This window comes from Miniopterus schreibersii, assembly GCF_964146895.1.
Source record: "Miniopterus schreibersii genome assembly, chromosome: 18".
Classification (NCBI taxonomy): domain Eukaryota; kingdom Metazoa; phylum Chordata; class Mammalia; order Chiroptera; family Miniopteridae; genus Miniopterus; species Miniopterus schreibersii.
The window spans coordinates 35,421,129-35,493,060 of record NC_138121.1 but is presented as its reverse complement, the minus strand read 5'-3'; the positions used below and the strand labels follow the sequence as shown (position 1 = coordinate 35,493,060).

Genomic DNA, 71,932 nt, shown 5'->3' with positions numbered 1-71,932 from the left:
GGGCTAGAGCTGGGGCTGGGCCTGGGGCTGGGCCTGGGGCGCTGGAGCTGATGGGGCAGCAGATGGAGCACAGCACAACCCCCTACAACCTCAGAGGGGCTGCGGAAGAGCTGCCTCCCCCAGGAGCCCGAACAAGGAGGCAGCCCCAGCGCCCAGCCTCTGCTGCGCGTCAGCTGGCTTTCAAGTGGCTCGGGGGCCTGGTTTCGGAAATCGAAACTTCTTAAGGCAGGAACTGAAATTGGCTGAGTGTGTAGTCCATGTCTAGAACACATCAGTTAGATCTGTGACGTCTCCATGATACTTTCTGAAAATTTACGTCTAGGAGACATACTTTCATGTGTCTATCTGTTCGCTCATTCCATCAGTGGTTCAAACAGTGTTACTCGTGGGCACCCGGGACTCAGCATCCCTCCTGGTTTGTCTCTCCTGGGATTGGGGTACTTAGGTGAGTCCTTGAAGCTCATCTCTGTGACTGTGGAGCTCTGGGGAATTCCTCCTGTTGGGTGTGATTTTGACCATGCGGGTGCACAAACATGAGATTAGGTTGTGGGGAAAAAAATGGAGATAGAGAACATGTGCCAAAAGCCTCCTAGGGAAAATTTCAGAATAAAACCAATAAATTTTCTCATTGTGAATGACTTTTGGTAACTATCCCTCAGTAGGAGGAAGTCTGAGAGTACCTACGTGCTTTGTTAAGTCATGTCTAAGTTGGGCTTGGGCTCCCTCCTGAGCTGCAATGGAATCATGATATTCCATACGTGTGTTGCAACCGATAGCTTTTTGTTTAATGGAATTTATTGGGGTGATATTGGTTAATAAAATTATATAGGTTTCAGGTGTACGATTCTATAATACATCATCTAAATATTGGATAGTGTGTTCACCACCCAAAGTCAAATCTTCCATCACCATTTATTCCCCCTCTACCCTCACCTACCTCCCCCATCCCTCTTTCCCTCTGGTGATCACCATACCCAGGAATTAAAGTCAAATCTTGCCCAGGAGGCATCCTGGCTCTTTAAGGTGATTTTCTTCCTTTCTCAACATATTCAAATGTTTATTATTATTATTTTAACATATCTTCCTAGAGAGTAACCCCATTTCCTTATTTCCAGGAGTTTTGTGGGGTGCCTTACCGCGGCCCCTCCTGCCACCTGGACTGCTGGGTTTTCTAATGTTATCCTAAATTACTGCCCCAAATAAATATGTGTTGCCAAACGTCAAGCCCTTTAATGTGACGAGGGAAGCCTTGTTCCTATATACTTCCTCCTAAATGCATTTTGCTAAAGGGCATTTAAAAAAACACATTAAATTTTATGATGACTTTAACAAACAAGTCAGTGATCATGATTTCAATATGAGCAGCGCGCAGTCAAGGAGAAAGGTCAGCTGAGCCTCGGCGTATAGAGTTTCTGCTGGGCCATGGCTGCCTCTCCCGCTGCGGCAGATGCAGGTCAGCTGACTCTAATGCTGCAGCGAAAGCATAGATTCTAAGTAGTCAGGCTAATGACTCCAAAATTAAAATAGTCCCGGCCCCTAGATGCAGCTAGTAATTAACTTTTAATTTTATACAGAAGCATGTCGTGCTTTTGACCCTTGACTTTATTTAGTTGTCTCCTGGCATTTCAAAAGCAAGATCTGCTAAATCAGGTTGTTAAAATCAGCATTACAGAGAGAAGCAATTGCAGCAAATGTGCGCATGGAGATCATAGCCAGCGGGGCACTTTGCAGAGGAGCTGCCTCCACGAACTTAAATTTGTGCTAATTGCTAGTGCCATATTATTCAAAATTATAAATTAGACTATTAGCAAATGGAATTATGGAAGACCTGCAGGAGCAAAGCGATTATTGTCTCAGGGCCCTGGGATGTTACAGCTGAATGGGAGTTTATGGAATATCTGCCGATACCACTTCCTTACCTTACAGTTGGAGAAACTGAGGTTGAGCGAAGGAGCCAGAGTCACCCGAGGATATACTGTCAGGAAGTGCTCAGGGGCGTGGGGTCCGCAGGGGGCATTGCATCGTGTGTTGACTTCCAGCTTTTAAAAAGTATTCTGGAGTTTGACTTTAATCTGCTCTTTTTTCTTGAGTGGTGGGGAGAGAATTGAAGTTTAAAGGGTAAATCTTAAGAGGATGTGCACAGGCCAAACTGAGACACAGTGCCCCTCAGGGGATAAGACATTTTCACTCCTTGAATCGATTTTTATGTCATGTGTGTATCAGTCTGCTTGAACTGCTATAACAAAATGCCCGACTGGGTGGCTTAAACAACAGAAATTGATCTCCTCACAGCTCTGAAGGGTGGAATTCCAAGATCAAGGTGCCATCAGGGTAGGTTTCTGGTGAGACCTCATTCCTGACTTGTAGAAGGTCACCTTCTGTGTTCACTTGGCCTTTCCTCTGGGCATATGCAGAAAGAGAGATCTCGAGTGTCTCTCTCCCTCTAAGGAAACCAGGCCTATTGGGTCAGGGCCCCCCATTTGACCTCAGTTACCTCTCTAAAGGCCCTGTCTCCAAATACAGTCCCACCAGTGATTAGGGCTTCAACATATAAATCCTGGGAGACAATTCAGTTCATAAAGATATGTTCTACACATATTTTGAGGGGAGCCTCAGGAATGAGTGAGGAGTATGGAAAATCAGGACCCTTGTGGTTGTGATCAATCTCTCCTAATGTCTCAAGCTCTGGTCCCAACTTGTGTATCCCACTGTATGGGGAGACCTAAAATTTCAACTCCTGCTTTGATATCTTTGAGTCTCATAGGATCTCAAAGGTCTAACCATGAGTTTCCTGCTCTCACCAGCTATGCTTCCCACCCAGTGAGAAAGGCTCCTCCCCAGCTGGTTGTCCTATCAGGCACCAGCCCCTCTCCATCTGGTCCTCAGCCTAAGGGGCCTCACTTTTCTGCTGGCTCGTGAAATTATTCAAGCAAGCCAACCATATCTTCCTACAGGAACCAATGGGCAACCCCAATCTCTTGCTACTATAAAGTCTGTCTCCCACAGGCCTGCTGCTTCATTCTGCTCCTACACGCAACCCCTGTGTGGCCCTGTATGGTGCATAGTGTTCTCCTTAACCAGGCTGTGAGTATATATGAGTAATAATATGTTGTCCATCTCATCTGTCCAGTATGGGGTGTCATTATGACAAGGAGTCCCTCCTTCACCAATGGAGTAAATAGGAGGTAGTCAGGACACCCATTTAGGAACACAAAAGCCTTTCAGTTAACAAGACCCTGTCACTCTGAAGTGTGCTAGTGACTGGTGTGGCCCTTGAGGGTCTATATCCCACCCTACTTCTTGCAAGGGGCTTTCCAACACTTTCCTTTTTGACCAAATGCAGTTTTCTACATGAGAGTCTAGGTAAACACAATTTTCTCCATCTCCTGACATTTTCAGCGATGCTTTATCTGCTCTTATTGATTGGCACTCTGGGAAGCTTCCCTTAATTGGCTCTGTGTGTGTGTGTGTGTGTGTGTGTGTGTGCGCGCCTTAAGAGAAAAGAAGCTGGATATCAAGAAAAGCCCACATCAGCAGCCAGGCTGTCATAATCCACCGACTAATACACCGAGGATAAAAGATGCAGCCTGTCTCACAGAGAAGGAAACTCTAAACCACGGATATAAAGTTGGTATCACATAAGAGCTGCTTTTTAATGGGGCTGAATTCTATACTTCTCTCTCAAAAAACAACCACACTGCTTTGTTTTCTTTTTCTGATTTTAACTAAATTATCTATTTTCAAATTGCCTTCTTCTCTACAGATAATCTCAAGTAAAAAATGGCCCGGCTGGGCGTGGCTCAGCGGTTAAGCGTCGACCTAGGATCCAGGAGATCAGGGTTCGATTCCCGGTCAGGGCACATGCCCTGGTTGCGGACTGCAGCCGATCAATGACTCTCTCATCATTGATGTTTCTATCTCTCTCTCTTCCTCTCCTTTCCTCTCTCTGAAATCAATAAAGATATATTTAAAAAAAAAAATGGTTATGTTTCGCCCAGCTGGTGTGGCTCAGCGGTTGAGCATCGACCTATGATGCAGGAAATCTCGGTTTGATTCCCGGTCAGGGCACATGCCTGGGTTTCAGGTTTGATCCCCAGTCGAGGGCATGCAGGAGGCAACCGATCAATGACTCTCTCATCATTGATGTTTCTATCTCTCCCTTCCTCTCTCTGAAATCAGTAAAGACTTTTTTTTTTAAAAAGTTATATTTCAAAGGTTGCTGCATAAGTTAATTTAGAGGTGACTTTAGAAAGTATTCACCCCATAAGGCAGTGTTAGAAATGGTAGGTGAGTTCACACATTAGGCATGAGAGACCTCTTTAACCAAATTATTTCACTGAATATAGATTATCTACCATGAACCATAGTAGAAAATAATATTTTTTTGAACATGTGATGTCAAACATAACATTAAAACAATGTGTCAACCCAAAAACATTGTGTTTTCTATCTAGGCCTCAGTTTTCCCATCTGAAAAAATGTGGATTAAGCAATATCATAGGTCCTTTTCACCTTGACTAGATTAATACAAAATATATTTTGTAAGATTCTAACTTCAAACTCAAGAAGACATAATGAGTATGTTTATTTTCTTTTTCCCCAAATATTTCATAAAATGACAGTAAAACAATCAACTAACAAAATATAACATAGATAATAGAAGAGACCATCAGTAGCTGAGAGATTCTAACATAGAATACATGAGAGAAAGAGACACACACACAAAAAAAAATTTCAATCAAGTATATTTAGCATCATACAAATAAGGATTTGAAAAGAGAAAACAGAAATAATAGGGAACTAAATGGAGGAAAATCATAAAAATTATGCAGAGCTAAAAGGAAAGATGAGTCTTCAACACAAACCCCCATAGCTTAAAAAGACTCACACTCACAAATATCATTTAGATCAATAGAAATAAACAATAAAAGGTCCTAAAAGTTTACACATATAGGAAAAAATACTAGATCACCTACAAAGAACCCAAATTTGATGGTATCAAACATTTTGTCGCTGACTATGGATACAAGAAGACAAGGAAGCAATATTTTCAAAGTTGGGAGATAAATTATTTTTTTAACCAAGAATTTTATATCTAGCCAAACTATCATCTCAATATAATAGGCAAAATAATATTTTCAAATACTGAGGGGATGTTCAAAAAATATATTACAAATGCATCTATTCTAAGTAAGGAGTTCCATGGAGATGAATCCCAGGGTGTCTGCTATGCAGAAGGCCTAGAAAGTATTAAGTTCAAACCAAGTCATCAGGCTCCAAGAAGGAAGTCAGTAAGAAAAAGAGTGGAATTGATTCCATATAATGGAAAGAGTAGGAAACTAAGACAAATTATGATACAGTGAAGAGTTAAACATAGATTACACCTATTGCTTAATTTGTTCAAGCTAAAAGGAACCTAAGACATTGCTTACCCTATATTTTTCAAGTATGGAGTGACACACTATTCTAATGTTTTGTTTCAACTATTCTAAAACATCATTTTCTAGTGTAGTTAATGGCAAACATTCTTTTCCAGCCATGGAATAATTTGATTAAAGAGGTCTCTCAGGTCTAAGGTGCAGACTTGAACCTGATGTCTAACATGGAATTGCAGGGAAAATGCTTCCATAGGCCCCCACTCAAAATAAAAGTAACTCAAAACCCAAACAGCAAAGAAACAAACAACAGTAGCAGCAGAAACAAGAAAAACAACAAAACTAAATCAAATCAGAAAGCGGGTACGTGAGATCTCAAAGGTGGCATCATTGGTGGCAATAATAATAGCAACAAAAATCCTTTGATGCGAAGACTGTTCCCCCTTGAGTGGCAAAGGACAAGGAAATATATCTCAAACATCTTTCCTCATTCTGCAGAATGAAGTATTTACACAGTAATACCGTTGAATGTAATGTCTCGAGCTTGAGAATCAAGTCATAGCCAAATCTTGAAGGACAACTGTGATTAACAAAATGTCCTAAGAGATTTGAGAGATATTGTGTAAAACTGCTGAACAAGAAACAGAAACTTAAGTATACTATTAACGTTTCAGTGGAACTGAGAATAGTGATGTCACTTTCAAACATTGGGTAAAAGAAGGAGAGGCCGCCCGGCCGGCTTGGCTCAGTGGTTGAGTGTCAGCCTAGGATCCAGGAGATCGAGGCTCGATTCCCGGTCGGGGCACATGCCCGGGTTGCAGGTTCAATCCCCAGCAGGGGGCGTGCAGGAGGCAGCCCACCAATGACTCTCTCATCACTGATGTTTCTCTCTCTCTCTCCCTCTCCCTCTCCCTCCATCTGAAATCAATTAAAAAATATATATATATATATATATATATATATATATTTTTAAAGAATAAAAGATCTACACATGTGCTAAAGTTGCATTTCAATGGCAAAGACTAAGTCAATGGACAATATTCAGAGTTGATTCACCGAGAAAAAGTGGTAACAGCATAGTCTCCAATAGTAGAGGTAAAAACAGAACTAAAAATAGAAGCGTTGGAAGTTCTGTCTTTGAGGAGCGTAACGGGGGTGGGATGGCGATGGGGCAGAGGACTATTCCCTTTTCTCAGAAGCCTTCGTCGCTACCGTGTGCTGGTGGTGGTGATATTGCTATTACTCCAGGCGTGTGCATATGTATATCCATGCACCCTACACCCATGCACCCTACACCCATGCACCCTACACCCAGGCACCCTACACCCATGCACCCTATACCCTGCACCCTACACCCATGCACCCTACACCCATGCACCCTACACCCAGGCACCCTACACCCATGCACCCTATACCCTGCACCCTACACCCATGCACCCTACACCCATGCACCCTACACCCAGGCACCCTACACCCATGCACCCTATACCCTGCACCCTACACCCATGCACCCCCTATACCCATGCACCCCCTACACCCATGCACCCTACACCCATGCACCCCCTACACCCATGCACCCTACACCCATGCACCCCCTATACCCATGCACCCTACACCCAGGCACCCTACACCCATGCACCCTCACATAGCCCGTATATATTCACATACATACATATATATCATCTCTAATGCTAAGGCATAGCACAGAATTTTTGTGAAAATTACGTGGGAGTTTCTTTGTTACTAATTTCTCTTCCCAATAAAGCTTTCCTCTTCTGTGGACAGATGCGCCACTGGAACTATAAGATTTCACGTGATCTGCTCCCTTCGTGTTGCCTAAATCTCGTCCCCCTCTCTCTCCCTTTCTTGAGCCTTACAGACCTTCTCCCTGGCTCAGGAAACCCCCCAACTCACCTGCCTCAGGTCTTTCCCTTGGCTCTTCCCGTCTCTCCACGTCGCTCGGGTCTCTGCTCAATGTCACCACCTCAGGCGGCCCTTTCCAACGCCCCTAAGCAGCACTCTTTGCTACTTTTTAAGAAATACTTCTCTGTATGAAACGCATCCCACTCGCGTGAACGAGTACGCCCATAACGAACATATCCATTTAAAACAACAGTCAGTCAAAATGAAGTGAATGTATTGCATCCCAAAGCCGACCGGTGGATAAAATATCACTGCAGCTTGGCAGCCCTGCAGGGCCCTCACCAGCCTCCTACCTCTTCCCGCCTCGGGTTTAGCAATCCTGCCGACCTTCATTTTAACAACGCCCATGGTTTGTGCTACAGCATTTTCCCTTTTCACAGCCGTGGGTATTCTTGAACGCTCCATTGTTTAGCTTGCCTGACTCTGAACTCTGCATAAATGTATAATATAGGAGCACTTTATAGTTGCTTTCCCATTGCACACCACACCTTGCAGTCGTCCACACGGACTGGGCAGCCGAGCTTCACCCGCCTTCACTCCACGGGTCACTCTATCACAAGGCGGCACCACACTCTCTTCCCCCTGCTGCCGGTGAGCATGTGGATTTTTCCAGATCTTTGTTATCATGAGCAATCATCTAAGGAATAGTTTTGCACATGGTGTGGTCATGGCAAGAGTCTCTCCAGGATTGAAAGAGGTGCATCACAGGCCGTGGGCACGGTTAACTTCGGTGAAGAATCCCAAACTGTCTTCTAAAGTGGTCGCACCAATCACCCTCCCACGGGAAGAGCGACGATCCACCGAAGAGGGTGTTTGACCAAGGGTAGGCCCCCGAAAGCAGCGGGGGGGTGGAAATGGAGTGAGAAAAAATATGTAGGTGTGCATGTGATAAAAAAAAGAAAAGAAGAAGAAGCGGTAAGGTTGGAATTGTTTGGGCTCTGAAGGCAGAGGAAAGGTGCCAGGAGAGGGCGAGCAGGATGCCCCCGGGGGGCAGGGCGGCGGGAGGGCAGATGGAAGCGACGCGAAGGGCAGTTCCCTGCCCCAGTCGCCAGGTGGCAGAATTGACCCAGGACAGTGCAGTTGCTGCTCTGCCTCCAGGTGTGAAGGGCAGCAGGGGCCGTTTCACATGATTTATGAACGTAGGGTGCAGCCAGAAATTAGCACATTGCTGCCTTTGTGGGGTTTATAATTGGAGACGCTTCATATAAACCGTGTCTGCAGAATCCCTGTTAGGGTGACCTACATGCTGAAATATTTTTGGTCAGGAAAGCTACGGGTATAGGTGGCTTTTATTTGAATTCTCTTTAGTTTAGTCCCCAAATTAAATTAAATTAAATTAAAACCGAGTTCATCCATTTAAAGATTTAACTGAGATGAATATATGTGTCTAGTATAAAATAGGTCCTTACTCTTTTCTTACCGTGAGACCTCCTCTCACAGACGCCGAGCACATTCCTATTGGAACCCAGATTGAAAATGGGAGTTGGAACTTCTGCGTCTGAGTTACTTTTGACCGAATTTGATGAAGAGCTGATCAGTTTTTGCTTAAGCCACGATTAAATAAATCAGTTGCCCACAGGCTTCCCGAGCAACACGTAGGCGGTTAAGGTTCCGAAAGTTGAGGCCAGCGGCGCGGCGGGGCCGGCGGGGTGAACGGAGGCCCCGGGCCCGGTTAACACCTGATGGCACCCCAGTCTGAGAATGCAGCAGTTTTGAGTTGGCCGGGAGATGGCCTCCAGGTCCCCACAGGACCCTTTTCTCACTTCGCGATCACACCTGACTCCCGTTGACAGAGGCCCGAGGTGGACACCCGAATGCGTTTCCCGCTTCCCGACACCCACCCTTCCCCTCGGCCGCCGAGGCTCGGGGCAGTGTTGGCGCAGCCTCAAAATCCCCCTTCCTCCCCTTCCCTGGCGCGCCCGCGACAGAGCCGCAGGTGACCTCAGAGCCAGCCTACACCTTGTTCACCCAAATCACGGATCTCAACAGAGATTTATCAACAGAAGAAATTCTGTATGACTTGAAGTGCTTTGCTAATTTATACACAGTCCACCGCTGATCCCCGGGGGCTTGAAAAGTACAGTAATTACCCAGAAATTCGTTGCTTGGAGTGTTTTATTGCAGTTACAAAATGAAATGTGTACATAAAAATTAGGAGACCTGTTAGATGCAATGTATTAACCAGGTATTATGGGCATCCTGCCGGTGGCCGTGACGTCACCCAGAGCCAACCAGAAGCCTCCTAGCGACGTGCTTCTAACCACAATTCATAACCAGGTCGTGTTTCAGGGCCTGCTCATTTCACAGAAGTTGTTCATAAAACAAAATAAAGGCCTATAATGTACAAGGAGCTTATCGGAGCTGATTGTTTACATTTCACCCCTCTCTCTGGAGCTTATCTTTCTTCTCCAGAACAGGAAATTCTCTCTGAATGAAAAGATATTCCTAAAAATAGAAAATCTTTTGAAATTATACCTTAGGATAATGCTAAAATCTGGGAATTCGAGGAACTAGTGGGAGAGACCATTTCCCAGAGAAAACTGTAACAATACTGAAGAATACTAATATGCATTATTACTATTACTATATGCATTGTTATTAGATTATTATAATACACTTTATAAGGATTACTCCCTAGGCATATTCTACAAAATGAAATAGTACAATATATGAATTATTTGCTTTCTGACCACAAAATAAGTGATTTAACTTATGGATCAATGATAAATGTGGCCCAGAAGGACAGAAAAAAATATCATGTTTCATGAAATAGAAATAGTCTGAGTTGTATGCAAAAAATAAATAGTTACTTTACTGACAATGTAGCCTTCCATCATTCGTTCATAACGTAGTCACCCCACTAAGATCCGTCAGGATCTAAATAATGCCTTTTCCTTATATTTAGAGCTTTTCTTTCAAAAAAGGGCTTCTTATTTGTTCTGATTTTTAAAAAAACGTTTTATTGGCGTAAATACACCTACTTAAAGGCATACATATTGCAAGTGTATTATGTCTAAATATCTTAAAAGGCTTCAATTTTTCTTTTCTTCCCTAAATTCAAACATCTACATTTGATGTTAGTTGTTTGAAATAACACAAGTCTTAGTTCAATTATGTTTTAACAAACCCCAAATAGCACTTTAGTTCCAAAAGGTTCTGGCGCTCTCAAACATGAATTTCGCACCATTTCCCCACTGGCCCTGGCATTGGAATAGGCCTCGGGCAGAGGAAGCTGGTGCCTAACATGCACCCTTGTCCTTGTTAACAGAAGCTCGATGTTTAGCTCACCCCAAGCGCAACTTTCTGAGCCTGATGCGTAGCTCAGCCTGGCCCTGTGATCACGTTCTGGCCAAGGAGATGTGAGTGGGAGTGTGGTAGAAACTTCCAGAAAGGTTCCTTATAAGCAGCTTCCATCTCCAAAGCTGTGTGAAGCCACCCACCCGCCCTGGGTACTCTACAGAGATTGCTTTGTATTAGAGAGAAATAAACTTTTAAAGTTTATTTCTTACAGTTCTACCAGTTTATGAAGCTGTTGTTATTTGGGGGTGTTCGTCACATATAGTCACAGTTGATTTATATGTTTCCTGGGGTCTTTTCAAGAAGTCATCATCTCTGGGATAGATGAGAATTATATAGCTTTTTATAGGTCACATGCTACTTGTGATGAAAGATTTATTTTCCATATATTATCTCACCTCTCTCTCCTAATAATGCCCTGAAGGAGGCGTGACTGTCCCCATTTCACAGAAGGGGAAACGGTCAGGATCAGAGAGGAAAACCACACAGGGCGTATGTGCCGTGAGGAGGGTTCACCCCAAGGGGAGCCTGTGCTCTCCACGCGTACTCTGCCTGTATGCCCTTGGCCCACATTTCATCTTAAAAAGGCCTGAGGTCCCCCTGGGCCCTGAAACTCTGCAGAGGAACAGCTGTCAGGAACAGACAGTCCTTGAGCACGTTCGGTGTTGTGTATAAGACTCTGCTGACGACAAGCTGGGCGTTAGTGATGCAGGAGAGACGAGCTCTGGCTGCCCAGGTGTGACGGCCTCAGGCACAGCGACCAGGAGAGGGGTGCGGTGGCCTCCAGATGCCCATCGCAGCCCCTTCTCGCCTCGGAGGGAATCAGGAATTTTCTTGCCCTGCATTCAAACAAACTTCTTTTCTGCGAGTCTTCTATTCATTGGGTCTAATAACATCCGCTCAACAGAGATAAAGGTAAATGCTTTGTTTTGCCCTATGCAGTCGCGGGAAATAAAGGGTTCTGTGCTCTAACTCTATATAATATCTGAGTTTTCTACAGGAAAACGGCGGACAGCCAGGGTCGCGTTTAGAAGCGTGTGTAAATGTCGCCGTTCAAGTTAGTGGGGCTGTGGAGTCTTTGGCCGGCAGAATACTTTAGGCAAAATGAAATCTCTCTGTTGACCCGTCGGTAGCAAACCCAACCGTGTTTCAAGGGTCTCTGTTGGCTTACACGGCTCCGTGCTTCATGTTAACGGGTCTCTGCTGACCCAGATCCCTCCAGCTTGCGAGGGTTCCCTTTTCTACCAGCACCCGACAGCCCGTGGAAACCCCAGAGATGCTGTGGTAGGAGAAGACCTAATCCCCGGTGTCTGGCACTGTGCTGACAGGGGGTAGGCGAATGCTGACGGACTAATAAACTGAGGAAAGGAGAGAAACCGAGTGGTAAGCGCACGTGAGAGGCAGATGGCCCGGCTCTGTTTCCTGACTCCTAGCGCATGTGGGATGTGTGACCTCCCTGAACCTCGGTGAACCTCATCTGTAAAACTGCGAGGATCCCCACGCTGCCCGGCAGAGCGGGGGAGAGGATTCGGTGACGCGTATAAAAGGGGGCTGCCTCCCATTTTATTGGTTGTTACTCCGGGGCAACCTGCCAAAAAGGGGCACCGTGGAACCAGCCAGTCCCTCTTGGAAACAGAATTCTGATTTTCTTTTTAAGTCGTTTGCTGGAAATGCTTGACCTACCCCATTTCCTCCTTTCCCTTCTCCATTTTCTCTAAGACACAATGGAGAAAGAATTCTGTATAAATCTTGGGACAAAAAGAAAAATGACTCCTCCCCTGACAGCACGGGTCAGCTGGCCAGATTCCTGGAGGGACAGCGCAGCGGCCGGAAGCCACCGCCCCCGCTGGGCGAGGGCCGAGCACAGCTTTGCCCTTCGCCCAAGTGCAACCCGGTTCTCTTTCCACCTGGCGTCCTCTCTCTGGCACCGTGAGCAAGGGCCGATTTATTCACCTCTGTGTCTCTCACACCTCGATCAGCCCTTAGAACCCAGTGGCTGCTCAATAAACACTTGCTGAAGAAATGAGTGGAAAAAACGACGGAAGGAAACCATGCGCTTTGTCCAGGGGCTCACATCACCCCTTTCGATTCTGCCCTTTCCCGTAATCAGCGGGCACGTGTTACGAGAATGGAGATGCTCTCGCTAAAGTAACAGCAGCGTCTCACCTTCCAGCTCCCGAGCTGGTTATCGTGACCCCTTCCTCGTGAAGGGGAGGGAGAGCCCCAGGCAGCAGGCGGAAAGGGAAACGGGCGCCTCGGGCCGCCGGCCCGGCCTGCTGGGCAAGGACTGGGCGGCGGGCAGGCGGCTCCGAGCTGGGCACGGGCCTCGCTGGGCAAGGAAAGGAGCTATTGGCGTGTAAGGGTGATGCGGTCGCAACTCGGACTCCTCGTCACGTGCAGAAGGAATCCGCGTTTATCTGTCGGACCCCAGTTCTCTGGTGCACACTCAGCCGCCCTCTTAATAAAAACCGCTCTCCCTGTTGGTGTCGGAGGTGACGCTCCGCCTGGCTCGGTGTTCAGAGGCAGGACGGAGGGACACGCAAGCACAGCCCTCCAGCTCCCTTCCAGTCGCACTGGGATCCTCTTCGGGCTGCTCCGTTTGGGGTGTCACAGGAGAAAATGTCCTTAGGAACAGGATTTTTAGAGAAGCAGCCCAGGGCCCCCCGGGCCGGCCCGTCTCCTCCGCCGCCTCTCCAGCTTCCCAACGGTCTCGACTCCAGTGCGTCCCCCAGCCCAGACCACCGTGGCACGGGCTGCCATTAATATGTCATTTCCCTTTCCTGTTATCACAATATAAAGGACCTTCGCGGCGACCTCTCTATCAAAACATCCTTTGTTTGGAATGAAAAGCTATTCACTGTTAGAGCCTTATCTATAGGGTTGAGCCATAGGATCAAATCCAAAGAGCAGAATTCGTTTACTTTGTATTAAATGAGCTCAGTTAAGAAGTCTCGATCTTGGCAGAAAGGTGCATTAATCACAAGGAAAGAACAGATCTCGCTTTTCACAGCTTCTGGTTTACTTTCAATACAGTTGCACAGGGAGGCTTTTGTTCCTGAAAAGTAGCACTGTATTTAAATACAGTAAATATAACAAAATTGCCTTCTTAAAATTACACAAGAGTTCCTCCAGCTCAGGATGCCCATAATGACCTCAGTGTTGCACGACCAACTTTACAGCTTCAAAAAGGCTCTAAATTAGTTTGGACAGATGGGTTTTATCCCGAGGAAATCAATGAGTTTTTGTGAGTCTGACTTAATTTTTATGCAGCTAGCACTTTGAGATGAAATTAAAATATGTATGAAAAACATATTAAAGTTTCCCCTGGGTCTACAGTTGTTTGTACATTTACAAGGTGTTAAAGAGATGATTTAAAAACTAACTCTGTGCGGGATCAACGCAAGCAGCCCATGATTTATGGTCTTTCATGACATTTTTGACACTTTAGGCCTAATGTCTTGTGCGTGTTGAACTGCTAATTATCTTTTAATTCATAAGGGCTTCGTGGTATTTTATAAGTGTAATATAATATATAGGGCTGGATCACATAGGAAAGCTCAGAAAACAACACGCTTTACACGTGTGACTGGGAGGGCAACACGTGTAGGTAAATTTGGGCCGAACCTGCTGAGAAGGCTTCTTCATGATGCTATGAAACGGGACCATTGCTTTCACCTGCCCAGCTCAAGAAACAACACAGACTTCACTCTTTTAAGGTACATGCAGGGTTAAGTTTTTAATAAATTAGAAATTATATTTCTAATAGAAACCAAGTAGTTAACTAGTGCTGGGAATATAGGTGGCACCCAATAAATATTGATCGAGTGAATACATAATTGAACAGTAACTGAGCCAGAAGCGTATCTGATTCTAGATTTTCTCTTTCCTATCAAATCAGATTATTCAACAAGATTTCCTTTGTGATACAATAATATTCCCCAAGCATCCCTGTAAGCACCAGAGTTCTGCACCCTGGGGAACCTGAGGGCATGGTCCAGCCAACAGGGAGCTCGCAGCCCCGCAGCATGGAAGGCCAGGCCTCTGTGACACTGCCTTAGAAAGGGGGATCGACGAAAGTGAGGTGACAGCAACTGAGACTTGAAGCCAGAGAGACGGTGTGGGTGGTATTATTTTTATTCCCATTTTACAGAGAAGAAAATTGAGGCACAGTAACATAACGTAGCTCCTCTCAAACTACACAGCTAGATGGCAACAGCACTGGGTTTCAGCTTTTGAGAGCTGGCTAGAGAGAAAATAATTTGGGGGGGGGGTTATAACTAGGAAGACCATGAGCACGAAATGCTTCAGGGTCCCCCCTGCCTCGTGTAGGAAGATGAGTCCCTAAAATTATTGCCTGCTCCTGGCCCCGCCTCTGCCATGACCGGGGCCCACGCGTGTGCTGGGGAGTGCGCCAGGCCGGCCTGCTAAGGGATCCTCTGACCGCCTCCCGGGGGGGGGGCGGGGGCCCCTGAGAGCCCGGGCACCATGAGGAGGCGAAGGGGCCCTTCCGAGCACCCCTCGGGCTCCTCACCCCCCTTCTCGCCTTGCACCAGCTTTCAGAAGTCAGGGTTAATGTCAAGCCCATGTTGCAGATGGGACACTGCGTCACAGGCCGAGTGGCAGCTGCTGGTTACGGAGCTGGTAAGAAGGAGGCCGAGCCCGGCCAGGCCTAGCTCAGCAGTTGAGCGTCGACCTGGGATCCAGGCGATCGGGGTTCGATTCCCGGTCAGGGCACATGCCCGGGTTGCGGGCTCGATCAATGACTCTCTCATCATTGATGTTTCTCTCTCTCTCTCTCCCTCTCCTTTCCTCTCTCTGAAATCAATAAAGATGTATTTTTTAAAAAAGAAGAAAAAAAAAAGAAGGAGGCCGAGGCGGGCAGGCTGACAGCGAGCCCAGACCCTCACCACCTCGCTGCAGGGCCTCGGACGGATGCGCCGCAGAGCGCAGCGGTGAAGCCGGCGTGGGGCCCAAGAACAGCCACGAAGGGGAGCGCTGGGCAGTGGTCTCGGGGGCCTAGAGGGAAGGATGACATCGCGTAGGCACCACACGGGGTGGATGGTGCCCAGTGTCATGAGACAGGAGCCCATCGAGTCCTGCTCATGCCCACAGAGGAGCCGTGCGTGTGTGTGACTCCGGGTCACAGTCGAGGTGAGCTGAGCCCATCCACACCCGGGGAGGGGGGGAACCAACACTCCTCCAGCCTTTCTCTGCACCAGGCCCCCACGAGCAGCCTCGTGATTCGACCAGCGTGTCCTCGGCTCCGAACGGCTATGGGAAGTGGGCATTGGGCAGATTTCAGTGCCCCCTTTCAACACACCAGCAAACAGGCATCGACACGTTAATCACCCCAAGGAGTCAAAGGCAGGTCCCCTAACAGCAGACTCTCTGAAGGGTCCCCTCGACCTTGCTGGGAGTGACCGTGATGAGCACAGCGTGGAAAATCCCCACTGCTCCCCCCGTTACAGCCGAACCCCGGTGACAAGGTCCCGCAGCCAGCCTCACACCCAGGGAATCTTATTTTCACCCGCGCACCGAGAGGGATGGAAATGAACAGCATACCTGCATTTATATTTGGTTACTTTCTAGTTAAAGCAAGTCATTAAACTGTTGACTCACATTTATGGGGCCAGGATTTGAATTTTTATGTATTCCAGTTGCACAGAGAGCATTTTCCGAACTCTGTGAGCTTTGTGGCAAGGAGACCTGCGACTGCCCACGACTGCGGAGTGAAAAGAGGTCAGGCCCATTCGTTTGTGTCACACCAGGACAAACTTCTGTCTGGTCTTACGCGGCCAGCACAAATCCAGGAGGCCACAGGCAGGCAAAGCAGGCTGGCACGCTCCACGGGCGCGCATTGGTTGTAAAAAGCTGTCATCAAGGCGAAATGAACTGCCCCCAAACCACGGAAGCAGTAACACCCTTGGTAGCTATTGCTCATCGAGGCTCTTTGTATATCAGGCACTGTGCTAGGCACGTTCCACATGCAGTCTCCACCGTTTTCTTCAACGAGCCTCTTTCCTTTACCAGGGACACTTTGCACCCCACCCGTATTTCCCGAGGCCCCACTCTGCAGGTCCCACTCCCCTCAGGAAGCTGCCCGGACCTCAGGCTACAGCAGAGCCTTCCACCCTCTTCTTCCCTAACTGCTCAGGGGTCCCCTACTGCAGTGCTTCCCTCTCCTGAGACTCCATTCACTAAACCGTGACTGCAGGCCCACCTGTCTTTAGTGCCCACTGGGCCAGCTCTCATGTAAATTCATACCCAAGCCTGGGCTCCTCCAGAACCCCCAAACCCAGGTTGGTATGTGCTCAGCCTCTCATTTCCTTCAGTGCGTTTCAGCCAGAGGGTGCTCTGTGGTTTAATTTCCTCTTTTTTTTAAAAAAAAAAAAACAGGTACTATAACAAAATAGCAAGAGCCAGGGCTGGACCCTAGAATAGCACACAATCGCCAGCCCCATCCTTGGAAGGCTAGCCACAGACATGGAGAGATTATTAACACAATAAACCATAATTCTGCAAATTTGTGCTCAGGGACCTCTTTATGGCCTGGTTGGGGACTATTTAATCTATGGCTTGACTCCTTGGTTACTGGATTACTTGGTTACTAAGTAACCAGGTAATTGACACATGAACCACAAGGATTTACAAAAGATGCTGTATCCAATATTAATTTTTATGAACTTAGTAAAAACTCTAGTTACATATTTACAGTTTTTAATGACATTTATGGCATTTTAATATCCACATTCCATATCATAACCAATTTCCTAACAGGTTTAGGTTTTCTCGTAATACTGGCTCTGAGAAAGCTTTCCTGAATTTTTGCCTTTATTGATAATTTTTTTTAAAACTCCCTGGCACCACATAAATGATACTAAAATTAAAATACCTGAAAATGTTTCCATAAAGCACAGGCACATTCTGGCCTTGTTCTGTGGAACTTTCACCCACGATGGTGAAAAAGGCTCTAAGTGTGCTTTCAAGGCCCGTCCGAGGCTCCTGCTTCACCACTTGCCGTGTGATTTGGCCACATCACGTAACCTCCGAGCCTCGACTTCCCTTCAAGACGCGACGACTCCTGGATTTGCAGGGAGGTGCTGTGCATTAAATGAAATAATATATGAAGAAGTTTTATAACCTGTAAAATGTTATAAAAGGTTTTATTAATAATAATAATGTTATAGAAATGTTCTATTCTTGTTAATGCATTCTTACCTTTATGCCTTTGATTCCATATGTACTATGATTCCAATAACAGCCTTATAACTCTTTTAATGTAAATGCCAATCTCCTAAAATATAATCCTGCCCAAGTACTTTCTTCCAAATCCTCATTGGGAGCCCAATAAGAATGGAGGTGCCCGTCTCAGCGGTGTTGACTTCACTGTGCTCAAACCAGGCCTTGGCAGATGAATTTTTATCACATCGACTAGCATCCTCAGGCAGGCCAGGCCGGCGGGCCCGTCTCCCCTCTCCCAGGGTCGGCACACGGGGGGCGGGCAACTCCTCCAAGACTTCACCTTTCCTGATGCTGGGACAAAACATCTCTGGGACACGGTTCAGAGCTGCAAGTTCTCTGTAGCCAGAGGCATCCCCTCACCACACCATTAGCTTTAAAGAGACACAAGGACCTACTAGCAGGAATCTACAAAACGGATTTTCCACTGGGGTGAGTACCCAGCCTTGCGTAGTCCCCTCCCTGGAAGGAGATGGAATCTGAGCAATGTGGCCCTTTGGGGGCGCCAGCAGGTAGCACCACTTCAGAGGCCTCTTTGCAGCACTGACTGGGCTGTCCTCCAGCTCTCTCTCCGGCAGCCTGCAGGGCAAGGAACATGCCAGAGAGTCTGCAAGGAAAGAGAGCCCTCGCCTCTCGTGCTTTTCCCGTCCGATTATAAAGAACAAATGAGAGCCAACATTTGCACGGTTCATACCTTTTTTAAAAAGGTAATGTTCATTTATTTTATGTCATTCTTTTCTAATAATCGCAAAGGAGGGATATTATGATCTAGATGAGAAAACCAAGGTTCAGAGAGGGTAAGTGGCTGGTCTGAGCTCATCTAGCCAGGCACGAGCAGAGCAGGGCTTGGCGGAGCCACGTTAGCCATGCTTCTTGCCACGCAGGCCTCGGTTAGGCTCAGCGCCCATCCTGGGCACTTCAGTTCAGTTTCACACCTCTCCCCATAGCCCACCCGAGAGTCCTGATTACCGTGAAGCCCGACATGGACATGATCACCACGTCGGGTGCTGTTTCCCTCTCCAAATCTCATTAGAAATGTCTTGCTAAACCCTGGCTGCCACTTAAGGTGTGATGAGCCCCAACCATCTTCCCTTCCTCTCTTCTCAGACGACAAAGGAGCTTTAGATGACAAGATAAAGCATTTTTCCCCTAAATGAGGTAATTCCCACCACTGTGAAGGCTCATCGACTCAGCCACGCCGCTGCGAGTTAAATCCTATCAACACTTCGCGTTCACCTGCTATTTTAGAGGTTTGCATAATGCCGGTGTAAGACGTCCTTTCTCGGAAAGCTTGGTGGAGAAAAGGGGTGTGAGGTTAGAAGAGAAAAATAAAGACATCCTTTGAGATGCGTCTCAGTTGTAATAGTGACAACACTGTCGCACATGAAGTCAGAGCGGTCTGACTTAACCACATCAATTCTGAAGAGCTGATTTAAAAAATTACCAGGTGAGCGGTGTGCGGAAACAATGCCCCTAAACAGAGCTTTTATGCCGGGCATCTCGTCTGCTGCGGGAGACGTTCTTCCTGCGCCCCTCCTCCAGCTGCTCTGCGCTATTAGTGCCGTCGCAAGAATGGAGGGGTCGTGAGCATGAAAAGCAGAGCGGGAACGGCGCTTTGGGAGGGGTAGGCGCCCGCTGCCCAGCGAGGCTGCCTCCCGGAGCTGCCTGGGCTCCCAGCCTCCAGGGGACGGGAGCCTGATGGGGGCGGGAGCGGAGAGGGGGGCCCCTGGAAGGTCCTCTGAGGTCCAGGCCACAGGCAAGCCCCGGTGAGGGTGTCTCATCCGGCGGCTGACCTTGCTCTCAAGGGACACGGTGGGCCCGCCCGGGTATGCCCACCCAGTGCCCCTCGGGCGGCCTGAATAACAGATGAGCTAAATAATAGGTAACACATGTAGGCGTCTTTACAGTTTACAAAGTGCTTTACATAGTCGTTACAAGGCAGGGCCTCTGCGCAGGCAGCCATCCCCCTCTTGAATTTTGAGGCTCCAACTACATTTAAAAATGTATAAATTCTAAAACAGGTTTTATAATTATAAAATATTTTTACCGTTTACATTTAACAAATTAGGGCCTTTAACATACACACACCCCATCAAGGCAGTTCTTTCCGGCTGTGCTATTGAGAAGCTAATTACAGAATATTAAAAATAATCATTTAGAAGGCTCAGTAGGCAATACGGCTCAGCAATGGAGCACACGGTTACAGTTAGAAGCTCACTGGCTTCTTCTTTCCAGTCTGTGGCCACACCGGGGGTGTAAATTTGAGAGTCCACACGGAGGGGAGGCCCACACCGCCCAGTGGTCCCTTGTTCTCACGGTGATGGGCTCGTTCCAGGGTGGCCATCCTCCAGTGGCCCCGGGAGGAACTTCCTGCTCTCTAAACTTCATGGGCCCTACTTCAGGGACATCTTCACGGCCTAACATCTTAAATGCATAGCCTCATGCTGAGATTGGGAGAAGTATGCTCTTCCAAGCAGAGGTATGACATGAACGGCTGAATAAGCAGCCACGAGCCGTGGGAAGAACCAGTGTCTAACATGAGTGCCATTCTCAGAGGGATTCTTGGCTTTTATATAACATCTTATATGATTTGGGCACAGGGTTGTAAGCTGAGAAGCCACAGAGGTGCCTTCAATCTTCATCTTCTAAGAAAACCGCCCTTTGGATTTAATCACACTATTGTTGACTGAGGATCAAACAATCCGAGCAGAGATCCGAGACACCTGTCGCTCTCAAAGGTAGACGCAGCTTAGTGAAATGCCTACTTCAGTGGCTGAGATCAGTTATCTTTAAAGAGTTAAGAATCCTGGTGTTCTCTGCAGAGTTCAGGCCATTGGTTATTTTATTAGTAATTATACTTTGGCTCTGAGTCAGAGAACTATTTTCTCAAGCTACCTTGAAGAAAAAAATAAAAAGAAATTTTTATCTCTTTTAACAGAAAGTCAAGAGGTAAAGTCCTCTACATTCGTAGCACATCTGGGCCTCCAGCTCTGCTCCTGGGCTATTTTCTTGGCTCTGCCTTCCTTTATGTACCGGCTTCTCGTTGGGAGCTATTCAGCACTGGTCTCTGGCATTCACTCACACCCTGCCAGCGGGGGCACTGACCGCCTTTGCTCTGGATGACATTTACAAGGACGTGGGTATAGTGAACAGCTTTGGAAGGCAGAGATAGTGGCTCCCTCCGGAGCAGAGGGCAGACATGCTCACTGTCCGTTACAAAAGATGTAGGTTTCCCTAAGCTCAGGATTCCTACTGGACGCATACATCACTGGTCCTCTTTGACTTGCCCCATGGGAATTGGCTCATGGGTTAGATGCAAATATGCTGATTCTCATGCTGTTTGCTGAGCCATGAGTAATAAAGGCCCTTTGTCTCTGACCCAAGAGTCTTGTGTCTTCTTTCAACATCCATTAAATGGTGGCAGTCTAATTTTTTAGCTTGCAAATAGGGTTAAATATCAGATCCTTTATACTACATGTGTAACCACTTTTTTTCCAGGTAGATTTTGGCACGGACGTGATATGACTGCCATTAGCACTGGGGCAGCAGGCTTTCTCCCTTAATTATAGAATATTAGCCCTAGCCTTCATTCAGATTGGGTGAGTATAGATCATGGGCTTATACCTGGAACCCAAGAGTCACTTGGAAAAATGCAAGTGCTCATTGCTTAAGCCTGGGTCCTGAACCAATCATTGCCAAGGTCGGCTTCTCTTGAGTCGCATGGGGTGCATGGGGCCCGAAGAAAACCTGGATCCCATCAGGAAGGAGAAAGAGGGAATGGATGTTGGCCACCAGGAGCCTCCCGTGGAACAGTGGTGACCAAGCTTCCCATTTGCCCTACCTCTGCACCCCAACTGACCCGCTCTTCAGGAAACCTGTTAGCACACGCTCTCTCCCATCAACATCACATGGAGCTCTGCCAGTCGTGCTTTCCAGCTGCTCATATTTCAAGCCAATAGCCACGCGTTTAGGCATTAAGGGATCTGGTTCAGATCATAAATGTTATACAAATCAACCAGTATGGATTAAACGCTGCCACAGTCTATAACTGCTAAACGAGGGTCATGATTCCAGGCTGGTTAATGGACCCTAATACACTAAATGGTTTTATGAAACTCTAGTTTAAAGGCATTCATCATAAGTGTGAAATTTTATGTGGTCTTGAGGAAAAGCAGTGAGTCACACATCATTTCGCCTTCTGCTCATAGAAGAACGTTGGACTGCAAGGTGAATGCTGGCCTAGGGGGTCATGCTCCGGAGGGCAGGCTGCATTGGTTTTTGATGGTGCCTAGTTATTTCACAGGGGAGATGTACGTGTCAGGGACAGGGGTTGTGCCGGTGAGTATTGTGGTGCTTTACCCATATTGAGGGTTGCTGGCCTTTGAGACCGTGCCTCTTCTCTGATCCTCCAACAATGACTAGAATGTACTTCTGGGAGGCCGTTCACAATCCGGTCCCCACACTGGCCTTTGTAGGAAAAATACGGTTCTACAGGTCTGAGCCCCACCGCCAAGCTTTGCCAGTTAACTCATAAAGGCATTCTTTCCACCGCTAGCCTGGACCACAGCCTGAAGGTGAACCTCAATGCCCAGAAACATCCCAGCTATGCCATTTCCTCCCTGTGGGACATTGAGAATGTTATTTCACTTCATCGAACTTGTTCTGTCATTGTCTCTGAGTAGATAATTTTACATATATCACAGGTTGCTTTATTAAATAAGATAGTGTATATGGAGAAAAAACCCCCCAAAGTAATGCCTGGCATATAATAAGACCCCACAAATGTTAGCTACTATGTAATTAAATTCAGAAAGTATATTCATAGGCAACATGGTTTTCTAATTAAAGTCAAAAGTCATTACCCTTTCTCTTCTCAATTTAGATGCTTATAAAACACATACTCTTATATTCCTTCAGAGAGATTACCTCTTCAAGTTACTGCGTAGCCCTGAAAAATACTCCATCTGTTTTGGTATCTGGAAAGTCATTTCATAATAATAGCAAATGAATGATATGCATGTACTGTGTGTAATAGGCAGAATTATGGAATCCCAAAGATATCTACTCCCTGATCCCTGCAAATCTGTGGCTACGTTACCTTAGTGGCAAAAAGGGCTTTGCAGATGTGACCAAGGCAAGGGCCTTGAATGGGGCGTAGAGCCCACACTATCCAGGTGGGCCCAATTTAATCATGTAGGTCTTTAAAATCAGATTTCCTCTCCCAGACACGACGATGAAAGAATGGCCATGGGGCTGCCGTGTTGCTGCTCAGGAGGAGAACGATGCTCCGAGCCAAGGCATGTGGGCAGCGCCCGGCGGCTGGGACAGACAAGGAAACCCTTTCTCCCCTCGGCTGACGGAAAGGAGCACAGCTGTGCCAACACCTTAACTTTAGCCCAGGATCAGACTCCTAACCTACAGAATGGTAAGATAATACCCCTGTGTTGTTCTAAACCACTAACCTTGTGGTCAGTTGTGACAACGGCAGACGAAAACGGACGCACAATGAAATGGGCACTGTTCTAAATGCTCAACACAACTTATCTCACGCAAACCTCGCAGAAACCCTCCACGGTAAGCACTGGATAAATTAATGTGCAGAGAGATTTGAGTAACTCGTTCAAGCTCTCACAGCTGCCGCCAGAGCTGGGGCTCACCTGCGCGGCCCGGCCCAGCTCTGGAGAAGAGCCCCTGCCGCTGGAGAAAGTCGGCTTCTTTTCCTGAGTACCTAGCCCCTCCCAAAATGCAGTAGTAAAATAATTCAATAAATAGTTTAAAATGGTAAAGAAACTAAGCTGGGGAGTTCCTGCTGGACTGTTGCTTTCATTTCCCAGGAAAACAACCTACCGGTTTTGCCTGCAGCTATTGACAGTGTCCGTATTTTCTCGGTCCTTTCATAAGAGGCCGGCAGCTCTAGCGCAATCCCTCGCGTTGCTGTTGGCCACCTACCTTAGCGGGACCCTGTCATGGAGAAACTCTCACCTCAGAGAGAGAGCACGGCTATAAACGGTGCCCAAGACTCTCAGCAGAGGTTTCCGGGCATGTCCATCTTAGCACCCCCGGGAACATTTAGCAAAATCTTCTCAAGTTCCTGGGCACCCCTATAAGGGCTGTAAATTTTTACTGTTTTAGTTTAATTTTTCTTTTTATTCTTTGTTCCTGACAACTCTATCACCCCGGAGGGTTCCCAGCCTCCTCCCCAACCAGCCAAAGAAATCCTGCTGCACATCTCATTTTCACCGAGACGCAATTACCTGCCCTCGTCCATTCAGTTGAAAGTTAACTACTGCTTGTCCTTTGCTTTTGTTTGTTTGTTTTTAATACTGAGTTAAAATTCTTTTTTTTTTTTAAAATCTTAATCTTTTAAGCCTTTCACATACTCCCTTTCCCCCAACTGGACAAGCTCTCTAAGTGCAAGGATGGTGGTGTGCGGGGCAAAGCTGAGCAGGATGCTGGGCAAACTGTAAAGAGCAGCCTCGCACTTGCCCGCTCATTGTTCCGCGTGGGAACTGACCATGCAAATTAATCGCCGGGCACTCTCAGGACACTGGAAGAAACCCCAAAGACAACCTCACCCCGAGCTGCTACTTGAGAGTTGAAGATTGAGGCCTGGGAGCAGAGGTGGGATCTGCATGGGCCCCCCCTTTCCCACCACGGGGCCCCGCTGCTCCCCCTGGCTGGAGCACCCCCGCGGCCTTCATCATCGCTCCCAAATTCCTGACCCCCCTCCATCGGCGGCTTCCTCCAGGAGCCCGGCCTGCTCAGGAGCTCTGCCCAGTCCCTCAGGCCAGGCCCGGGGGGTGGAATATCCTGAGCGAGCCGAGGGCTCCCAAATGTTTGTTTTGTGAAATGGAGACCACGCTCTACTTCACGGAGACTTCCTCACCCATCAATCACACGCTCTGGCAACGGTGTCATGGAAGGAATGTCATTCGGTCATAGGCAGAGGTGATTAAGCCTCTGAGCTTCTAGGCTTCCTGGGGGGGGCTGTCATGGCAAATGCTCATCTCGTGACTAACTTGGTTTTTGTTTTTCAACCACTTCAGCCTTGAGGCTTCCCGTGAGCGAAGGCACAGCCCACGTGGGCGTCGGGCTGAAGCGAAGACCGGGAAAAGAGGGGCGGAGGGGACATGAAATGGGAATGGGGGAGGGGCGAGAGGTGGGGCAGAAAGTGGAAACTGTGGGGCATTAAACAGCCCAAGGGGGGGAAGGAGCAGAAAAGGGCCAGCAGGAGAGTAAGAAAGAAAAACATAGGAGTGGTGAGGGCCCGGAGAGAGCTGCGGACCAGGAGGGGGTCGGGGAAGGGAGGAGAGAGTCCTGCTCACGCCCCAGGACACGCAAACCCTCCCCACCCAAAGCCACCGTACAAAGCTGTTGCGGTGTGTGTTTCTTTAAATATATCTTTATTGATTTCAGAGAGAGGGAAGGAGAGGGAGAGAGAGAGAAACGTCAATGATGAGAGTCATGGATCGGCTGCCTCCTGCACGGCCCCTGCTGGGGGTCGAGCCCGCAGCCCTGCATGTGCCCCGACAGGGAATCTACCTCCATCTCCTGGATCCTAGGCCGAAGCTCAACCGCTGAGCCATGCCCGGCCAGGCCCACTGTACAAAGTTTAGAGTCCTGGCGGAGTGGGGACCGTGTCAGGGACACGAGCTGCCTTCGAACTGGGGATCATTTCCCAGCAGGCCAGCGGACCTGTTAGGCTGCGTCTCCAGGAAAAGGAACTGCTGCGACCATTGACATCGCGACACTTCAAAAAGCATTCCAACAGTAAGAAAATCAAAGAGCAGTTTAAGCAATCACAGGAGTCTCCTTAAAAGATGATAAAGGGGATGGCATTGTGTGACGTCCACCCAGCAGATCACCTAACCCCCCCTTCGCCCTGCACCTGGCCAAGTTCCACGGGGCTCAGCAGGTCTCCCGTCTCCTGTCTGCTCCGGTGTCTCCTTCTGTCTGCCTCTCCCTGTCCTCTCCCCACCTCTCCTGGGCTCCATCTTCTGTCATGTGGATAAATTAGCCCCTGCCCTTCTTATCCAGGTCCAGATGTGCACACGAAAGCACTAGACCCGATGGGCTAATGTCGACACCTCCCCACTGGGAAGCGGGGAAATCGAGAGTAAGTTGAGTGATGTGACAGGACAGCTCAGAGGGTCCAATGTGGGGATTTTTATCCTACGGGACCTGCATTAGGAGAACCCAGTTGCCCTTCCACAAACATTTGCAAAGTTGCCAAGCCCTCTGAGCATTTAGATTTTAGATGCTCACATATATTTTTTTGATCTGCAATTTGGAGGCTTTTTCTAAGTAAACCTTCCCCCCCTGGGAGGTTTCTGCCCCTGGAGCCCTAACTGCAGAAGCTGTAGGCCCCAGGGAAAGGAGACAAGGTGGCTGGCGGGGTGCTGGGGAAGGAGAGAGGAACTTCAGCAGATGGGATAGTGTGGACCACCCGCCCCGCCCCACCCGACATGCTGAGGTCTGGCTTGGGAAATGACCCTCCCAGCAGCCCCGTGTTGACGCCCTGTCCCCAGATAGGATGCAGAGAGAGCCGGGGTTGCTTCTTGGAACAAGATCTGTGCTGGCTGCTCACACCAACGGTCAATGCGGGCCTCTTAGAAGTCTGGTGAGCAAAAAACCTGCACCCAGGGGTCATTCTCCCCTCCCCCCTTGTCCCCTCCCACCCAGGCATCCTTGCTGTACTCAGTGGGAGAGCGGGAGGGTGGGCACAGGCATGTGCCATCTCTCCCACAGAAGGACGGGTCTTAGCTTTCACTTCCACAAGCACGGGTTTCCCTCGAGCCTGAGGAAGCAGTATGGTCGGGCACCGTGTCCCTCTGATGCGGGTGTGTTTCAGAGATGGGGACAGCACATATCAGGGTCAGGGGGTTGAGCTTCAGGCTGACTTAGTGCCTGTGCCTTGGGCAGACAACTTAGCTTCTTTGAGCCTCAATTTCCACATCTGAAAAATGGGTTAAAGTCTAATTGGTAGAGCGGTTGTAAATAAGAAAGAGCGCATAAAAACTTTAGCCCGCAGACATAGCGCGATACATGGAGCTATTAGTACATGCTAATGACTTGTTCACTAAGCAAGCATTGCTGTGCACCTACTGCGGGCCAGGCAGCCTGACCACCATCACGGGAGAAAGGAGCCAGAGCCTCCTTCGCCTAATGCACCGTCAGCGCCGCGGAATTATGTCTGTATTTTACTCGTTTTCCGATCCCTCCCCAGCGGCCCCTCCAGGCACAGCCATCTCTTTTTTCCTCGGTCTTTTCTTCCTCCCCCCCCCCCCCGTTCCGCGTTTCTCCCTGCGCACCCCTCCCTAGCTCTCCTTCCCCCTCATAATGGACATTTTCCTGTTTCCATCGGATCCCTTCCCCAATCTGCAGGCATCCAGCAGAGACCGAACCTAAAAGCCGACAGGCAGTCAAAGGAGCAGAGTGCACGGTGGGACCTGCTAATCTGGTCAAACCCACACATTGTACAGGTGGGGAAACTGAGGCCAAGAGAGGGGAAGTAGCTTCCTCAAGTTCACCCCACTACTTACTTGTCTGCAGATCCCCCCCCAATCCAATTCTAATGACTAGACGTACACAGAAGGTTTGTCTTTGGACCCAGATGAAACCCAGCCTCTCACCCTCCCGCAGTCCCCCGCCCCTCCCGCGTCACCACCACCTTCGAGCTTCCTGACTGTACAGGCGTTTACTCAGGAACTCAGAGCAAAATAATATGGAGAGAGGGCTGCAGGCGGGCAGGGGCGTTTACAAAGCCTTTCTATTCCCCAGGGACCGCCGGAGAGCTGACATCATCTTTCCACGTTACACGTTGAACCTGACTTTTAGCAAAGATGGACCCGCTGCCGTTTGCCCGTCCAGGCCAGCGCCGGGACCCAGGGCGGTGACTCTCCAGCCCACTGCATTGATGTGCTGGGGCCGCAGGGTAAGGCAGGGAGGTGAGGGGGCACTTTCAAATTATAGGGGAGCAGGGGAGAAGTGGTGGGGCCTAGAAAGTATCCCCGGAATAGGAAACATTTGCAACCTATGGATGACGTTAATCTAAGCAACGTAACTGCAGCTCCTGTGTCCTTGGCTGACACCATGAGGCAGACGTCCCACGTACGCTATACAAAGAGCTCCCAAAATATTAACAAGAGAGCTGGACGGTGTGTGAGTGAGTGTGTGCATGCGTGACGTATCGCGACGGACAAACGCTTCGCGCTGGAGGGGACGTGGTTTGTGCGTCGTGGGGGCCTCTCATCTTGGGCCTATCCTTTTGAAACCAACCTAACCCAAAGAGTGTAAGGAAACAGGAACACGCATGCGCTGGCCCACGTATTTTTTAATTTCATCTTACCTGATCCATGGTCCATGATTTGAGAGAAGGATGGAGGGAGAGACGCACAGAGAGAGGAACATCAGTCGGTTGCCTCCTGTGCTTGCCCCGACCGGGGACTGAATCTGCAGCCTTTTGGTGAACGGATCCATGCTTCGATCAACCGAGCCGGCAGGCCAGGGCGGTTCATGTATTTTTTGAAAGGTGCATACATAAACCATTTGAGCCAGCAATTCCATTTCTAGGAACTTAGCCCTCAGACCTATCTGCAGATACGAGCAAAGACCTCTGAATAAAGATGGTCAGTTCCAGCATCGGGTGCAATAAACAAGAAGCTGAATATGTCCATTTGATGAAAAACTCTTATTGCCTCAAAATGAATGAAGAAGCTCTTTGGTCCGATCTGGGAAGATCTCCAAGAGCTATTATGAAAGGACAAAGGGGGTGCAGAACTACGTGTACAGTTCGCCTCGATTTATGGGACACACACATTTGCTTGCATATGTACAGGGGGAAAATCAGGAGGCTCCGAAGCGCCTACCTCGGGTGCTGAGAGGGAGTGTCCGGTGGGGCGGACAAAGGGCCTGGAGCGAAGGCCACAGGCGGGCCCTTGGTTGGGTGCCCTGTGCAGTCTGAATACAGCCCAGACGTGCCCGTAAAGCTCTCACTAAGAGCCCAGCTTTCCAGCGCCAGCACCAGGGCCCGTGTGCCTCAGACGTGCGGGCGTGGACCGGAGCCTTCCACGTCTTCCCACTCCCCCGGCTGAAGAAAGGAAGGCCCTTTCACTGCGTACATTTTTGGAAACCCTCAGAACTCTTGTTAAAATAACGGCAGAAACCTAGGAGGCAAGGCCAAGGCCGGCCCTCGAGTGTGCAGGGTGCGGGGTCAAGGTGCCCGACGTCTCCCGGTTATTTCAGCTGTCCCGCCTGCTCTGCACGCTCCGCTAAGCATGGCGACAATTTGGCTGGAATAATCGCTGCAGATTTAAGAACTCAAAGGGGGAGGTGGGGGTGGGGGAGTGGGGAGGGAGAAAAGGTAAGCTTGGCAAGCTGTTTTCTTCCTACGCTGCAAAAACTCCAATGCCAGGGGGTGGGGGTGGGCCGGAGACCAAACAACACCTTTGTCTCAAATCTCGGGCGCAGCAAGTTAAGGTTTTCAAGTTTGCACCAACTGCTGATGCCTCTGAGCCTTCACATTCTGGCGCCGAGTGCACGTAATATACAAATGAAAAGAATTGGGGCTTTAATTTAGAATTGGGACAAAAGGCCCAGACACATGTGTCTCCGTGAGATGTTTGGGTGGCGGTGGGGTGGGCAGGGAGTGACACCACATGTCATTGGCCAGCGCGCACAGGCCGCTGCTGGACTTTGATTGGGGGACTTGTTCTGATTTTAACAAGTTTGCCAAGAAGACCTTCAGCTGGGCTGCATATGAGGCCCTGCTATTTTTAATATAAATGTAATGTTTTTAAATCCATCAACGGTGTCCTAAACCAGATTTGGTCGTAAGCAGCTGTGCTGAAATTGTAAAATCTCACCCTTGTGTCTGGTTTCACATCTGGTAACTCACAGCTAACAGTTACAACTCTCCAACAGTAATTAAATGTTTTCTTTAAAAGGAAAACACACCCGCAATCATACATGGCAGAATGCATTATTAAAGAAGTATTTTCATTCACAACAACCACCACCGGGAAGAATCCAGCGAGAAGTTTATAGGTAGCTGGGTCCTTTTAGGTACTTTTTCTAAAGGTGTTGATCAAAATAAGTACATGTTACAAACAGCAAAGGCAGTTTGCAACTGGGTGGGTATTGAGTAACATTAAGGGGCCATAATTGCTGGTGAGGAGAATGCCTCCTCTTTGATGTCAACCGTAGCTTTTCTTTTTTGTTTCAGAAAGGAAGGAACTTCAAAAGCCGTAATTTCAGGACAATAAAGTACTCGCATTAATATAGGTACCGGCTTTAACTGTTCTGGAGCTCAGGAAAACCTTCCAGGGTGAAAGCGTGCCAGGAGGGAGCGAGAACTAAAGTATTTGTGCATTTCTCTCCACACAGCATTTTAATACACAAATAAGTGGCGTCGAGAACACAGATCCCGAAAACAGCCTTAGGAAGCACTGGCGCAGGTCACTAGGTGAAAACAGTCCATTCCTTACATTTTGAAATATATGGCTTTATTTTATCATATTACTTTAAATCCACTGATAGGTTCCATTCAAAAATGGCTTAAAGAGTCCGGTGTAACTGGTAGGTTCTAGAACAGATGCTCTATAAATCTAGAGGTAAAATATAGACGGGAGTTTCCCAGTGCTTTTCATTTTTAGGGTAACACCTTCATTTTATAAACTCTTTTACTGAAGTATAACAAACGTAAAGGGGAAAATGCACAAATCGTAATTGTACATAGCTCGATTCATTTTTGAAATTAACTTTTTTCCTGTGCATTTTAAGTGTAGAATTTGGTGGTTTTTAGATTTTCTGAGTTGCACAACCATCTCTCACTCTAGTTTTAGAATCTAATGACTTTCAAGTAGCAAGAACTAAGAGAAAGATCAGGGAAGAAATGCAAGCAGAGTGGGCTCAGGGACCTAACCCCTGACACCCCGTGGGTGAGCGCTCGGCACCCCGTGGAGGAGCTGAAGGCCATGCCTTTCCTTAGCACCGGCTGGTGCCTCATTAGAAGCCCTGGGGACCCGTCTGACCCTCCCTGTCCAGACCCCTAACTTTCCAGGTCACTGTGCTTCTCCTGAGGCGTGAGGCTAGGTCAGCGGCAAGCTCCGCCACGAGCCCAGAGGCCTCGGAAGACAGCGAAGCCCAATCCCTTTGGAGAGCACGGACCTCAGACATCTGACACCAGACACAAATCACAGGGAGATGATAGTGACTTCAAAATGGAATTAGCAGGGCTGGACGGTCTGAACAAAAGAGGCCACCTGAATCACCCAGGACTCGGAAATCTCGTCCTGGACAGAAGCAGGGTACCCGTGGGCTTAGCAGAGAAGCAGCTGTTCCTGGGGAGGTGGTGGCTTCCTCAAGTCCCCTCCTTCCCTGGGTCCCATTGCTGCTTCTCTCCACCGGGATGGGAAATAGGGGGATGTGCACCCCCCAGGAGCCGCTCAGGGGAAGGGGGAGTGCAGAGGGGAAGGGAGAGGCTGGCACAGAGGAACACGGCGCTCTGAGCTGCTGGAGCTCCCGGCAGGAAGGCAGGCTCACTCGGCCTGGGCCTGGGGAGGGTTGCTGGGGTCAGGCCACCGCCCCACGTGGCTGCCTCCCCGCCGTAGACTTACAGGGGTATCTGCTGACTCAGTGAGCTGCCGCCCTGCCCTGAAAGCCAAGCACACACTCAGGTGTGGACGCCGTGGTCTCCACCGAGGCGACCTCTAGGGTGTGGAGCAGATGGTTTGAGACAAGGTACGGGCCCCGTGCAAACCTCTTGGCTAATCAGGCAGCCCAGCACATCACCGAGCTCGGGGTGAATCACAGTGAAAGCCCTGGATGGGGGCGTGGGACGTAGTGGACACGACATTGTCAAGAGGCCTGGCTGGTGCTGTGGGATCTGCTCTGACCCCGAGCCAGTTACTTCCTCTCTCTCCAGGCCTCCTTCACTCATCCGAAATTGAAGATTTACCTGACATTCTGTGGCCACACAAGTCTCATTACAAAATGGTGTGAAAAGCCGAGGAATCCAGCCAACGGTGAGCAACCAAAACAATCGCCTCTCCCTTCTGGACCATTGAATTCTCACAGACCCATCTGTCCTTTGAAAAGGAAAACACACCCGGAGACAGGCCAGGCAGCCAGCAGCATCTGGTTTACAATCCTGCCTGAGATGTTCTGCCCACACCTCGGTCCCAAGAAAGACCAAGGAAAGGGAAGCAGCCCTCCCCGGAGGAGGGGGACCGGTCCTTTTCAGAGATCCTTAACCGTGGCCCGTCCAGAGCCAGCTGTCCTTTGAACCCTGCCAGGCAAAGACAATGGCCATGGAGTGGTCATTGAAGTCTCCCCCCTCTTTCTGACGGCAAACATTAACTGCCCTGCAACAGGACCACCTGCAATGTGTTAGTCATTAAAAAGGTCACCGTTACTAAACATTTTAAACTGTGAATAGCTTCAGATTAAATTAGGTGTAAAAAAAGTCATTTCCTCCCTGTGATAAACCCAAACACCTGCAGTAGGGCTCATGTTTACCAGGGACATAAGGGGCCTCTCCCACTCACAGGCCACTTGGGGAATAAATACACAGAGCCGGGCTCCGTCAGCTATCTCTCTGCCCCGTAATAGGATTCCCTGAGCTTGGTGATTGTGTGCTCGGCTCCCCGAGACATGTGACCACTGCCCAGCCGGAATGAAGCCCTTCGTTTGTGCTTGCAGCGCTGCAGTCCCCCAACAGGCCGCGTGCATTCCCCTGTAGGTAGGTAACCCTCTATGTCTCCTGTTTTATCTCGTTTTAATGCGTTAGAGCGTCCGCAGTGTCAGCCCATCGCCATCACCCTCAATGGCTCGCTGTTTCCCGTCCAGCCAAAGAGAGATGCGGCAGAGTTCCCGCGGACGGCGGGCACCCGGAGGGCACGGGCCTGGTGCCAGGCGTGGTGCTAAGGGTCAGCGTGGAACTTGCCGACTATCCCCCCGCCAACCTCAGGGAGCCTGTGTTACTGTCCCCATTTCACAGATGAACACTCTCGGGCTCTGAGGGGCGAAGTCGCTTGCCTGGGGGAGGCTCATTGCTCCTAGGTGGAAAGTTCAGGAATCGTCTTTCCCTGCCCACACCCGAGCCGAGGCCACCACCGTCTTTCACCAGGCCCACAGCATTCACTCCCCCATGACTCACCCTGCTTCCAGCTTGCCTCCCCCTGATCTGGTCCCCATGGAGCAACTGGAGTGTGACTCTGAAGATTCAAATTGGATCACGTCACTCCCTGCATAGCCCCTCCCATGGATTCTCATTGTAGTTAAATTAAAACCCAGTTCTCCTATCTGATCCTGCCTCTGACCTCTAGTACCCACCACCTCTTCCCTCCCCGCCTTCCTGACACGCAGGCTTTCTCTGCGCCTGGGCACGCTCGGAAGGCTCTTCCCCCAGATGCGTGTGTGTGTGTGTGTGTGTGTGTGTGTGTGTGTGTGTGTGACCTGTTCTTTCTACTCGCTCAGGTGTCAGGTGAAATACTGCTCCAGCAGGCCTTCCTCACCATCCAACCTGGACTGTCGCTCAGGCCCTCACCCTATGTCTGCGTAGAGAGTTCTCGCTATGGCCCATCCTCTCCTCCGCTGGGTAACACCACTGTGGGAACGCGTCTTGTTCTCTGCCGCACCCAAGGCCCGCACGGCGCCTTTCCTGAGCGTGGCGCTGAATGAAAGAGCGGGCGAGCTGGTGAGTCAGGGAGTTGAACCCAGGTGCCTGTGGCTCCAGAGCTGATCTTCCCGCCGCAGGACAGTGGTTTCTGTGGAGCTGGAGCTGGCGCCTGGTACGCGAGGAGGAAACACAACGGCTGTTTCTGCCCTGCACTTTCACCTCAACGTGCCCCCTTTAAAAAATTGTTTAATGTGCACGGCTCTGTCTTCAGGTTTGAAATGACTCCAGATGTTATAATTGGCATCCTGAGGGGAGCTCGGGGCCCTCTACATCTACACCCAACCTTACACTCAGCATGTCTGTCCCATTTTTTATTATCTTCCTTCTGTTATCTCTACAAGGGCCTGTCTCTCCTGCAAACCACAGGCTCCTTTGAAGACATCATCACCCAGCACAGTGCTTTGTATCCAGTTAGTATTAATCAGCCTCTGTTTCATAAAACTAGTTTACTCTATAATCTCTTTCATCTAGAGAGACTGCTTTTCTTATTGTTTCAACATCTCTTTTCTATGTTTCTTTAAAGTTTTCTGTTTTCCATCTGTATCTGCTATAGGGCCACGGTGGATACTCAATAAATATTTGTTGTAACAAAAATAAGGCCCGTCTTGCCACATACATTGTAAAAAAGCATGAGAATTTGAGAGATGTGTTGAGTTCGTCACCTTTCCCAGTCCAGAAGACACGTGCATCCCATGAAAATAACTGGGACTTGCTCAGAAGAATTGAGAATCAGGAGGAAATGACTCCAGTAATAATAATGAAAGACAATTTCCCTGAACTTTTTTTCTAACAGCTTGTTAGAAATTTTGTTTGTCAGAAGAGAAAATTTGTTCCAGTGTTAAATGACCAATAAATAATGTTTCAAAAATGAATTTCTAACCCACCCAGCATGGCTCAGTGATTGAGCATCGATCTAGGATCCAGTAGATCACGGTTTGATTCCCAGTCAGGGCACATGCCCGGGTTGCAGGCTCGATCCCCAGTAGAGAGCGTGCAGGAGGCAGCTGATCAATGACTGTCTCATCATTGATGTTTCTATCTCTCTCTCTCCCTCTCCTTTCCTCTCTCTGAAATCAATAAAGATATATATTTTTTAAAAAATGAATTTCTATTAATCAAAAAATAGCAGAATAAAACTGCAGCAGGTCCCTACAATGGCATATTATTCATTTCTTATTTAAAAAATAAGCTAACTCTTTACTGATTGACCTAAAAGGATTTCCATGTCATATTGTTAAATGCAAAAGAGTAAGTTACCTAGAACACAGTGTGTTATATATGAGCCTACTTGTGTCTATAAAAATGTGTCTATAAGTGTGTGTTTACTTGCATGGGCATGGAGAAAGGTGTGGAAGGATACACACCAGGCTGTTAAAGTCTGTCGTCAAATAGAAGGATTGGGGGAGAAGGCAGTCATTGACTTTTTCTTTATACGTATTTATACTGCTTCACTCTTTACAACGAGTACTGCTTTTGAATAAAAATGTATTAGAAAAATAAAGATTAAAATAACGTGCAATGCTTTTCCTGGAATAGGGCATATATCCCAGCTGAATAATAATCTTCAGAGTGTTCAGTGACTAGTGAGTTAACTTTCTCTCCTTGCTCGATGTCCCTGGTGAGCTCATCTCTTGCTCACAAATCCAGTTATCAAGAATAAATGGCAGGCTGCTGGGAACTGACCCTAAGGACATATCCAAGGAGGGAGCTCAGAGAAGGCTCTCTCTTTGGGGTTATTTATCACACTGCTATTTCATAAGACCGTAATATTGGTGACAACCTAAAAGCCCTGCAATAGGGGAAGAGCTAAATAAATTATGATACATTCGCTTGGAAATATTAGGAACCACTAAGTTTGAGGTATCCAACACTTTGTAGTACACTGGAAAGTGCTTACATTTTAATGTTAACCAAAAAGCACAGTACACAAAATTATCAGAACATTGAATAATCAGAAAAAGACAAGCTATAAAGAGACACACCCAACAGGCTGAAGTGACTCACAGGGACACTTAGGGGCAGCCCCCAAGCTCCTACACGCAGCTCATCACAGGAGTATAGCAGTCCCTCTGGGAAAACCACCTTTACACTTGTCTAAATTGTTGGGGGTGTCAGTCCTAGAGTTATATGTCAGCTTAAGATCATTTAAGAGGATGGGGCTCTGGCCAGTATTTTCAAATAGCCTGAGAGCATCACCATCTTTTTTTTTTTTCTTCTTTCTGCCAATTGCACTGCAAGACAGAATTGCATGTATCTCAGAAGATGATAAAAAAAGAGAGATGCTTTTTGTTTGTTTTGTAAAATGGTCAGAGTCTTGTGAGATCTCAGTTTTTATTAGTCCTAAACATTATAAGAAAATGGTAATTCTAGTTCAATTTATTGAAAATCCCAAGAGAAAAGTCATTTAAGTGTTACAGAAGAGGTTGGCCTACAGAAAATGGTGGGTAGGCCACTAGCCTGGAGTCAGGATGTCTTATATTCATTAGTTCATCCATCCATCCATCCATCCATCCATCCATCCATCCATCCATCCATTCTGTTGTGTGTAAGCTTGTTAAAGGAACCTGGCCCCTGCTCTCAGGCAGCTCAAGCAACAGTAAATAGCCAAGGACATAACCGTATATTAAGAACTGTGATAAAAAAGGTGATAATGGAGTATGAAGGAGAAAATCTCTGATTCTTCTTAAGACAGTCGGCTGGTCCCTGAAGCAGAGGCGGCCCTTGAGCACCCCGGGCCCCGGTGTGCTGGCTGTTAGGAGACAGGACAGTGCGGCGTTAAAAACATGATTTTGGAGTCCGGCTCAAGTTCCAGCCCCACCAGAAGTGTGGGGCGTGGGGCAAGTTATTAACCTCATAGAGTGATTTCCTCATCAGTATAAAAAGATAACATCACAGGCCTCCTAAGGCAAGTGTTAGAATTCCAGACGTTGCCCAGCGCAGCGCCTGGCACGCGATTCCAGATGAACGGCAGCTGTACCCTGTGAAGTAACAGCTTCGCGGCCTCAGTCCCCTTGGGCAGAACAAGGCAGAGGGCCGATGCCGGTGAGGAGTGCCGTTCGTGTGCGGCTTCAGGCACTGGGCTGTGACCTGCAGGGCGCGCAGCTAGGCCCCTAGGCATTCCGACCTGTCACTGTTAACCATTTCTCCGGAACCGCCCCAGCGCCCCGCTCCTCGGTGCCTTCTGTCAGAGGGCTGCGGGTGTGTGAACTGAGGGGCCTGCCCCGCGTGGGAGCCACTCTGCCCTTCCCTGGCCTGGGACAAATTAAAAGGAGGTTGTGGGGCTTCTCCCCCGCTCCCAGGGGCCCCTCGGGCGAGGGCTTCTGCACAGCATTGTGGTTTGGGCTGTCATCACCACCGAGCACTCATTTCTCAGCCGACGCCCTGTGTCAGCGCTCACCCTGGCAGGGCACCCTGGGGGGGGATGCCTGCAGGGCCGTGAGAAGCAGGGCGACATTCGGCACCGGGGGACAAGGGAATGAAGAGGGCAGTGTGGCTGGGCGGTGCGGGCTGGGGACGGCGGGAGCAAGCGGGCCCTTTAGAAACCAGGCACCGAAAGCGCAACATTAAGATTCCTCCTTTGCTCTCCAGAACTGCGTGAGGCTCCTTCTGCGGCACTGAATAGCCTTGGATGGCGTTTTACAGGTATCCCTGCTTTTAAAAAGTTTCTGTCAAGCCACTTTGCTTCTACAAAAGACCTACATTAATTAGTACCTGGTTTTGTTAACGGAAACTCTGGAGAGGATTTTTGCTTTTTGAAAAGAGGCAAAAATAGCGTTGAGCGCTTGTTTTGGGGCGAGGTGTCCGGAGGGAGAATGCACCCCGGGCAGCGAGAGAGGCTCTGCTTTTACTATATGTTAATGTTATTTGGGGGCTTATGTGCTATTTGTTATTATTTGGTAGGTTATTGTGGGGGTCTGGAACACTCCACATTTTTCCCATATAAATTATTGGGAATTTTACTCCACTTCATTTTACGAAAGGCGTCGCAGGAAGGCTCTGCTTTCGGCGCCGAGGGAAACGTGCCTTCTAAAGCACCTACTGAGTTCTAGTTAGTGTAGTGTGTTAACCTTGAAAAACAGACCATCCGTGCGCATGACAATTATGAAAGCCCGTCTTCCCTGAGTCTTAAATTTCTGAATTACTGCTTTAATCACATACCATTATCATGTCCATTTCACAGGTGAGAAAACCGAGAGGCAGAGAGATGAGGGGTTTATCTAAGTTTGCACAACCAACAGGAGTTGGAGCAGGGTTCAGCTTCTGGCAGCGAGGGGGTTCTGAGCCTGAAGACCTCACCTCTGTGCTGTGCTACCTCACAGTGAAAACACCTAAATAAAGAGCGAGTGTTGGGTCAATGTGGCCTCGAAGGAGCCCCCGCAGCCAGCTCAGGTCCCACTTGGAGGACTGATGGTCTCCTGGATATTTCCTCACTAACTGGGGGGTGAAATCACTCGGTTTTGTCTGAATCCCGAAGGAAAGGACGGTTTCCAAGTTAGAAAGGATAATACATAAGAAGCCACCAGCAAGTTACCAAAGTGTTTTGGAATTTCACAGAAGAAAAAAATGCACCTAACTCTTTACGCGTGGCGCTAAATTGGTACTGCCAGGCTCCCTGTGGGATTAGGAAGTGTCACAGCTTATTGTAACGGAATCTAATTAGGGGCCAGGAAGCCCAAGTTTGAATCCTGGCTAAGGCCCTGGCCATCTGTGTGGCCTCGGGGGGCAACTCATTAACCTCTCTGACCCCATTTCCTCTTCCTTCCCCTGAGGGGCTTTTCACCGGTTACGGCTGCTGCCACCAAGCTGGCTCCCTGGTCCACACGTGGACCCAGATTCTTTCTCTGACCCCCTGAAGCCCACCTGAGAGGAGAACGGGACGCCGAGCCGGCCTCGCTCCAAAGCTCAGCCTCTCAGCTCCCACTTCCCAGGCCCGGAGGTGGGGCTTCGCGCACAGGGCCGCGGAGGCCCCTGCGAGCAGCGCCTGTGACGCCCTGAGGAGAGCAGAGCTGCGCAGAGGAGACGCTGGACTGCGAGGCAGTCGCAACGGGGGTTCCAGAGAAAGCGTGGCTCTTGCCAGTTGCCCCCGTGGGAGCAAAGGGCTGGGTCTTTGTACTCTGAAGCCCACCCTGCATTCCATTGCCCCCAGGGAGAGGGTTTGACCTTGGGCAAGGCGGCTCTCTTCAGACAAGGTCATTGGCTCAGCTGCAAGCTCTCTTTAGCCCACACTCCTGGCAGCTGGGGGAGTGGGTGCACCAGCCATTTAATTGTGGAGGCCCTTGTATAAAATTATTGAGACTTTCAAGATGGCAGCACTGAATGGTGGCCCCTTCCCAGGGCTGGGCCCCGTGCCACCGCCCAGGGTGCACGCCATGCAGCGGGCCTCAGTGGTGGATCCTGGCAGCATGGCAGTGTCCGCTGATACTGTGGAAAGGAAACACACACAGAGAGGAACCTCGGACTCGCTAACTGGCTCGCAGGATGTGCTTCCAGTTCAGTTTGGGGTCACTTACAGGGTGACTCCAAAACAGCTCTTGTGGCAAAGGCTTATTCTCAAGGCGTCTCAGGGCCCTGCCGAGACCTCCGTGCGGATGCATGGGACCCAGGGGCATTCTCTGCCTGCTGACTTCCAGGCTGCGGGGTTTTGATTCTCAGCACCCTGACCTTCGCTCACCCGGCGATAGGAGGTGGCAATGCCCATCCCTTTCTGGGTGTGGCCATACCCGACGGGCAGTGACCCCACCATCGTCTTTCTGCCCGTGAGGACCGGCTAACGCTCCTTCGAGAGGCAGGGAGCAAAGCGAGGGGCCTTTCTCCACGGCTGCCTCCCTGTTCTCCCTCTGCTTTGGGCCTTGGCTGCTTGCCCCTTTCTCACCCTCAGTCCCTTTAAATTAGTGAAAATAAATGTTTCATTTGATGGTCTTTCATCAGCCAAAGCCCAGGGTTTCTGGACCCTGTCTTTCAGTCCTTTCAAATGAAATTCGAAGCAAAAAAATAATCCCCTCTACAAAGTCTATCAGAGTTTCATTTTCTCTCCCTTCTTAAGCTGTGTTCTGACCCCAATGTGGGAGCCCCCAGAGCCCATTAAACTCGCTCAATGAGATGCAGTGTTCACCAGTCGCCCTCCTGGGCGCACGCAGGCCTCTGCGGCAGCTCCGTCTGCTCCTCGCTTCTGCCCCTTCTAGTCTAGCTTTAGCATGTCGGGGACTGGGGTGGACTGCTGTTTTATTTTCTTTTACCCATTCAATAACTTGAAGGGCTTTATAGTCACGTTAGGCAGTGGATAAGAGGCAGCTGTCCTCTGACAGCTGTCCTTTCCATACCCTGGGGTGTATCTTTACTGGGCGGACAAGAGGGGCAAGACTGAGAGTCAACCCTGTTTTACACACACTCACTCCCACCCACCAAATGCAAAAATGAGGGAAATGGGGTTGTTCTCTCAATTCCAGCTACAAAAAATATTATATATATTTAGCATCCTCTTGAAGTCACCATATATATCATGGTCTATAAGTAACAATAATTGATTGTATAAACTTACAAAGTATTTACCCAGGTAACAGCCTTCTAAGTGATATGTGTGTGTGTATATAAATATGTATATATGTGTATGATATACATGTATTTTGTATATATAAACTGGATTAACAGAAGGAGGCAGCAACTTGAAAGGCAGGACCGGGGGCTCGGAAGGCCAGAAGCTGCCTGTATGTCTCAAGCTGTATCTAGGGCGGTGCTGACTCAGGGGCACAAACATTCGCCTCTGTTCCTGCTTCTCCATTGCAGGGACCTCAGCACGGCTTGGGTAACACACGCCTCACTTTGCCCAGAGTAACCACTTGTCATGCTTCCCAGGAATTCTGATACTGGAAAGAGAGCTCTAGAAAAGGTGCCTGATTATATTGGTCCCTAGGAGAAAACATCTTCCACTGTGCTCTAAGGAATCGTCTAGCAGGTTAATAGAAACCTATTATCCAATAGTTTGACTAACATGAGGTGTAACGCAACTGTTACGTGGGCTTTTGACCCTTGAGAGAAGATTGCGGTGTCTTCCATCCTGTGCTCTGTCCCAGGCTGAAGCCTCAAGCACCAGTGCTGAGACCCCCTGGGCAGCGCTGGCACCCACAGCCTAATGGCCTCTCTGGGTCCCTGAACCTTGTGTTACTGAGAGCCTGTCATCTCGGTGTGAACACCAGCCTCTTCCTCGGTCCCACAGACACCCAGGTCAGGCAAAGACTCCTGAGAACAGCAGCCTTCCGGAGTTGGTATTTATATCACAATAGGCCACACTCCGTATTAAACATCCGACATTTTCATTCGTGAAACTCCTGCCTCACACCACGTATTTCTCTGGCCACCTCCGGCCGTCTCACCGGCTTCCACGACTTCCCGCTCCCTTCTCAGAAGTGTGAGAAGGGCCCCCCTCCCAAGTGCAACACAAACCAGGCTGCCCTGCTGTCATCTTGCCTCCTGGTAACACACCCACTACCTTTTCTACTCTATTCCAGTGACCAAGGATGTTTTATTTATTTTTACAAATAAATTCAGTTCTGTCCTTCAAAAGAGTTCCAGTTCTACTGATTTAAGAGCATAAAAGTCTACCTTGTTATAGAGATAATAGATTTAAAGCAATTTACTGAGGCACAGTGACATATTCAAAACACTAGACAAGATCTTTAACACCCTTAAACTGTTCTCGGGTGGATTTAGAATAAAATCACACTCCTTCCCCAGGCCTTCAGGCTGCGCCTGAGCGCCTCCTGCCTACTCTCCAGCCTCCTGGGACTCGGGTCTCTCCCCTCTGCCCGGCACTGATCCCCACGCGGTCCCTCCTCCCGCCCTACTCCTTCCAGGCTCCTCCTAGGACGAGCCCCTCCCGTCCCTCAGGCCTCGGCTCCAGGTCACGTCCCCAGAGAGGATGCCTCTGACCCCAGGCCAGCTCTACCGCTCTGCTCGCACCTGCAGTTAGCCTCTGTCACCTGTTCTTCCGAAACGACGCGTACATTGTTTATCTACTTGTCCACTTGCCTCATCCCACGTCTTCCCCAATTAGACTGTAAACACTTTTTAAAAAATATATCTTTTTATTGACTTCAAGAGAGGAAGGGCCATGAGGGAGAGAGAGAGAAACATGGATGATGAGAGAGTCATTGATCGGCCGCCTCCTGCACACCCCCAACTGGGGATCGAGCCCACAACCCGGGCATGTGCCCTCAGCGGGAATCGAACCCCCATCGCCTGGATCCTAGGTCGATGCTCAACCGCTGAGCCACACCCGGCCGGGCTAGACTGTAAGCACTTTGAGGACAGGGCCACCCGTCTCGCTCACCGCTCTGCAACCAGCCTACACGACAGGGCCCTGCAGAGCGACTCTCGGTGTGTAATTATCACATAGCTGAGCGGATGGAGCGGATGGGCAACTAGGAAAGGTCCTTCCCTCCTTTCACACAGGAAATGTGCGTGTGTGCGTGCACCTATCTTACTCTTCCATATATATCACATAGATATCATCCTGACCATCAACAATCCTATGAGCAGATATTATTATTGTTACATTTTACAGTTAAGGAAATTGAGCCAGTAACTGACTGGTTAAGTTGGTAACCCCTCAGTTCACACAGCTAATTAAGGTGTGCAAACCCCCCCCCCCCCCCCGGCACACTCACACCCATGTGTCCACGTGCTTTGCACAGATTAACCTAGCAAACGCTTAAGTAAAGCAGCACGCCTTCTTTCCGTTTTACTTTCGGTTTTCACTGAAGTATAATTACTATACAGCAAATGCACGTATCCTGGGGCCGCTTACATACCATCAGCCCGAGCGGTGGAGGCAGGGCCTGTCTCGGCACACCCGCCACCCTCCTTCTCCCAGGGGTGACTGCCATTCTCACCCCCTCACCGCAGCTCAGGCTCGCCTGGTTTGCGTTCTGTATGAGTGGTGACATACGATAGCTACCCTATTTTGTTGTTTGGCTTATTTCGCTCTACACTCTACCTGGAGGCCCCCAGCCGTGGCTCGGCGGGCGCCGTGCTGAGCAGCACCCAGTGCAGGAGCAGGGCACCTTTCACTCGCTCAGCAGCTGACGGGGAGGCATCGCTTCCAGTGCGGGGCTCTCGTGCCTACTGCCGCTCTGGGCGGATCCTACACATCGACTGGTGAGCGCTACAGTCCTTTCTGCCGAGAACACACCTTGAAGGGGAACCGGAGAGCCAGAGGGAAAGCATTTGTTTGGCTGCAGCCTTCCAAAGCGCTTGCACAAAAGGGTGGTCCTGGCTAGCAGTCCATGAGGTTCCAGCGTCCTTTTGCATCCTAATTGTGGAGGCATTTCGGGGGATTTAAATATTGTGAGTGACATCGCAGACCTTTCACGCCGAGGCCCCAGAAGCCCAGACGGCAGCTCTGAGTGCGGCCGAGATCCCCAGTGGCTGCCTCCCACCACCGTGACTCCAGAGAGCTCAGCAGGCCCCGGAGGTGGAAGCAACGCAGGCTCATCTGAGTCACGAGGGTGAAAGCTGTTATTACGAAAAATGTTAACCTTTCCTCTTCGGGCAGAAATAGCTCCTGCTGTCAGGGAATGCCTTGTTTCGAGAAACCTGGGGTTTCAAAAGAACTTTTAAAGTTCCAAAGAATAAAAAATATAGGCAAAAATGTTCATCTGCTCCACAGAACCATTTTTGTATTATTTTACCTGCTGACTGGTCACCTAAATGTTAAGGCAAGAAGTGTTCTGTGTCAAAGGCAGGGCTCTTTCTCTGTTCTCCATCCACAAGAAGACGTCATTCGAAGCCTGTTGGGAACTCGCTGCCTCGCACCTCAGTTAGGAACATGGTGGGCCTGCCTTTTCTTGCAACTTTCTAAGAAACTCGACTTTTACTCATGAACAGAAAATAGATCCGCCAAGTAACTTTCTTGGGGCGGGCGAGGTGCTCGATTTTCAGCCAAATAACTCAGGTCGGGGCTACACGTTTTACCTAACAGGAATCTCATTCCAGCAAGCAGACTTGGAACTTCATGCGGTTGCCATCAGTGCTGGGTGGCAAACCTCTCCTTCCCCGCCCTCACCCGTGGGTGGGGCCGCGGGCTAACTCTGGCCAGTGAGTTGCAAGTGGACTGACTAGGGGCCGGGTCTGGACTGAGGCTCTATCTTGTGGCCTCAGACCCTTCGAGCTCACTGCCGGCCCCTGATGGTAACTGCAGCCCTCAAGGTGGAGGCTGCCGGACCACGCGGAGCAGGGCCGTGTGGTTCTCTGCCGCTGAGATGCCTGTCTCATCTGTCGCTGCAGCACGGGCCCGTCTGTCCCAGGAGGCACACGCGCCCTCTCACTCGGCCTGCACCCTTCTTGAAGCGTGGGCTGGCTGGCTTCTTGCAATCCCTGGGGAGCTAGAGGCTCTAACATTAAAACCATGTCGTTCTGAACCTCGTAGTTAGTTTGCCATCAGTTATTTAATATTTAGACTCTAAAGAGCACGCAGTTGTTAAACAAGCAGTCGCATCGGGGACTGGTCGGGGCGGCAAGAGGCTCTAGGAGCCGAGGGCAGACGCTCCGCCTGAGGCTCGCAGGGAGGGCAGAGCTGACAGGCAGAGCTGAGGGCCCAGAAAGCCCCGATCGGTGCTCAGGCTGGTCCTGAGAGGTGACTTCCCGCTCACTCGTGAAGCGGGACATGGGAGGGCGAAAGATAAAGAAAGGAAGAGTATCGTCAGATGGTGAATTATGTGCTAGGACATCCAGTTCCACCGCGAGCACAGAAAAGGGGAGGAACAGCCCCTTTGAGCGCCAAACAGGTGGGTCCCCGTGATTCCTGCTGGGGGTAGAAACTGTGTTTCTCCTGCTCGCTGTTGTAATTTTGATACTAAATGCAATGCCTGGCATGTGAGATGAGCCCAGTAAGGCCGTATAATGAAGGGATGGGCCGAGGAATAAATGCACGCGGGAGAAAGGAGATTGGCATTGAGACACCCGTTGTTACAAGTTCAACGTCATGCTTTTCTTTCCGGTTCCAAAACTTGGCAGAAATTCCCCCACGACCATCCTCTCTCACAGCCGCGCTGAGCGGCACAGCTCCTCGGACTCCTGAGTGAGGGCCGGGCCTCCCGTGCCGGCGGGCGTCAGCTGACGCTGCGTCCTGTTTGCCGAGCTCACGGAGCACAGCCCTGCAGGCCACGTGAGCTGGCGCGGGGGCCCAACGACCGCCCAGAGCCAGGCCTGCCTCTCCTCCCGGCACGCTCGGCGTCCCAGGAGAGAGCCCTGGTCCCGGAGGCAGGCCCCCTGGGTCCCAGTCTTAGCTCTATCGCTGAGCCTTTCCTTTCTTAGGGCCTTTATTTCCTCTTCTGCAAAATTCGGAGGCTGGATTAGGTCAGGGATTGTGTATTAGAATCGCCAAGACCTGTTTAAATATGTAAATTCCCAAATAGCACCCCCAGAGCTCCTGATCCCCAAGCGCTGGGGTGCGGTCTGGGAACCTATGTTTTAACAAACCCCCAGGCGATCGTGCCGTGGTCGACTTCTCAAACCACACTTAGAAATAGAGCACCTTCAAGTTGCTCTCGTAGTCCAGCATTTAGGGATTCTATCACAGCAACCCCGAAAGTACCGCATTCTCTCCCAGGAGGCACTTTTAAGTGATAAATAAGTCCTCCCTGCTGTACGAGATGGCCGAGGAGCTGAGCATCCTGCCCCGGCTCAGTGATGCTCCCCAGTTCCTCCTGCGGGCTCTGCCAGGAAGCCCTGGGTCAGCACTTCCCAGAGCATCTTCAGATAAAGCGTCTCCTTTCATCTCCTGGCTTCTCATTTCCTCACCATCGACTTGAAAAGGCTGATGTGGGGATTTCATTGAGTAAGCCAATTCCTTAGCATTTTTTTAAAATTTATCTTTATTGTTGAAAGTATTACAAATGTTTACCTTTTCCCCCCATTGATCCCCTCCCCCTGCACCCTTCTCCCCAGGCCTTTGCCCCACTATTGTCTGTGTCCATGGGTTATGAATTTATGTGTGTAAGTCCCTAGGTTAATCTCTCCCCAACCCCACCTTCCCTCTGAGCTCCCTCAGTCTGTTCCATGCTCCTATGTCTCTGGATCTACTTCGATCATCAGTTTATTTTGTTCATTAGATTCCACATATGAGTGAGATCCTGTGACACTTGTCTTTCTCTGATTGGCTTATTTCACTTAGCATAATACACTCCAGGTCCCACCATGCTGTCTCAAAGGGTGAGAGATCTTCTTTACAGCTGCGTAGTATTCCATGGTGCAAATGTCTGAGAAGATGCTTGATATGATTTCAGTCTTCTTGAACTTGTAGAGACCTGTTTGTGTCCTAACCTGTGGCCTATCTTTGAGAACGTCCCATGTGCACTTGAGAAGAATGTATATTCTGCAGCTTTGGGGTGGAATGGTCTGTACATGTCCATTAAGTCCATCTGATCTAGTGTGTCATTTAGAGTCAAAATTGCCTTGAGGCACAGCCCCAGATTCCTTTGGAGTGTTTGTTAAACTCACAGGCAGCCTTTTCTTGCTCCTGCCGAGCTCTACACTCAAGCACCTAGGAGGCCCCACTTGGCCCAGGAACACCCATGGTACACAGCAGGTTGGCACATGACAAGCCCTTACCAAAAACTGAACGACTGCTAAAGGCCGCCCGAGGAGAGAGTTCATCTTCAGGAAAGACGAGGGAGGGTTTGTGACTAAGACGCGATTTCTTCTCTACCCCGACTCTGCATGGGCCTCTGGTGCCTGAGAATCCCTGAGCCCTTTCCTCCTAAGCTTCCCCTGGGAGCCAATTCCAGGGTCGCCTTGCTTCCCAGGTAATCTCAAATCACTTTGTCATCCCAGGCCCTGCTCAGGGACCTCGAGGGTTAACCAAGCCCGGAGCCTGCCGTTCAACCCCAGAATTCCAGTTCCCTGCCTGAGGCTCAGGATGGGAACATGGGCATGGAGCCCACCCCGTGGCCCGGGGCAGAGGTGCTGAATATACAAATTATGCAGCGTGAGGTCATGCCCCAGCGACATCCGACATCCGAAATGGACCCTTTTGGAAAATGTCATGAAATTCATGACCACCTGTCATCAGCCACAAAGAGCCTGAACCCCAGAGCCGGCAGCACCCTGCTCTGACCCGGTCCTTTTCCTGGTGGCTCCCCGAGACCACGTCCCTCACCTTCCCTGCCTTCATCTCCCTGTCCTCCTTTCGAATATTGGTATTTCGCAGCTGCTTCTGCCATAACAGCGGCAAGGGTTCAGTTACGCTCTTGCGTGTGTCAGGTATAGTACGGCCTAATTTAATCTTCGTTACACATCGCCATATTGCAATTATACACGCTCCCCAAGTGTTAACACATATTTAAACCTGCTACTCCTTTGTCACTGGCTTACAAAAGAAGTACCTGAAAAGAAGCAGATGTCATAATTACACACTTATTCAGCTCATTTCAAAGTACGTCTCCAAGTAAATTGCAGATGAGCCAGGCATGTCTTGAAATTAATGTAGCGATAGGACACTAATGCCGCGATTCATTACGGTTTGTCAACGCGCCCTACTTCTGGAATGTGCGATAAAATTATATTAATACTCTGTGCTAATGAGATTAATGAATATGAACATGCGGAAGAAGAATGGAGCCCTTTGTTCAGCTATTGAAAAAATAACACAGAGGTAATTAAAAAGAATTCATCAACTCGTGTACAGCCTCATTCATATTAAATTAATTTGTCTGGTTTCATTTCTAATAATTAATCACTTTTTGCAAATTACCAAGCACTTCGGGCGGAGGGAAGCACGATGTAGGAGTTGTGACTCGGAATACTTAGAGCGATCAAGGTGGTCCCTGTGGGTTCATATTAATTAAGGTTTAACAGTTTGGAAAATTGTAGCAATATTTTATGATTCATGTAATTAAACTCTGTAACAAAATGTCACAACTGCTAGTTACTTCTGCGCCTGTGATTTATACGGTCCCCCTTTCGGAGAGGAAGCGGCAGAAATGAAGCCTCCTGAAACGCAGGCCGCGGGCCCCGTGCAAACTGAAGCGCTTGGTCGGGGCCCGGCGCCCCCTTCCGCTCGCAGATTCCACCAGGCGGCCGTGCCAATCGGACCCAGTCCTACGACCCGACAGATGGTAGGACTCTCGGGGGCCTCTTCTGGCATATTTGCTTGAATGAAAACAAAAAGCCTCCTTCCCAAACACCCATCGACGGACGCTCCTGGGCTTCTAGGACCCAAACTCCCAGAAAGAAAGGCAGCTGTCACCTCGGATGTAAAACCATCTGGTTCCCATGACCAGGCTCTTCCTAGAAACCATTTCCCACAGCCCCCGCTGTCCCAGGAGACGGACTGCAGTCGGAAGCAGTCCTGGGGACGGGAGCACGGAGGCTCAGTGCGCTCTGGCCGTGGCTGGTGCGCTTCAGTGCCCGCGAAGGCGTTGCAGAGGGGCGCCGAGGGTGCCCATCAAGGCAGTAGGTCTCGGTCCTCACTGTGCGTAAGAAGCGCCTGGGCATCTCCCCCCTAAAACTGCTGTGCTGGCTTTTTCCCCTCTGTCTCCCCAGACTCGCTCCCTGCCTTGCCTCCCGGCCTGCGCCTGAGGCGGCTGGTTTCTGATGCCCGGGTGTCTCAGCCCCCTTGCCAGCTGGACTATGGCTACGCTTTGCAACGGGGAGGCACCAGCTAGAGACGGAAAGACAGGAGGGGCAGAGGTCAGGGGTCCTTTCCCATGTCTTCCCTGCCTCTCTGGTGTCTGTCCTCCAGACTGAGTCCCCCATGAGGGGCCACAGACCCCTTGGGCTCCAGTCACACGGTTTCCTGTTCTCTTTCAGCCCAGCAGTGCTAATGGCTTCTCACGGCTGTTTTCTGCGTGCCTTGCCATTCTTGTTTGGTCCCTTAATCCAGCCCTTTCCTCTGTAAAAAAACACTTTCTTAAAGTTTCTGCATTGACCATGTGGTAGTGAATGCGTGTCTGGGCCTTGCCGGAGAGATTCTAATTCAACTGGCCTGGGGTGAGGCCCCAGATCTTTATTTTTTTTTTTTAAATAATTTCTGATGATTCCATTTCATAAGGTGGTAACACCTGCCTTAGACAGATTCTGGGAAAAGTTGGTGTTTCCAAAATGGTTAGTGCTAATATAATATTATTAGGAGCCAGGTTCTAGGTCTTTGAAACGTATCGAGATGCTATCCTCACAGCAACTCTAAGAAGCAGGTGCTTTTATCCCCCCGTCGGAGGGCGTGAGGGACTTACCACGGCCACGTAGCTGGCGCGCAGTGGAACCGGGACCGAGTCCAGGACCTGCTCTCTCCCCCATCACTACTCTGCTGTAACAACGGGCTTGTCCATTTATCCCCAGGAGCAATTTTGAAATGAGAGAACCTGCTCGTTTATTCAGGCTTAAATGTTCAATTGTGTATGCATGCGTTCACTCCAAAACATCCTGATAAACACTGTCTTTGTCCCAGGCATCGAGGGAGCTATATTCCACCTATCAAGCCTGGAGAAAAAAACCAGATCTATACACAGATAGATAAACAAATACGTACATAGACACCACTGAGATATCACATGACGGGTTGGATATACTATGTTGAGGGACCTCGGGAGAGGGAAAGTGTGTTCCAACCAGGGACCTGAAGCCTCCGCAGCAAAGGGGACCTTTGAAATGGGCCACAGAGAAGTAGGGTCACCATTAGGAAGGGTAACAGGGGACGAGACCCGCCCAGTGTTTACTGTCTCCTGAAGACAGGCAGCTCGTAGCAGGGGCTGGCCTGAGGGCGACGTGACCCTGTGACGGTCATTTATCCCAACCACCTGGATTTTAACGTTCACCGTTTAAGCACAGAAGAACCACAGCAGTTTTAAGTGAGGGAAACGGCGCACTCGTGTCGGGCTTAAGGAGAAAGCAGGTTGGGATAAGCCACGTCGGCCCGGCGACACGGCCTGGGAGGCGGGTGAGGCTCGGGAGAGGGCAGGGCCGGGCGGGGAGGCCTCCGCGGCACCGGGGGCAGAGGGCGGCTGTTCTGGGGAAACTCCGACTCACGGACCTGCCTCCTCTCCCGCGCGGGGCAGAGCCTGGCTATTAAACCTGACGTGTGTGGTCTGGTAATGACGCCGAGCTGCCCGGTGCTGCCAGGCCCTTCGGGAGGCTCTGGTCCCTCTCAGCACACACTCAAATTGGATTAACTTGGAAATGAGAAAGCCGTGCTTTTTTATGCCTGTGAGCGGGTGCTAGGAGTTTTGGGACTCCCGTGGGAAAGGAACATACACCCCCGATCAGCAGCCATGGTGTTACGTGTCTGTAAATAGCACTAATTGGAACATTTTATTTTGTTTTGTTTTCTTCAGAGAGTGTACAACCCCATTGTTTCGCCCAAGTATGAAGCCCATCCAGGATTCCTCGGTAGGTAGCCACTTCGTTCTGACAACGCGATGGCAGAAGTCATACTAATGGGCAGGAGAGCAAAAGCCTGCCCATAGACAAATGATGATAAAGTGAAATCTTTAAGAACTCATCAAAAACATGAGGCAAGGCCGTGTGAGCTGTCTCTCCAAAGTGACAAGGCTAAAGAAGCTGCCACACCACCAGCCCGAGGCCCCGAAGCACATTTATGATTTAATTCCCATTTTGACATCAATCAACCCATATTAATAACTTCAGCTGGAGAAAGTCACGTCCTGGGCGTCTTTCACAGTGACAGGCCGCGTCTAGGAAGCAAGCTTCTGATTGCCAATTAAACCCCAAACAAGCTCAATCGAGTCCTCTCATCCCGCCCTACAGCTCTGCACCGTATTTCAGACAGCACTCTGGGACCCCGCCACAACCTTCGTTCGTTCGGCTCGTTCCCTTAGAAAATGACACCAATTTTATTAACCCAAACTTGGTCTTATGGAATTATAAAATCTGTTCTTTGGAAGGGGGGTGGGCTTACCGATCAAGGAGTAAAACCTCCTACCTGAAGCAACATTCTGCTCCACCCGACGAGCGATTGTCCACTCCAACGGCTCTAGTTTGGAGAAACCCTACACTCCAAGGAAGGTGTGGGGCTTGCCAGGGAACCTGTGGGTTTTCAGTCGGAGTCCTCCCTGTATCCCAGATGGATTGATCAGTCATCAATCTATCTATCCATCCATCCAATGCAGAGTTTCTCGTACTCTGTGAGAGTAGACCTTCCCACGAAGCCTTTCATAAGCTGAAGTGGAGTAAAGGAAAGAAGCAATTACCATTAATTTATGTGAAAATATTTTTTAGCTTTCTCAGGCCCCCCAAATAACCTACCAAATCATAGTAAATAACAAATAAAACCTAAAATGACACTACCATAGTAAAAGCAGAAATGGCCTGATAAATACGCAGCTGGCATGGAGCAGGGTGGGCGTGGGGCCCCTGTCTTCTCTCGGGGGAGCTGCCTCCACAGGGGCCCCTCCTAAACAAGTGCTGGACACTAGTTTCACTTTTTGCCATTTTTTTGCATAATGAGGCCCCGCTTAACCTTGTTGATAGGTTCTTGGAAACTGGGACTTTAAGCAAAATGACTTAAAATGAAACCAATTTTACCGCAGGCCTGTGGATATAAACAGGAGTTAAGTTCCTATAGAATAGTTCTGGTCACAAAAACACCGCCCAACCCCTAAATAAGGACCCACTCCTAACTAACCATCTAACTAAACAAACACTCCTAATACTAAACATTGACATAAATGTGAGCCACACACACATTTAAGAAAAGTGAATAAAAGCAAGTGAGGCCACCTTTCCTCACCCGCTTCTTCAGTTCAGGGCCGCGGGTGGCCGAGCCTCCCCAGGAGCTCAGGGCGCGGGGCGGGGCCCCCGCTGGACAGGGCGCCCTCGGGTCACAGGGCCCCTCACACCCACACGCGCCCAGGGGGACAACATGGACAGGACAGTTCCCTCACGTGCCCGTCTGTGGGAGGCGGGAGGAAACCAGTCCCCGGGGGAAACCCACAGACATGGGGAGCAGGCCAGCTGCACACAGGGGCCCCGGCTGGGGGACGGCGGTTTCTCGTCGGTGTTATAACAGACGATGTGGTTCGAGGAGCCGATGTAACAGTGAAAATCCTCTCCGGCTCCTTTTGCTCCCAAGAACAGGTACCAGGGCAGGTCTTTCACAAAGAGCAAAGCGGCGAAACAAAGTCTTTGAAAAGCCGTGGAAACCTGTGTGTACATGTACGCTGTTCTCAACCAAGGGCAATGTCGCCCCTCCCCAGGGGACATTTGGCAAGGGCCAGAGGCATTTCTGGTTGTTACACTGGGTGCATCTAGGGAGTAGGGTGCCGCTAAACATCCTGCAATGCCCAGGACAGCCTCCCAGAAAGTCCCATTATCTGACCCAAAATGTCAACAGCACTGAGGCTGAGAAACCATGATCTCTATATACATAGAAAATATGCAAACACAAACATACACATTCTCAGCACAGTGTCAAACACAGTTCTCTTTACCGTGATTGTTAGAAAATTGATGGTTCCCTTGAGCCAAAATCTGTTTGCCATTTAGTCATAGATCTGCCCCTTTGAGAGATACACGTTCAGCTTAATTCCCCTTCTAATGACAGCCCTTCAAATATATGACGCCACCGTCCAAAGTCACAATGTCCCCCAGCTAAGCAACCCCAGTTTCTTCCCATGTTCCCCTGGATATGTCAAGGTTTCCAATACGCTCATCATGGTTTTGGTGGGGAAATGACCAAAGCCACTTAAGAAGACTCACGGAAAAAGTCGGGCATGGGGCAGCAGGATGGCAGGGAACTGGCTGGAAGGACGCCGGCGTATCTCAGGACCCAAGGCAACACCACACCGCCTGGCCTTTGAGGGGGAGGCGCTTAGGTTCTAATCTAGAGGAGGGACTGCGCTTGTCTCACTAGTCCTTGGATCCTTAAGGTCCAGCACACTGGCTGGAAAGCTGTAGGCCCTCAATAATCATGTGCTGGAGGGAAGGAAGGAAGGAAGGAAGGAAGGAAGGAAGGAAGGAAGGGAGGGAGGGAGGGAGGGAGGGAGGGAGGGAGGGAGGGAGGGAGGGAGGGAGGGAGGGGGGAGGGAGGGAGGGAGGGAGGGAGGGAGGGAGGGAGGGAGGGGGGAGGGAGGGAGGGAGGGAGGGGGGAGGGAGGGAGGGAGGGAGGGAGGGAGGGGGGAGGGAGGGGGGAGGGAGGGAGGGAGGGAGGGGGGAGGGAGGGAGGGGGGAGGGAGGGAGGGAGGGAGGGAGGGAGGGGGGAGGGAGGGAGGGAGGGAGGGGGGAGGGAGGGAGGGAGGGAGGGAGGGAGGGAGGGAGGGGGGAGGGAGGGAGGGGGGAGGGAGGGAGGGAGGGAGGGAGGGAGGGGGGAGGGAGGGAGGGAGGGGGGAGGGAGGGAGGGGGGAGGGAGGGAGGGAGGGAGGAGGGAGGGAGGGGGGAGGGAGGGGGGAGGGAGGGAGGGAGGGAGGGGGGAGGGAGGGAGGGAGGGGGGAGGGAGGGAGGGAGGGGGGAGGGAGGGGGGAGGGAGGGAGGGAGGGAGGGAGGAGGGAGGGAGGGGGGAGGGAGGGAGGGAGGGGGGAGGGAGGGAGGGAGGGGGGAGGGAGGGAGGGAGGGGGGAGGGAGGGAGGGAGGGAGAGGGGAGGGAGGGAGGGGGAGGGAGGGAGGGAGGGAGGGAGGGAGGGAGGGAGGGAGGGAGGGAGGGGGAGGGAGGGGGGAGGGAGGGAGGGAGGGAGGGAGGGAGGGAGGGAAACAGTAAGAAAAGAATTTTCACAAAAAGGGAATTAAGAGCAACAGTCAACCTCCAGAAACGTCCTAAAAGGATTTAGGAGCCTCTGCTCCATGAGAAACAGGGAAACTGTCAGCAAAACTAAGCAGCCAGCTCCCGTGTGAAGCACGGACTCCTACCCTTTGAAGACCTCGCTGAGTCTCTGCCTTCTGTTTGTGATGCTAAATTCCTTGCTGCCTCTTTAAGCCTACAACATGTTTTGGGGTTTTGCAACATGCAAGTCTGTTATTAGAGATTCTGTGAATTATTCAGGGCTAAATCAAGATGCGAAGACACCTTTTTTGAGACAGAAAATTGGCAAACACTCTCTAAGATGCCTTACAGCAAAGAGAAAAAAAAAGCCACAAATTCTTCTGCAGCTGTTGTATTAACCATAAAATTGATCATGATAAAAAAAAAAAATTGTTACCTGCATATGAATCACACGTGCTTCTCAAGGTCTTTTGTCTGCAGTGTCAGCATCAGCTTTTGACCACCAGTCCCATAAGAGTTGTGCATAATCCGAGACCCGGGGGGCTAATTCCATCCCTTGAGGTTTCCAAAACATAAATGGGGTAATGAGCCATCAATATTAGAAATCAACATTTAGCGAAAAGATTCCCTTCTCTTTGACTTTCATTATAGGCCCCAGGAATATTGAAAACTACAGTGACTCGGGGGATTGTGTCAAAACACACTTGATACACCTCAAAAAGAATTGCATCAGCAAGACTGAAATAATCAATGCTCTTCCCTTCCAAAATGCTGATCTAGTAGCTGGAGGCATCTGCAAAGTGCAGGGGAATTTCCTAGAAAGCTTCTGAACGCAGTCCAGGTGTGGCACTCTGCAACAGTCCTCAGAACAAACAAAAAACGGCAACCGCCCTGGCAGAGCTCAGCCGCCAAGGTGTGGTCCAGGCACCGGTGAGCTCAGGCGGAGGCTGGAGGAGATCAAGCAGGAGGAAAAGGGCCAGCGCTACCCTAGGGCTTCTGGCCCCCAAGGCGCGGCCCAAGGAGGAAACGGTACGTAAAAGCTGGGCATTTAAGCCAAGGCTCTGATTTCTAATTGCTGACATAATTTAGTGTCAAGAAGGAATCAAGTGAGTGTGTCTAGAATGTTATCAGTGTAAATTAGCTTCAATCTAAAGCGCTGTTTCTATTTATACTACTTATCACAAGTTTCCTACCATTTTTCCCCCAAGCCGTGGGGTCAGAAATAGGAAGTACTTGCGCTTCCTGGGAACAAGTAGAAGTTGAATAGAAAGAATATTCCCGCCCATTAGCTAACGAGGTTGCCAAAGGGACAGACCGCAGGATGGAAGACAGACAGGCTCTCCTCCCACAGCAATAGAGGGCAAAGCATTTATTGCTTTTCCCCAGAATTAACACTCTTTCTTTTCCTTATGTCCTTGTTAAGAAGTGAAACAAAATAACAAAGATAAAGTGCCAATTTAATCATAAACAACGGTGGGGGGGCGCTGCACAGTGACACTCTCCTTTCCTAAGAACCCTCCTCTGGACTAAACTCCTTCAAGGAGCTTAGCATCTAGTTTTCCACGTCACCTTCACCAGGTAGCCCCTCGTCCCCCATCATACAGGAATTTGAGTTGTGTGCTTAAGTTCTGATAATTAAGTATCACGCCAACAGTTTATCAACCAGGAGATCTGTAGATTTCCCCGACTGCTCAGCCAGAATTAAAGGTGACGGTTGAGGTCTTGACTGAGAGTTGTTAAATGCAGTTTCTGAAACTGGTAAAAGATAATCTCCTGCTGTGGTCTGATTGCCTTTTTCACCCCCCACAAAGCATGTATATACACACAAGTACACTCACACACATCACTTTTAATTTATCAATGTCCCCTCATGGGTAGCATGCTTATAGTAAAAAAATACAGTCAACTCAGGCGCTCTGTTAACAATTTAGCCTGAGTCCATGACTAAGTCTCTACCTGCATAAGAAAAGAAAACTCTGTATGAGAAGTTTCTAGAGCTGAGTCAAGACCTGCCCCACTCCCCCCATCTAAATTTACTGCGGGGGTCTCCCCGAGTTAATCAACAACTCGGTCATTATACAGCTTTTTTTAAAAAATATATCTTTATTGATTTCAGAGAGAGGAAAGGAGAGGGAGAGAGAGAGACAGAAACATCAATGATGAGAGAGTCACTGATCGAGCCCGCAACCCGGGCATGTGCCTGGATCCTAGGTCGACGCTCAACCGCTGAGCCACGCCCGGCCGGGCTATACAGCATTTTTAAGACAACGCTGGGGCAACATTGCTGGTGAACTGTGGTGGGGGGCATTGCTGAGACACACAGAGTGGGTGACACCTCAATCATTTGAGAGAGGTTATGCCTGTTTCCCCTTTGAGTCTCTGCATATAATTACTGAGCTCTAAATTTCAATCCCTGGCTGTCATGATATACTTACAATTTAGTCCATTGCTATTTCTTTGGGTTGCATGTAACAGAGAGGCCTATTATATTAGCATAAACAATAAGGAGTTCAGTTGTTTATGCAACAAAACTCCAGAGGTAGGCAGTCCAGAGCTGGCACCAAGAATCAGCCATGTCATCAGGGACCTGCCCAGGCTCTTCCCACCTTCTTTCCATCTTTAGCACAAGTCTCTTATCCTCATGCTCACAACAGAGCGGCTGTGCTTCCAGGGATCACAGCAGCATTCCAGATGGAAAGAACATGAAAAGGCCACGGCTTAAGGAGCCAAAGGGGCTTCTCGCCTGGGAAACAGCACTATCTCCAAGAAACTCTGCCCATGTCTTGTTGGTAAGGATTTTGTCACACGGCCACCTCCAGCTTCAAGAGAAGCAGGGGGAGTGTTTGTGTGCGTGCGTTTCAATCTGGACACGGCCACTCTGAACAGAAACGGGGGTCTACTAGTGGCAAGGAGATGGAGGCGGCTATTGGGTAACTAGCACCAGCTACAATATTTTATTTGAAGGATTTGCTAACTCATTAGTATTCCGTATTCACAGCTCCCTGAGTAACGGCCGCGCCCGCTCACTCACCTCCTTGCCCCTGCGCCCTCCGCAGAGCATAAAGCAGCTCGTGCTGAAGGAGAGATAGGACGGAAGGACTAGGGAGAGGGAAGGGAGAGGAGAGGAGGGGGAAGGAAGGGAGACAAGGGGGGGGTTGAAAAAAGAGCGAGCAGCAGCCACAAAAGGGAAAACAAACGACCCAGCCGAGTGAGCAAACACAGTTGTCCCTGGATGTCCTCAGGGGGCTGGTTCCAGGACACCCATGGATCCAAAATCCCAATGACGCTCAAGTGCCTTATATAAAGCGGCACAGTATTTGCACAAAACCTACACACATCCTCCTGTGTGCCTGCAGCCATCTCTAGGTAACTTATCTAATAAAATGTAAATGCCCTGCAAACAGCCGTTGTGCTGTGTAGGGGGAAAGGCCAAGAAAAGGAGCCTGTAGGTGTTTCCTGCAGACACTGGTCCCCATGGGCTGACTGCGTGCTGCAGACACGTCAGCATCAACGAACGGGACACTTCCTCCTGTGGGAACACTTCTGACCCAGGGTTGGTTGGCTGAGTTGGACGATGCAAAACCCATCCAGAGGGTCAACTGCACAGACCACATCCTGCCCACCGCCTGGCTTTGTAAATAAAGTTTTATTACTACACAGCCACACCCATTCGCTTAGGTTTGGCTTGTGGCTGGTTTCCCCCCAACAGCACAGTGAGGAGTTGTGACCAAGCCTGTGTGGCCCAGAAAACCTAAAGAATTTACTATCTGTCCCTTCCCAGGCAACGTTTGCTGACCCTTGGACTCAGTGACTGACGATTCCTGAGGTTCCTTAGGATACAGGCCTTACAAAATGCTATTTAAAAATGAAAAATGAGCGCGTAGCATGCGGCGTGTGTGGGGAGGCACCAATGGAACAGAACCTCGCCCCCACGCCAAGTTCCCTTTCCCACCCTCCAAACATACTCTCCTCCACACTAGACGGAGGGGTACAACTGCCCAGCACCCGCCCCTAAGCCCGGCCAGGCCGAGGGAACTACAGGCAGGCAGAGGTCAAGTGGCACAGGCTCCGTGCCCGCTGGCTCTCTGATGGAAGATGCTCTAAGGGGCTGCCCCCCACCCGCGCCCCTGTCTCACCATTCAGCTCAGGAAATGAGATGGTATCTCCATGCGGATCATGGTGCTGTTAACACTGAGTGAGTAGACGGGCATCCTGGTGACAGTCGGGGGGCAGAATTACAGGGAGGCATGAGCTGGGGCTCTGCGTTCCCTGCTCGGCCTTGCCTTGAGGGGAACACAGTCTGAGCAGCGCAGTCCTGCTGCTCCACGCTTTCGGGTCACTCTTCTGGGAAGGCGGGAGGTCTCGCAGCTCACAGGCCTCTGGGGAACTTCTAGATGCGAGGGTGTTGCTGAGGCCCAGGCTTCCTTCTTCCCACCAGCTAGGGGCGCGGGAAGTGCACTGAGCAGGCTACAGGCCCCACCCAGGACCCTGAGCTTCTGACGACCTTTCCCCTCCTGCCTGGTTTCCAGGACAGTCACCCTGCCCCCGTGGGACCGCTCCCACACACCCAGTCCCAGCCTCGGCCCCTTCCCTTCCGTTTGTGGCCTCCAAACCAAGGCCAGAAGTTATGTGCCTTTCCCAGGTTCCTTAAATTGGACAGTTTTTCATTTGGAAACAGATGGTGAGAAGAAACCTGGGCACCGTCCCCTACCAACCTGAAAGTCCGACTTCCCCCGTGTCCCATGTCGCCAAACCCCCCAACCTCCCCCCACCAAAGGGCAAAGGCCGCCCTGAGCCAAATGCCAAACCAGCTTTTCATAAATAAACCTGTGGCCAAACTGCGGCTGTAAAACTTTGAAAACCACTCTGATTGAGACATTTGGACTAATTACCAGGGAGCAATGGCTACGGGCCCTCTCCTAATGCTGTTTATTACATTCCCTCGTTACCCGGACTCCCTGGGGTTGGTTTCTGAAATAAAGATTTAATTTGAGGGTAAATCCGAACAACAAGAAATGTAGCTCATTGTAAACAATAGTGTCCCCAGCCCAGCTGAGCCCGTCAGTATAAAAACAGAAGTCCTCTCATCCCCTCTGTACTGTAAACACGCCCAACGCTATTTATTGTGACTACACGTGTGTGGCCCGGCCTGAGCGAAATTGGGAGCGTTTTCGTGACTAAGAGACATAAACATCAAATACTGCTTCCATCACCCTTCCAGTTTTCAAGTTATAAAATCTAAATATTAATTTTAATAGAAAGGTTAGGAAATTGGAAACTGCAATCCCCATTGAAGTCATCAGAATAACACAGCTCACGAAGGGAGCCCCAGCATTCCAGGGAGATTAAGGAGGCAGGTGGGGTCCAGACGTGGTCCATGAAATATGACATGTCATAAACACAGGCTTAGGTCCCATGGCTCCGTACCAACCCCAAGTCCTGCCCAGCGAATGTTTTTTTTGTGTTGTATGGTGTGTCTTTTTTTTAAACTCAAGGCAGGATGTACACAGATATGAAGAGTGAGAGAAGAGAAACAGTTCATACTCGCTGCCCATGGGAGGGTCAGCTTGACCATCTTTGATTGAAGTCTGGAAAGGGGCAGTCTGACTGTCATTGGCCCAGCACCATTATCCCCAAACCCCATGGTGGGCTAAGGCAGGCCCACTGGGGGAATATGATGATGTTTTTGGCTGCTCAAGAGCACACAGTCCGGATTCTAGATACAACCAGAAAGCACGCCTCACAGGCTCCTCACCTCCAGACCCTGGCTCGTATGATCCTTCCACTGGTCCTCTCCCCTCTGGCCGCCAAGGCCACAGGCTATGGCAGAAACCACTCCTCTGGGGGGTCACAGTCACTGTGGAGCAAATAGCCTGGGGCTAGGCTGGAGTCAGAAACCCTCGGCTCTAACCTCTGCCGTGGAGCTAAGTCTAAGGCGGCCCTTCAGCAAGTTGCTTTACAATTTATCGCCCTTTGCTCGGCTGCCTCTGTGCGTCCCTAGCCTCCTGGTCCTAGAATTAGCTGCGCAGTATATCGAGGACGCACTAGGACAACGGTTCTCAAGTGGAGACAAGGCTGCCCCCAAACCACCAAGCAGGGGTGGGATGCAGAGTATAAAACCTCTTAAGACTCAACGTTTGTACTAAAAAAAACCCCATAATTCAAACAAGTTAGACTTCCAGCCCCCCAAAACAAAACCCAAAATCTGTTTTCTAGACTTTACAGATCTTCAACGTTTCCTCAAAGAAAAGGCCGGGCCCCCGGGCCTGCCCAGGGTAGGGGCTGTGCCTGCTCTTGTTGAACTGGACAGTCTTGCAACTGTGGCCAGACCTGCGAGCGGCCGCTCACTCCCCGCGCAGAGCTCAGCAAATGCCGCAGGACGCGGGGCCGCGGGACCCGACGGGGGGCCGGTGCTTGATAAAGGTCTCCTGGCCATAGTATGCGTGTTTCCAAATTCACCCGACCATTGAATTTTTTGTTCACTGAGAGACAATTACGTTTCAAAAAATAGCTTGGAAAACTCGGGGGCAAAATTATTTCCATCTTGACAAACGGCTGCCCTACCTGCTTTGGAAAGGACCGACCCCTGAGAAGAACCAAAGTTATTTGTCACAGTTTTCATTCCTCCCACCCTCAACAGCCTTAGTAGGAACTATGATTCTAATTTTTTACAGATAAATCTTAGTAAGGAAATACATATTCAGAGCTGTTGTCCATATTTTTAACTTTTGGGATCAATAAAATGTGTCCTTTTGAAAGGCAAAAATAAATAAGTAAATAAGTAAATAAATAAATTAAATTAAAAATGAATGAATATGAAAGGACCAACCCGCATACTTGGAGAAGGGCCCCCCATGCCCAGTCCGTTTTTAACCCCACATTCAGGTTCTTCAGACAAATGTCTTGGTTTGTGAATGTTCATTTTTAAAGTTCAGCCCTCCTGGGCGTCTCCTGCCGGCGGATGTAGGGGGCACGACTGCTGGCCACAGGCTGTGCGCCTCGAACAGCACCCTCCCTGGAGGACTTGCAGTTCTGCCCTGGGACAAGCTGGCAGCTCCCTCCACCTAGGGGGGCGCTTGAGGAGCCTCAGCAGCTCGAGGGGGGAGGAAGCCCCCGGTGGATTCTCAGGAGCGGCCTCTGAAAGGAGGTGGACACTAAGGTGGACCTTGACTGCCTCAGAGAAGCAGAAAGGCTCTGGGGTCAGAGTTTCAGGCAGAAGAAGAAGAAGCGGGGAGGGACAGGGGGAGGAAGACTCTCTAGGGTGGGTCCCCTGAAGGGAGACCCTGAGATACGGATTTGGGTGCATACTTGGCGTTTCCCCCCTGAAGGCAAGGGAGCGGGCCCTTTGAACCCCACGTCAGTCAGTCGTGGGGGGCTGTGGGCTGCTCCTTGAAGCGAGGGGCTGACTTCAGGACGAGTCAGCCCAGCAGCTGAGCATGGGTGCGCCGGCCAGGTAACGGGGGTCTGGGGCGGGGACTCCACTAGCATCTATTAGAAACAGCAGAGACAAAACTGAGCAGGCGAACACGAGATTTTCAGGGAGCAATTTGGAAACAGCCCGAGTGGAGGAAAAGATCTGCAGTGTGCTTTGAATCAGGCCCATACAGGTTGGAAGGAAGGCTACGTGGACACTCTCCAGAAGCCTTCTGTGGGCGCCAGCCTATGCCCCGAGGGGGAGCCCCCCAACCCTGACAGGATGCATTTCGATGTGACCTACTCCGTGATCTGATTGCCCTTCCCCGTGTCTGGTTTTATTGCCGCCATCCATCTACATCCCGCAACAAACACTATCAGGCCCTTTTTAGTCGTGCTGAGGCTCCCAACACAAAGCTACGCGTGCAGATGGCTTTTTCCTTTCTTGCCTCCCGGCGGCCTCTGGTGTGGTTTTCCCCTGCAGCTCTCCTCGTGGGGAAACCCAAGCCCAGTCCTCGGGGATCAGAGGACAAGACAAGCCTGGGAGATGGCAGTGTCTGATATTTGCAGGCTGCAAGAGGAAATGAGTCATTCCAGTCGTATAAGCAACGATAACTCAGCTGAGTATGACTAAGTTGTTAAAAATAAGGTGTGTTTACAAGCGAGTAAACTTCCTGATCGCTCCACGACTCTCCAGAGAGACGGGAAGGAGCAGGCAAGGGCCCTTGGCATCCCAGACACCCCTGGCCAAGGGCGGCCGAGGGGCGTTGCTGCTGGTGGTCCCGCGTGCTCCATGCAGTGGCCCCATCTCCGGGGTCCTTCGCTTTTGTCTCCCTGCAGGCTCCTAAACTGAGACACAGAAACGGTCCTTTCCTGAGGAATAAAATTTCATTTATATCCGTTGCCATTTAATGCTCCTTTCCCCAGTTTCCTCTTTTCTTACAGTAGCACCTTACTCATCAGATCCTGATAACTGATTAATGCAAATCTGTAAAAGTATCTTGAAGTCAGGTGTTAATGTCTTCATGAGGCGGAAGGTTTCTCCCACCCAGAAGACAGCGACAGCTTATCAAGGGCCTTTCTGTCCTGAACTTCCCCGCTGCAGATGATATGGGTGAAGATACGGAAGAAACACCTTTGGTAACAGACGTCTGTCTGTCCATCTAGCACTTAGGTGCCTTTCTTGTCTCCTGTCCCTTGGCGTGCGTTCTCGTGCCGGTCTGAGTCTAGTCCTGGAACACCGAGGTTGGCAGGACTAAAAAATACATTTTGTGGCTCAGTGGTTAGAGCTGGCTTGGGCACCAGAGGGTCACGGGGTCGATTCCCGGTCAGGGGCATGTACCTGGGTTGCAGGTTTGATCCGAGGCCCCCCCCCCCCCCCCGTCTGGGCACTTGAGGGAGGCAACCAATTCCTGTGTCTCTCACATCGATGCTTCTCTCTCTCTCTCTCTTTCTCCTCCGTTTCTCTTCTCTTTCTTCCCTTTACCCCTCCCTTCCACTCTCTCTGGAAATCAGTGGAAAAAATAGCCTCACTCCTCAGGTGAGAATAAACTAAACTGAAATAAACTCCTTTTCCAAGACCACCTTGCAGTCGGAGCCCTGGGTGTGCTGTGAGCCTTTAACGGGAGGCCTCCTGTGGGATTTGGACGGTAGAAAGCAGGGAGCGGCATCTTCTGTGTGGCGAGGCTGGCGGACAAGCGGCCCACAGGGGGGGGTGTCTGTAGTCGCCTGGTTACATGTTCCATCGCCTGGGACCCAGGTCTGTGGGCGCGAGGCAGCTGTGGGGATGGGACGGTAGAAGTAGCCTTGTGTTAGGTGATCTTAAAGTAAAAAAATCAGTGCCATTTCCTGTACGTCTGTTAAAATGGGGGGCGGGGACCCGGTACCAATACCCTGACTTCCCACCCACCAAATTTAAAAAATAATTTTGAAGTACCCAATTCCCTTTAGTAAATACCTGTCTGATTGTAACAATTAGAGTGCTTTCTGTTTTCTGCACGGGTCACTCCCCAGTACAACCGCTTTCTCCTTCCTTTCTGGGACCATACCTAGGGGACAGATTTCAGTTTGCTTAAGAAAGTTGTACAACAATGAAATGAGCCATACTGATGGCTAGTGAGCTTGCTGTCACAGGAGGTAATCCAAGAAGGGATTGGACAAGCCCATGAAGGGGATATTGTGAAGGGAATTTGACTACCAGGCAGTGGTGTAGGCTCTGTAATTTCTACTGTCTTATCCAACTTGGAGATCGTCTGGTTTGGAGGAAGGTGACCTCTGTGAGACTGTTGCAAGAGCCAGAAGACTATATGTGTGAATGTCTTTCATCAGCCCTTCGGAATGACGCTCCGTGGATCTCCATTCATAGATGAGAACTTCTGGAGCAACCTGAGTGTGCGAGGAGGAGACCTGAACCATATAGCAGCCCCAGGCAGCAGCCACATGCGAAGGGAAGGCAGGATGACCTGTGGCGGTAACAGTTCACGCCTCCCACCTGCTCAGAGTGTCACAGCGCTGGGCACCGGGAAGACAGAGCCACATCCAGTAAGTTTGTGCTGGGTGGTGGGTGCGTGGCCCTATTGTCCCCTCTAGATCCAGCAGAGAGTTCAGCGAGCACTCATATGGGCAGAAAGCTGAGCCAACGAGAGAGTCCATACACTTGGATTGCTGCCGTATTCTGGACCCAAGTAGATCTCTTCTCAGTCGGAAAAAAATTTCTTTTTGCATTCACTGCGTGTCAGGTGCTGGGCTACACTCTTTCCCTGTGATCTCTCATTTAATACTGAAAACAACCATGGTTTCTATCAATAATCTTGTTACACAAATGATGACGCTCAGCTAAAAGGGTATATAGTTAACTAGCCCAGAGATACAAAGAGAGTAACTGGGAGAGCTAGAAATGGAAGGCAGGCTATCAAATATTTGACCCTGTACTTTTAAGAACTCTCGTCTATTGCCTCGTTTGTGATTGAGTCCATGGGAAAATTAAAACCTGTGAAATAATAAAGAGAAAATAAAACTCTGTTATCCTGAATACTTAAAGGAAAAACAGAACTTTGAAAATTATTTACTATAAAAAACCCTTTAACCTTTTAAAACTATTTTCTATTTAGAAGGAAACAGTAAGACATAGCTTCCTTGAAGCTGAAGTATAAAGTCATAAAGACCAGAACAAATTAGGATGAAAGGAAAAAATTCAAAATAAAGCTGCCCGAGTCCTCGCAGGGGGCGGTGCAGTCAGGGCTGGGCAGCCTGAGACGGGTGAGTGAGGGAAGCTGAGAAGCTGTTCGAGAAATGCAGAGGAGGAAACACAGAGATGGAAACTATGTTCCAGCTAATAGACGTGCAGGACAAAGACTAGAGATAGACATTTTCAAATATTAAAATACGGACCTTCCAGAGGAGGCAAGGGAAGCTGGAACTGCAGCAACGCTCCTATCATCAGGCTTCTGCGAGCTGATAACACGCGTGCACATGGGGACGGTTCCCCACAGTCCCAGCAAAGGTCAGTGAGAAAGGCCAGCGCTAAGTCTCACCAGGCAGCACTGTAAAATTTTAAATACAAAAAAGTACTGCAAGTGTCCAAGCAGAACACTCACGATTTCTTCACAGGAACTCAATAAATCCCTTTGGTAGACAGTCTCTCTTAGGCAAGGTTAATTATATATATAAACAAAATCCTTAAAAATAAAGAAAGATACAAAAGACCACTGTGGCTGCCTTGGGATTCAAGGTGTCATGTATTTTTTTAAATTTTTATGTATTTTTAACATTTAAAAGGGAGATACGCTACATTGAAGTTTATGTTGAGCATAAACAACCTTCTCATATATACACTCAGTCCTACTATAATATATTTTTCAAATACACAAGTTTTTTCCCAAGGGAATTAATCTATTAAGGAACAATTTGAACACCATATGAATTTTGTTTATATATTTCTTTTTCAAGAAACACTTGTGAACACAGAAAACTGCACCCTGCAGATGGGAGTCACGTAGAAATACACAAAACACACACATGCACACCCCCCAGACATCCACGAGCTACCTAGGTTCACCTTGTGTCACGAGCCACGGCCATTCGCCCCTGGTGTTTGAAACTTTCTCTCAGATTTCAGGTGACTCTCCTACTAATTCACAGAAATCTGTGAGCTACAGCCCTTCCCACACCCATGTCTCCAATGCCAGGTCTTCTGCAAGGTCAAGTGCGCGCTAATGGTAATAATCATGTATTTTTAACCATTTAAGATGTGCAACACTGTGCCGCTATTTCTATTAGATTCCTATGGCTTTTATGCTGTTAAAAGCATTATTGATGTTTTTCCCCATAAGGCCCATGGTTGTCCTTGTGGGGTTTTGCATACTGGGGTGATTTTTAAGAACACATATGTTAAAGCAAAGCAGGTCTGACTTCATATAATGCCTCAGAGAAGCAACTGAGGTCAGCAGTGGGAGGGAAACTTGCTTTTCACTGTATTTTCCTTTCTAATGTGTCTTCAAAAGAAAAAGATTTGAGAAATAAAGTAACATTAACCAAGCACTATAACAAAGGAGCCTCGCTTTGGAACTTTCCATTTTTGTGGAAACCTAACTCCGAGGAACCTCTGGAATATGACTGGGCGGCTGGGGAATTGGAAGAGGTGCACCATTAACAATTAAAACTAGAACTCACACGGTTCCCAGTCAAGGGTCCTTCCGTGAGATGAGATTGTATAAAGACGTAGTAGGATTCTTGGCACTAGGAAATGCCTAATACAGGTTGGATGCATGAATGAAAATAGAAAGCAGGACAGATGCATGGGTGTGGGTGATACTTAGGGAAGGAAGCTCCTTACAGGACCCCTGGTGGTCTGAGTGCAAATCTTAGGTGAACACCAGCGCTTCAGTCTCAGCAAACCAAAGGCATAGTTGAGAACTCGCCAGGAGCCCCTGGAAAAAGCTCGGGTTTTTTTCTTTCACGGTGTACTCAGGCCTTCTAATTATCGTTGCTGCCTCCTGTGCTGTAAAATATTTTATCGGTTGCACCACTTTGCAGCACTTTGTCTAAGGCTCTTAACTGTCATAAATGCATCCAACCGTCTGCCAATGCAGAATAATAAACTATAATTATGTGAGTGACTGATTTACTCTGAGGAAACACGAAAGGCCTCTAAACCCGGAGTGTCCTGCCCCACATCGTGTGCCTGGAAGAAATGAACATCAGCAATCACTGTCAACAGCCTCTTGTAACTAGGAATTGAATCATTTATCTGTTCAGCATGTGTAAATTATCATCATCGTCTATTCCACAGGAAGGCCTCTCGGCAATTTATGGTATAAAAATAATAAGATATGAGGGTTTAATAGAAATCACTTCTTGTTACTCTACTTGGGGAAAACCAGGCTCGGGCACCGGCAAGAATTGCCTGCCCTGCAAATTCAAGAGTAACTCACGTCCAGCTGTTTAGAGTGGATGTCCTTATTTGTATATTTACTCCTACCTCTTCTCTACCCAAACTAAGAGCAAAGAGCTTGCGTATTATATTTACGGGGTGACCTCTCCCTACCCGCCTCAAGGATGCTTCCCTTTATGACCAACAAAGATACGGCAGAGAGCAAATGCGCTGTAAGCGCTGAAGAATTGTAAATGTCCTGACAGCCCCTGAAAATATTATCAGGCTCTAAGTTGCTACATATCCATCATGTCTTCTCAGGGAGAGTTTTCGCTTTTCCTATTTTGTTTTCTTCCCAAACTAGACTGATTCTTAACTTTAAACGCTCAACAGCCCATGAAGTGTGCCAGTTTTCTTAGCCACCCTGACCTTGAGGATGTGTAGACTCCCCTGGATAGAGGCCCCAAAGACAGGGCTTTGGGAAGGAGACACTTACATGTTTGAGAGTGTTTAAGTGTGTGCAGTGAGTTGTTTCTGTCCTTTGCGGTGAGCCTTCGAGGCCCAGCACCCTGAGGACATAGTGTCCACTCTATGCAGAGGAGTAAACATACTGTGCATTGCTTGATGAGAGAGATTTTAAAGTTACTATCCTAGGTAGGTTCCTGAAATAAACTCAGCCATGTCAAATAGACTCCAAATATCTGTGCATCTGCTAATATGATCTTATAATGCGATAAATTACATTGATTGAATTTTGAGGGTTGAATCAGTTTTGTAATCCTGTGATAAACGGGGCTTGGTTATCACCGATGCCTCACTGTCTTGACTCCCATAGCTTTATAGTGCATCTTAAAATTTGATCACATGAGTCCTCCAACTTTGTTCTTTATCAAAATTGTTTTGACTCTTCTAGTACCTTTATCTTTCCACATCAATTTTAGAATCAGCTAGTACATATTTATAGAAAATCTTGCTGGGATTTTGATTGGGATTGTATTAAGTCTATAAGTCAATTAGGGGAGACATGGCATGTTAGCCACATTGACGCTTTTGCTCCATGGGAACAGTGTGTCTCTGTTTATTTAGGTCCTCTTTGATCTCCTTTATCAGCATTATGTAGCTTTGGTATTCAGATCCTGCACATATTTTGTTAGATTTATGTGTCCGATTCACTTTTTGGAGTTTGTAAATGGTACTATCTTAAAGTATTTTATTTACAATTATTTGTTCATTGCTAGAATACAGGTGTGTGATTGCTTTCCGTATATTAATCTTTGATTCTGTAACTTTCTAACCTCACTTATTAGTTCCAGAAAATGGGCTTTTTTTATATTTCCTGTGATTTTTTTAATGTAGAAAATTGTACGGTCTGTGAATAGGGAAAGCTTTATTTTTCATTCAAATCTGAATGCCTTTTATTTCCTTTTCTAGACTTACTCACCTTGTTAGGACTTCCAGTACAGTATTTAACAGGGTACAGGAGCAGGCATCCTTGACTGGCTCCCAACCCCTTATGGAGAAAATGTTCAATATGATGTTGGCTGTAAGGGTCCTTGCAGCTACTCTTTGTTTATTAAGTTCCCTTCTAGTCCTAGTTTTCTGAAAAATTTTATCACGAATGGATGTTGAACTTTGTCTAGATATTTATACTAGATAATGAAAACTCACATCCATCCAAACAACAACTGTACACACTTGCTTATAGCAGCATCACTCATAACTGTCAAAACCTTGAAAGAGCAAATACCCTTCGGTGGGTGAATGGCTAAGCAGACAGAGGGGCGGCCAGTGGCATACTATGGGCACGTGCAACATGGGCGAATCTCAAATGCATTTTGTTAAGTAGAAGAACTTGTCGAGGTTCTCTAGCTGTACAGTCTCATTGGCACAGCATCCCGGGAAAGGCAGAACCGCAGGAGCACAGAACACAGTGGTTGTGGGTTGGAGCAGGGGCAGGGCTCGGTTGCGAGGGAGAAGCCTGGGGTTCTGGGATATGCACTTGTCCTGTGTCCTGTGCAGCAGGGACAGGAATTTACGCATGTGTCAAAACTCCTACGAAAAGAGTGAATCGTACTGCATGTAAATTTAAAATACTAACAAATTAACTTTTAAAATAAAGTAGAAAAAAAGACTGAATCAAATTAAACAAATACTTTGGAGGCCTCATGAAACCCATCTGCAGACTGAACCCTACCTTTGAACCCCCCAGGTCTCAGCTCCTGATTTGGACAGAGAGTCTGTTGAAGGCAGACTGTCCTTGAAACCTCGCTTGACCTAATTCCTTAAAAGGAGGCCCAGAGAGGGAAAGACCGTTGTCGCAGGCCCGCAGCTAGTTCACGCAGTGCTAGCGCCGAGATCTAGCTGCTTTGTCCCGACTCCCGCAGGGGAGGAGACGTCCTTGGAGGCAGGTTGCGTGCAGAGTCGCTCAGGAACCGCATCCTGAGCTACAGCCTAACCCTTAGACACAGGTTTTTGAGAAAAAACAGCAGAAACAAGAAATTAACCAGCTGAGAAAGAGAGCAAACTCCTTAAGGTTCAGCACCTACAAGAAGTGGACTGAAAATTAAGACCTCAACAAACAAGTCCAGCGAAAGCACGGGGACAGCAGGCCTAGAACGGTGTGCGTGCTGAGCTACCCCGGGCGAAGCCGCGCTGCGGGGAGGCCGGGGGCGCGGGCGCAGGCTCGCCCTGCTCCGAGCGGCTGCGGGCTGCGATCGATTCCCAAACAATCTCGCGCATGATAAATGGGCCTGCGCTCAGGAGAGGACTCAGTCAGGAGAGCGCCCCGATCAATCAGCTTGTCAACAGGCGGGCGAAATTCAATTTTTATTCCCAGTAAACTCTTATTTGGTGGCAGCCCGGCGTTTCTGTGGAAATTGCTTCACGGAGCCGAGGGGTGAGCGTGGGAACGTGGACGGAGATAATCCTCCCGAAGGCCGCGAGGGGTGCAGATCTGGGGTTCAGGGCCGCGAGCGGGAAACGTGGTCATGGGCAGTGGCTACCCCGGCCCGTCTCCTTTGCCCAAAGGCTAGTTAGGAGCAGCTCCCCTGGCGCTGCACACAATGCATTTTCTTCTCTGTCGTCTGACCCAGCCTCCCTGGAAGGAGACCCACTTAGAACGGGCCACTTTAGCTTCTTAGGCTGAAATATCCAAATAATGAGTTTAACCACTCAAGGAGGCTTGCGGTACTACTATTAGTCCCGGTCCTCGGACTTCAGAGTGCCTCTGCTCTGGATGCCTCTGGCCGAAAGGCGATGGACTTGCAGAAATCTGTCTTTCCCCTCAACCGCGTTGCTCACACCCGGGACCCCGAGGACCTCTGATCAGTCAGCGCTGAGTTTTCCTCCAGGTCCCAGGAGTAGGAGCATCTGTCCTGAGGACCTGGGCTGTGCCACCCTTCTGGTGGATGTGTCCACCAACCCAGAAGTTCTCCGAACTCTATAGCTCACAAATTTTTATAGCAGTTTCATCACCTGGTCATGGTCACTTATTAACTCAATCTCCAGCCCCTCTCCCCTCCCCAGAGGACAGGGCTGAAAGCTCCTGATCTTTCTGGTGACCAGCCTCCTTCCTGAAGCTATCCTGGAGCCTGTCAAGAGTTAACTCATTACAACAAAAGACACTCAATCCTTTCACCCAGGAAATTCCGAGGGATCTAGGAGCCCTGTGTTGGGAACTGAGGCCAAACACCAAGTCCTAGAATAAAAGATGCTCCTAGCATATCAGTTAAGAAGTTTCACAGGTTTTAGGAGCTCTGTCCAGGAGTTGGGGACAAACACACACATGTGCACACACACACACACTTCTTATATCACAATAGATACATGATTAAATAGTCTTGAAACCCCATCTATGGTCCAGATTATATTTGGTTCCAGGAAGAGATTACCGGACAACTGCTTAAAGTACATGAGCCAGGGGTGTTAGCGATCAGAGAAGCCGATGTTACACATCACCAGCAAAACTCTCCACGCGAAGACCATGAGAGATGGCTCCAATAATCACCTCTATTTGGGTTTTATAAAACACCCTGTAGAATTAAGTAGCATGTATAAAATACCACCAAAAATGTCTAGAGCCACCTGAAGATAAACAAGAGGTTTCCATGTACGGAGGCGCCTGGAATAAAAGGTGTCACGCTTCTCACACAGCTCAGTCCTTCCACCCACACCTCCTGGAGCCCTCCCCATTCATGCTCTTCCTCAAACAAAAATGGGGGGCGAAGAATGAATGGCACAAAGACCAAAAAGCGCAGGAAACCTTGAAGGAACGCAGGGCTAGGAGAAAAGAGGGCATTCTGCTGCTCTCTCTGGCTCCGTAGGAAATGGGAGAAGTATTTCATTCCAGGGCTGCGTTTTCACATGAAAAATGACCCGTACTCTTTACCCATTAAACTATTAGTACATCCCAGCGTCGTGGGTCTTAATAACATTTCCTTAAATAACTGTGAAAGCCTATTGGTTTTATATCTTCCAGGAGAAAAAAAAAAAAGAAAGAAAGAAAAGAGGAAAATATAACATATTGGACTAAGAGATCAAGCTAATTAAAATTGTAAATGCCAATAATGATATCTGACATTTCTTTTCAACAATAACCAATTATTGTAAGCACTCCCCCAATAGCTATTAAATCTCTCTCTACAAACCTCATTTATTCACATTTGGAACAACTAACACACATCATTTGTCCGAGCCCCTTCCATTAGTCCATGTATAAATATATATACAGGGAGAGGTATGGCTTATGTTTTGTCTAATTAGAGTATCACATTCCACGTAGAAAGCAATATTAAGTTACATTTAGGAAAACAGGAATATTATATGTTAAAAACCAGAATAAAGCTACACATCTGGTATATTTTAGTTGTGGGATATGTAATATCTCCATCCTTCCCAAATTCTGTCTACCGGACACCAAAATGAACAACTTTAGGAAGTGTTTCCTTTCTGTTGAAACTCGAAGCCTAAACAGAGAGCTTGGTGAACGGATTGGCGCTGGCTGTGAGAAATCAATAGCTATTGGAACGAGGGGACTGGGAATCGGAGGCGAGGGCTGAGGCGATCCCGCTTCGGAAGGGGGTGGGAGCACATCTTGGGATATGCGGGGCCTGGAGGGAGTTCACCCGAAAGGGCCCAGAGGAGCAGCCAGCGATGAGCGCAGGGTGGGAGAGGGTGACTGAGGCCGCGTGGGACACAAGGTCACCAACTAGAGGAAGATACAGGCCGCACCAGCTCCCATCAGAAGTGGGGAGCAGGCTTCCTTCCACAACCCTGTTGCGTGGGACACATGGTCACCAACTAGAGGAAGGTCCTCTTGCTTGAAGGAAATATCTGATTGCCGACTGGACTGTGTGGAAACCCCGATATAAATTAGGCGATGGCCATTCAACTGAACTTAACTATTTCACTCTTTACCATCAAATGGTACTTGACAGGGAAGGAGACCAGGGAACAACATTAGGAGCCCAGATTTATCCATAATCTTGAGATGCCTTGTTTATTCATAGAGAACCTTGTGTGGGAGCACCCATGCTTATGTCCACCTTGATGAGGAAATCTAGGCTTGGGGAAGTCCACATCGTCTGCCCAGGAAAACGCAGCTAGGGAACGGGTTTGAGCAGGTCCCTGCCCGCGCCAAGACTCGCTTCTGCCAGCCCCCCTGGATGCCCACGCTGCAGTCACCTGCTTCTTTCTGTGTCTCACACGTGCCGGGGCCCTTCCTGCCACCCTCCCTCCACCTGATGTTGCCCCGCCTGAAGGGATGCATGGCCTTCGTGGGTCAGGCTGCTCGTCCGAGTCCTTCCTTGTCTGTCCCATGTCCCAACCCTCTGTGGGCCACTCTGCCCACACTCCCGGCCTACTTCCCTTCTCCACACTTCTCTCCAAATTCTCTTCTTCGTGCTGTGCTCCGGGGTGACTTGTCGCTCAGC

General features: G+C 49.3%; 1 long non-coding RNA gene across 1 annotated transcript; it reads right to left on the bottom strand.

Annotated features, from left to right (window-relative positions):
* Positions 1 to 17,501: 17,501 nt before the first annotated feature.
* Positions 17,502 to 57,722, bottom strand: LOC308548292. Its single transcript, XR_013997592.1, has 3 exons — positions 57,355 to 57,722; positions 53,655 to 53,773; positions 17,502 to 17,695 (listed from the first exon to the last, which is right to left on the bottom strand). It is a non-coding gene; the product is annotated as an uncharacterized lncRNA (long non-coding RNA).
* Positions 57,723 to 71,932: the final 14,210 nt, after the last annotated feature.